The sequence below is a fragment of the Sphaeramia orbicularis genome, chromosome 19, assembly GCF_902148855.1.
Source record: "Sphaeramia orbicularis chromosome 19, fSphaOr1.1, whole genome shotgun sequence".
In the NCBI taxonomy this organism is placed as follows: Eukaryota; Metazoa; Chordata; class Actinopteri; order Kurtiformes; family Apogonidae; genus Sphaeramia; species Sphaeramia orbicularis.
Window position 1 is genome coordinate 28,592,648 of NC_043975.1, and position 60,150 is coordinate 28,652,797.

The following is a 60,150-nucleotide window of genomic DNA, read 5'->3' on the forward strand; positions in this document are numbered from 1 at the left end:
ATAAAAATAAAAAGTCCATGCCTGTCCGCCCATTGGAGTGGATCTCTCCTTCACTGTAGTTCTCCCTGAGGTTTCTCTTTTCCCACTGGGTTTTTGGAGTTTTTCGTTGCAGAGAAGGAGGGTCAAAGGACAGGGGATGCCCAAGACATTAATCCATTTCCTTCATCTACTGTTTATTTGACTGTTTGTTTTCATATCCGACTAATTTTGTAAAACCCTGCGAGGCAACCTTGTTGTGATATAGGGCTCTACAAAAAAAACTGAATTGAATTGAAAAGGACATTATATATAAAAAACATTTAAATAAAAACTGTATCTGAACAAACTGTTGCATCATGCCATTTCCAATTAACCCTTTAACTACCCCACCAAGAAAACCTGATGAAAAAAGTTTTCGTTTGCATTTCTTATTCAGTTGGGTGACTAATAACAACAATTAATGATTTTTTTTTTTTTACAGACCCCGTGGTTTTTAAAATATTGACCTCTACCAAATGGTCGAGATGTCAGTTAATGGTTAAGGAGATTATTTAATGTAAAATGTGGCAAGTGTTTACTTACTAGGTCTCAGGAAGATATAGCTAACTCTTATCTTAGTCTAAATGGCAACACAGGCCCAATAATAAGCTCTGTATTATATTTGTTTAATAAATACTGAACTGTAAAACTGAAAAATGGAAAAACAAAACTTACTTTATTCATTCATTCATTGTCTGAACCCGCTTTATCCTCACTAGGGTCACGGGGGTCGCTTGGAGCCTATCCCAGCTACTTACGGGCGAAGGAGGGGTACACCCTGGACATTTTGCCAGTTCATCACAGGGCTGACATATAACTTACTTTAATGATTATAATTTATTTTTAACAGGATGAAGCCTCAAAGCTGCTGAAAGTACAAGTCTAGTATTTTATAACACATTGCATTGACTAATAATTTCATACATATTCACATTGTTTATTATGACGACTTTCAGCTTCCAGTTCCTTCCTAATCCTGTCCATCCAAACAAAACTTCCACATCTTCAGCTCTTCCTCCTTATTTTTGGTCAGTTTGTCTGTCTTTAAACTGTACAACATCACTGGTCTCATATTCACATTCGTTATTATCAAATGAATGTTATTCAGAGGCTGTACATAATTACTGGACACAGGATCCATGGTGTTGACCGTTGTTTTCTAAATTCGTTCTAAAAACCAGTAGTTTGTGATTTGGCTGTTGCCATGTTGGCTTTTTGGAGCCAGAAGTGAACATATCTGGTCCAAAGGGGAGGAACTACAGAATGCTAAAAGCTTAACCACTCAGTGCAATGTTAATTTGAATCAATAATTGTGTCATTTTACAAACTTCTTATAGTGGAACCAAATCTAGTCAAGCTGCCTGTCAGTTAAAAATGTGTTTCATTAAATAAAAAGAACTTCCAAAAGTCTGATTTGAGAGACCTGTCAAAGAAAACAGACACCAAACCTTCTATTCAACCTATATTTAAATTAAAGATGGGCCACCAGAAGACTTATTAGAGGTTCTACATAAAATAGATGACAGTGGAGGAATGAATCCTAGAAAAAAGCATTGGCTAACTAGAAGCACTCGGAGAGCGCAGACCTCCGCCAAGGCTGATCAGTGGCCCCCCCCGTGGGCCCCCCCCCGCCAAGGAGGTTATGTTTTTGCCAGGGTTTGTCTGTCTGTCTGTCTGTTTGTTTGTTTGTTTGTCTGTCCGTTAGTGTGCAACATAACTCAAAAAGTTATGGACAGATTTTGATGAAATTTTCTGGTCTGCGCCCCCCCCTGTGGGCCCCCCCACCCCCGATCACCACCAAAATTTAATCATTTCTTCCTTATCCCATTTCCAACAAACCCTGAAAATTTCATCCAAATCTGTCCATAACTTTTTGAGTTATGTTGCACACTAACGGACAGACAAACAAACAAACAGACAGACAGACAGACAAACAAACAAACAAACAAACCCTGGCAAAAACATAACCTCCTTGGTGGAGGTAATTACACTGGTCAACAACAAATTTATTGTTTAAGTTTTTTGAGCTGATTTAGGATAATTTTGGTGTGCTGAATCCAAAAATCACATTAATTTTGCTCAATCAGGTCAACTTTCTGAACTATGCTACATATTGGCTTTTTAACATTTTTGCTTACATTTATGGGCATTTTCACATCATATGATACAAAATTCTTTCATATTTCTTGCAATAAACGACTTCTGAAGATTTTACTTTTTCCAATTTATGATTAATGTTTTTTTTAATATTACAGGTGAATGAAATGGCTTCAACTAGAAGATCTTGCAAAAACAAGCCTGACGTATTCTGCTACATCTGCGGTGAATACACCATTGTACCTAACAGGAATCAAGTGATCAAATTATTTTTTTTCTCTTAAAACCTATTTTGGGTGAGAAGTATATAAAAAATCAACTGATAAAGTCACAAAAATGTAATCAATTTTGTGAGAAGATCAAATTTTTCAAAATCAAATTAGCAAAAAAATCTGACCTGACTGAGAAAAACAGATGTCATTTTTTGATTTAGCGGTGCAAAATGGTCCTAATTCAGTTGAAAAAACCTAGACAACTTGCAAAAAACATTTTTTTGTAACCCAGTGTTATTGGTTGATTGACAGACACTGAAAGTAAGATTTGGATGTACTTCAGTGGTGCTTCGAACATATATTTTGTAACTATGTAAACATTGCACTAATGTTGTGGTTCTGTCACCACATTCAGATGGGCAGAAAAATAACACACAGAACACTGTACTTTATTTTTTGCCCCATGACAGTCTTATATGCAGGAATTTGTATGAATTTAAAGAAACTAGTTTATTTAATTTATATGTACTTAAAGAAACTTGATTATTGTAGTTACATGAACTTGTATGAATTTAAATAAACTTGCTTATTGTATTTGTATGAATTTGCATGAACTTAAAGTAACTTGATCACTGTATTTATATTAATTTAACCCTTTCATGCACGAATTATGAGAACCTTAGTCAAGATATTTTTCCTGAGTAATTTTATTCCTCTTTAGGCATGAAAAAAACAATGCAATTGAGTTTTTTTTTTAAAGGAGTGACAAAACTGTCCACTCAGCATGCATTTCATTTTTGAAGCAAAGACACATGTATTAAAATGCAAATATCATCAAGTGATATGGAAAACTATGCAATAAAAACATTTTTAATTCTGCTAATCAGATGTTTTCTCACATTTTAACATACTCTGATTCTAGTTATTGTTCACTTCATGGAGATAAAATGAAAAAAACCTGAACTTTTGTTTAAAAAAATAACAAAACAAAACCCTGTCATATACAATCTAATAACAATTAGCAATTGATTTACACCAAAACATGTCACTGCAGATTGGGTTTCTCAAGAACAGCAAAGTTATGGAGAGAGAGTTTGTTTCTTTATTCATCAATGAAAAAGACTGGATTTGCAATTAAAAAGAATAGATTTAACGGTATGAATTGCACTGTGTGAGATGACGCATGTGTCCACTGTGTTGGTGGATATGCAACTAAAACAAAACCCATGAATATTCCAGAGAACAGCGGTGAGTAGCTATCCACTGTACTGACCACTATGCATGAAAGGGTTAAAGAAACTTGATTATTGTATTAGTATGAATTTGTTTGATTACTGTACTTGAATTATTATGAATTTAAAGATACATCTATTTAAAAGTTACTGCTAACATCAGATAATTTGCATTACCTGTCACGTGATATCGCATTTAGTATTCTATATAAACAGCTGTGTGTCATGACCTGTGCCGTGCCTGATGAAGGTCCGATGCCTGAAACGTCACTGCTGTGGTGAATAAATATCTTCTTGGGAGCTCACAGGTTGTCCGGACCTTATCTTACCTTTTCATCCACTTTTTTTGCAACTGGATGTGCGTGTCATCGCCTCTTTTAATAGACATTGAATGTAAGTCTATGGGAGTCGGGCTTTTTGGAACCAACGTCAATATCTGTCAGTTATACAGGGGTTGGACAAAATAATGGAAACACCTTCACCTCAAGATGATAATGCCCCAATCCATACAGCTAGAATTGTTAAAGAATGGCATGAGGAACATTCTAATGAAGTTGAGCATCTCGTATGGCCGGCACAGTCCCCAGACCTCAATATTATTGAGCATTTATGGTCAGTTTTAGAGATTCAAGTAAGACGTCGATTTCCACCGCTATCGTCTCTAAAAGAGTTGGAGGGTATTCTAACTGAAGAATGGCTTAAAATTCCTTTGGAAACAATTCACAAGTTGTATGAATCAATACCTCGGAGAATTGAGGCTGTAATTGCCACAAAAGGCGGACCTACACCATATTAAATTATATTTTGTTGATTTTTTAAGGTGTTTCCATTATTTTGTCCAACCCCTGTAACTTCAAGATACTTCCACATTGGTCTCATCGTGGAGCTGAGGTCTTTTCCCCTTGGTGTTAAAATACGACGTAATGTCAATTTATTCAGCTTTGTCGAAGTATTACAGAATGCTCTTATAATATGGCTGAAAAAGAGTTATCTAATATTTGTAGTATTTTAGGGACATGTTCTTTTTTGTGCATGAATTTAATGTGGGTTGCAGACAAACTATATCTGATGCAACAAACAACAGTCGGACACAAATTACACTTATTCTGTTAACCTTTATTGCACATTATGCTATACAAACAGACCACAGTGTTATTGCTTTTTAATAAAACACGTTAATGCAGTACTGAAGATTAAACAGAGGTCTATAATGCGTCACAAGAAAATAAAGCAGGGCTGTGGTGATGAACAGGGACCTGGACTCATGTTGTGTAGTTTTTGCAGTTTTGGATTGTGTACATTGCGACTGTATCCAGTAACCAACCTCTTGTGACAACTGTGGCTTTTCTGGAGAGGCCTGTGGAGTAAAAAAAAACAGACATTTATTGAGTTGTAGAGCCTCAAAAAAAAAAAAAAAAAAAAAAAAAAAAAAAATCACACAGTGTAATTTAAATGTAAACTTAAAAGAAGCTAAATTAAAAACAATAGACTGTGTAAAGCCTTCTTATATTTATTTTTAATGCTGTCAAATTAAGATTCAAAATTCATCACATATATACAGGGTGGGGAAGCAAATTTTACAATATTTTGAGGCAGGGATTGAAAGACAGTGTATGACCAATTAATTTATTGAAAGTCATGAGAATTTATTTGCCACAAGAAAACTGACATAACAGAAAATGTTTTTATTCTATGTGTCCTCCTTCTTTCTCAATAACTGCCTTCACACGCTTCCTGAAACTTGTGCAAGTGTTCCTCAAATATTGGGGTGACAACTTCTCCCATTCTTCTTTAATAGTATCTTCCAGACTTTCTCGTAATAGTTTTGCTCATAGTCATTCTCTTCTTTCCATTATAAACAGTCTTTATGGACACTCCAACTATTTTTGAAATCTCCTTTGGTGTGACGAGTGCATTCAGCAAATCGCACACTCTTTGACGTTTGCTTTCTTGATTACTCATATGGGCAAAAGTTTCTGAAAAGGTATGGATAATAGTGTTAGGTATGATTATGACATCAGTATATGTTTGGTTTCAAAACAACTGACGTAGTACCTGCTGAGAAAAAACAAGTAAATGTTCATTGTAAATTTTGCTTCCCCATCCTGTATGTTTAAATATAAATGGGTGTTTTAGTTTCTATTTTATTGTTCGTTAACTTATTCATACTTAATTAACAATCTAGTCCCACAGTCCAAAGCTTCTTGTTATTTCATGTCACATCTGTTTAACTTCTGTTATTTATCCGTTTGTATTGTGCAACTAAATTAACATTTTACATGCACATGTATCTTTAATTCTTAGGCTGTTTATAATAATCACAGCAACAACAGCAGCAGATATTAACAGCAATACGTGTATTTCAGTGCAGATGGTAACAGCTTTATGTTTAGGTCTACAAAAAGTACACCTGACTTTTATGTGGAAAGCAAAGATTTACTTTTTGTATCGGATGAAATTAGAGATAAGTGACAGAATAATGGAGATCACAGCAATAACAGCAGGAGAAATAAGACTATAACCTCCAGAGACACAGCAAAGTAAAAGTTTGGGCTTTTTTTTTACATTGCAAAAACTGCCTTGATAGGAAACAGCACGATGCAACAATTTTTTCAGATATATTTTAAACTTTTTTTTTTATGGAATTTTCTTTGTAGTGGACAGCACTTTTCTTATTTCAATAAAGTGAAACCCTTGTACCCTGCTGAGGACAAAAGTGCCTTGCTGAGTCTCGGGAAGACATAATAAAAAATCATAGTTCTCTAAATTATGAACAGATATTTCAATCTAAAGCAATCTGACAAAAAATAAAATTGTGCTAATCTTTTGTGGTAATAATCTGAATTGATTAATCCAGATTATGTCATGTAAAAATGTGATATGGACTGAGTGCCTCTTCAACTGCAGATAGAATATATATATATATATATATATATATATATATATATATATATATATATATATATATATAAAAAAGGTATTGCATGTGTGATTCCAATCAATGGTGCAGAAGAGAAGGATAAAACGTGGATAGGGAAATGGAGTGAGGGGTGGGGGAGCTTCTCGATTACCTGGGCTATGAGCGCCAGAGGACGAGGAAGAGGAAAAGGTGCATTAAATATGCAGCACTGCAAATTAGGATGCCGGGAGGAGAGAGGAGGGGGGATTCAGAGCCACTAGCTCCCCTCTCTCTCCAACTGTCAGCAGTTCCACACATGCTATGGCAGCGTCTCTCTTCTGTGGCCGACTTGTTTTGACATTTCCCCCTGCTCCAATCTGACATTTTCTCTTGGCCATCTCTCTGCTGCCTAACTTCTTTCACACTTGCTTTCCTGGCAAGTCACTCCCCACGCTCTTGTTGGGAACCTGTCTCATTTTGGCTGGCAGCATCTGCCGTGTCACTGGTCTGTCACTCCCCAACTGGCTCTCCCATGGCCGCCATCACATCCCAAACTACGCGCTAATGGACAGACAGGTGCACAGACATGCCTGCCATCCAGAGATCATCAGCTTTGGGTGTTAAAGGTGTTCCATTGAAATATAAAGCCACAGGAGTTTAACGATCCTAACCACTGTTGGCACGTTTACATTGATATTTTTCATCTCACACATACAGAGAATCTTCACACACACTCTTGTCGCTAATCTCAAATGTGCACACATGAGAAAATAATGGTGCAACACACAACACAGGCGTCAATGTTTTTTCTCTCCAACAGATGAGACAAAGGAAAGAATTTGGTCTCCTCTTCAGTCCACATTACCCGTTGCAGCAGACGTGTTTTCACACTTAATCAGAATATCTGGAAAGACGCAGCAAACTGCTGACGTGACCAATCATAAGTGCAGTATTCAGTATGTGAGAATTTATTCAATTAAAGTGTTTGGATTTCCTTCATCTACTTTTACTCTGTTCAGGGTTCCTGCAGGTTTGTACATGTTAAATTTAAGACTTTTTAAGACTACTTAGAACAGAATTTAATGTCTATTTCATGGCCATACTGGCAAAAAATTTGTGACTCCTAGAATTTAGGAAAATGTATTTATTTAGTTCATTGTCTTGATTCCCATTGTGCTGAGCCATTTCTCATCAGGGGCTGCAAAGTTAGTGATAATTGGTTCCTAATTTCAATATAAATTGTCGGGTTGGAATGGGTGGAAATGAGTCGACTAATGTTACTTTGCAGTTTGGACATTTAACAGACATTTAAACACAATACAGCAAACAAGTTTATGGCAACATAATGTAAGACCTACCATATCAAATTTAATATCTATTAAAGTCTTTTTTAAGGTATTAAATGTAGATTTGTAAATTCAAGACTTAAGACCCCATGAGAACACTGTCTATTGTGAAAAACAGGAATGTCTTTCAAAATGTGCTTTAAATAGTTTATGGAAATGCACCTAAAGAAAGACTCAGTTTAATTTTCTTTTGAGAGTAATGTGAAAATCTACACAGGTTTGAGGAAGCTGAATATATGACTGTTTAAGACATTTTTCAAGAGGTGTTTGATCAAATTACATTCACAATACAGCTACAGGGTTATTTCCTTGAACTAGTCTTAACCATGTTTCAATGCAGCTAGCGTTACATTTCCACTTGTTCCTGATTAATGTGTCTGCTACTGATGTTCAAGCTGCTAAAGCTCATACCTGAACCCCTCCACCCATGAGTGACTGTTGGAGGCTCCACTCTTTGTAAAACACATCCTTTAGTGCTAAACACTGACTGACAAATTCAACGAATTCTTTACAAAGATTTCCAAAGCATAGTTTTTCACTATGTAAATACTTTAAAAACTTTATACTTCAATTTTTATACTTTTAAGAAGTATGTTTATTTCTGCTTACCTTTTCTTTTACACTGGCGTGTTGCATATTACTGCTGTACACTGTTAAATTTCCTCATGGTGGGATCAATAAAGTCTTACCTTATCTTATAGGGACATCACTTACTGAGTTTGTGAAATTTGAAAGACTTCTGAGTGACGAATTTAAGGATTAATTATCAATTTTAAAGAAAATTAAGGCTTTAATTTGGGAATTTATCAAATTTCAGACTTTTTAAGGATCCCTGATATAACCTTTCCTTAATTCTTGTGATCATATTAGTCAAATATTATGCAAAAACATAGTTTTTAGTTAAATTACACAAAATCTCCTCAAACCCGATGACCCTGACTATAATCAGAAACATAGTCACACCTGACACTTGAAATGTGAGACTATGTTACAGCTGCCATGTAAACTAGTGTCTTTACTACAACAGAAATGAAAATAAGGCAGATATGACAGTAATGACAGGTAGGGAAAACTGAAAAGAAGATGTATAATTTAGCTGTTTTTCTACCTTTTCAAGTGTATTTGAAAACCTCTCATTTTACATAATGGAAATCCTACAGCTCTATTATTTTCCGGCAAAAGAATATGTGCTATCTACAATTTAAAAAGAAAATGGATTTCTTAAAATAAATAATAATTCCAACAATGGGTGCCTTCTTCTTTTTCCAAAAATGTGCTTAAAGATTAGTCTACCGTCTAATGTGACACAATGAAACAAAGGAAAAGAAATAAAAATATCCAATGAAGCCAAGCTCAAGTGGATATTATCCATCACATAATTCCTGTCAGACTCGTCCAGATGACGCCTTGTGTGAACTATGCAACCATCCGTTGCTGCTGTCGGTCCAATTCTTATCTTTACAAACTCTGTGTGACTGTGTGAGAGAGACTGAGTGAACACAATCACAGAATTGAAAGTGTGTTGTTTCGTGGTCAGGAAGGATGGTGGCAGGTGAAAATGAAATTTTATTTTCAGATAAGACTCACTGTTGTATTTGGACGCTGGTGACTCTGATCCCGACTGTACAATAACCAGCTGATGGGACTTCTGTGCAACAAAAGCAAAGGAGATAATTCAGTATTAGAAAATAAGAACAAGTAGAACAAATATATCTCTAAGACAGTCAAATTATAAAATTAGATTTACTCCTGTGTCTGTGAGACCCCAACGATTCCTGATTGATCTGGTCATTTAATTAGGCATTTTCACCTCGGTTTGTGTTATTTTTTTTTAGAAACAATTAACCCATAAAAACCCAGCGCTACTTTTGTGCCTGTTCCCAAATGTATTTTTCTCTCTGGTCAATCTTTCTTAAGTGATTTATCACCATTTATTATAATATTATTCTCTGTATTTTGCCTTTTTCACTGTAAATCATGTATTTTCTTACATTTAATTTACAACATTTAATTTAAATGTTCATAAAAACTCAGAGTAAATTCAAAGCTTATTATATTGAAACAGAGAAGACTGAAGAAAACAACTTTTTCAACAAAGATATCAATGACTGAATGTAAAAACAAGCGTCCCTGACCACTGTCATTCATCAAATTCCAGGGGTTTCACTGGTGAATCAATGTTGGAGAAGATGACGGTGTTTTCATGGTACCTATGGAGCCTCTGAACGTCCTAATGGGTCCTATCTGATGACCATGAAAAGATGACAAACTGTATTTTACATCAATTATTTACATGTATTGATAGGATTAGTGGATCAACATTTTAGTTCAGTAGATGTCTTTGATCTCTGATTGGATGGATTTTTGGGTCTGTATGGGTTAATGTCACAGATTCATGTCTTGCTTGTAGAGAACAATCTTCCGATGGACACAAATTACAGGCATCAACTGTTACAAAACTCCAGTGTTGTGAGACTAAAAAGGACTGGCAGAGGAGCAAGCACTTACTGATTTTTCCCTGTAGGTAATAGTTTAGTTCTTGTGTTTAAAATACATGAGTCACCATAAGTAAAGTGCACTCGATGAAAGAGACAACAACATATGCTGCATTGTTGTGGCTGAATGGGGTTAAAGTTGAATACTTTGTGTGGTGAAAATCAAAGGCCTGGTGTCTGAATGTGTTTTTTGTAGTCTGATCCTGAGGGAACAGCTCTAGTGGACGGAGTGTGTGAGCAGACTCAGACCTGATTTGGAAGTAGTCTGGTACAAAAAAAAAAAAAAAACATCCTGAATTTGAGGATTGTTTTTCTCACTCACTAGAGTCTTTTTTTTTTTTTTTTGTGTGTGTGTGTTTTCAGAAAAAGACTTCATCGGAATAAGAGAATATGGAAAAAGCTTTTTGTAATAAATCCTAACGTAACACACATTTTCACATTCATCTGTTGAAGGGGTCTTCACAGATATTCCAATGTAGAGTGAAAACGTAGGTGGTGCAACAGGTAGTGTGGACTGATGAGGAGAACAGGTTATTCCTTGGCTTCATCCATGAAAAATAACATCACAGCCACTTTTATCCTGTGATTATTATACTAACTATATATACATACACATATATACATATTGTGCATATTATATTATAACATAATTAGCCATTATTATTATTATTTTTATTACTATTACTTTATTTTTTACTACTTTGCTACTTGTTTTTTCTACTAGTAATTTCCAATGTGCAATTGCTTGTTTTTTTCAGTACTGTTTTTTTCAGATATTGTATTGCTATTTTCTTGTGTGTATATCTGGTGTTTGTGCTGCTATCGGAACCTCAATTTCCTGAAGGCTCTGACAAAAGGATCAATAAAGTTCTATCTAATCTAATCTGCAACAAAAGGCTCTATTTCTTCTACTCTGGTTTATCACAGTTTATTTTTAGTGTCATGTAGATAACGCTGCCACCTTCTGACGACATTATGCATCGTTATTTCTTCTATTACGACTTTTCATGAGTTTGCTTCACATTTTATGGAAACACGGCTACTGATGGATCAGCGAATAGTGAACATGTACTCGTGACACAAACTGGACTCTGTACCTTACCCAGTATGCCACACTTTAACTTTTTATTCACTAACCAGGTTTTTTCCTTAATATATGTTTTTAAGTACTACTTTTAGATTATTTTTTAAGTATTTATTACTACACTGGTCTTGGGAGACACTTTTTGTTCCTCTATGTTTTTTAATGTGTTTGAATGATAAATAAAATGAATCTGAACCTATTCACTCAAAAGTGAATAGGTGCTTTAAAGATGTCTGAATGCCCATAGGGGAATATTTGGAGTGCTTCAAAAGAGTGCCTCTTTTTTATGTGCAAGAAAATAAATTATTCACAGAAATTAGTGGACAACATGTTTGAAACACTTAAATCCAATATCAGTGAGGCATAAATCACATAAAAGAAGACATAAAGAAAAACAAAATGATGAATAGAGGCATTAAAGATGTACTGATTGAGCTACAAACTCAACTCTGAAGACAAAACATTTAAGTGTAAGAGGTCAAATACATTTCTGTTAAACTTGTAATGAAAGCTTGTTTATTCTAAGGTTAAACGTGAACGGACACTTCAGAGGTGTCAACTTCTCATCAGACATGTCAGGACTGGACAGGGCTTAGACTGGGTCTGATTTCAGGACTTTTTCAATTAATCTGATGAATATTGAGGTGGCATGGCGGAGTCGATAAGAAGGAGGTCTGGAAAAGGTGTCCCATTGTTACCTGTTTGCCGTCGAGCATGAGTGGGTCCTTCACTACGACGGCTCCACACAGCTCCACCATCCACTCCAATTCATCTACGACAAACACACACACACAAATGCTTCTGTTCACATATTCTTGGTCACACCAAAATTAAATTCTTTCTACCTTGAACCTTTTAACCCTGCGGGGATACAGAGCAGACTCATTTCAAGCTCAGACTTCCTTTGATCAGAGGAAAAACAGGTCAATACTTCAGTCTCCACTCAAATCGATATGTGCATCTCACTCAATCAGTCCACACGTATTCATCCTGGTTCGCGAAATGTTTTCGTATTCCAACGCATCAAACATCAACAGGTCTTTTTAAATGGATATCCGCTGCCTCTCTTGTTTATTAACTTTAACACGAGAACACTCATTTAAGGAGAAAAAAAAAATCAATCAAACTGCAGTATGTGCTATACAGGACCTCATCAAGATGTATACACAAAACTGAGTGATTAAATAATAGATGAAATCCTGTTGGGCTGAAGGAAACAGACTCCATCCTCATGTTTGTGTCATGTAGAAGAAAGTCTTTAAACTACTCATGCTAGCCAGCAGATGTCGACCCATTAGCAAAGCTTCATCGATCTGGCTGGCAGCGGGAGTACGCTGCCGGAGCACTTTAAGAGCCCTAGGAAGGAGGAAACTAAAGAATGCTGCTCATGGGTTTTTAAGCAATGTGACCCTTGAGACCTTCACCCATGACCTATCTGTCCATTCATCCATGTTTTAAGGCTTAAAGATATTTTGTCTGAAGTGTGAGCAAATATATCTCTACCTTGAATTTAAAGGTCAAGTCACACAAGTGTAATTATTATCATTAAAGTTCACAAACTAGAATGGCTGGAGTTCACTTTCATGCACTTAAACGGTCTTTCTTGATATGAAACTTCCATGGCAACTGCCAAGCAATATGGCAACATCACACAAAAAGTGTCTCACACAACAAAGTATGTATTCAATGCACCCACACACTACAGTCACGTAGCACCGTTCTTCATTTCCAACATAACAAGGACAAAATTAAAAAAACAACAAACAATACAGGCTTCAGACTGGTCTTACTGTCATATCAAAGCCTGTATGAGCCATTTCTGTACTTGTATTCTTTCCATCTGTAACTCTTTTGACCATAGAAGAATCCTGTAGAATAGGAAATAAGTGGTAGTTCATTAAAAAAAACAAAAAAAAAAACAACCCACACACACAGAACGGAAACAGCATGAGGGTAGTTGGAAAAGGCAACCATGAAATAACACGTTAGGGTTTTTTATCTTCTTTTCTCGGAACACATATGCAAATGAAGGCGTTAAAATCCCTGATTTGTTGTCAGTAATCATAGATATTACAGAGATGCTGCGATTCCTGGGGTGTTGAGAGTGCTCGGTTTCTCAGACAAACAAGGAAGCCTCAGCAAAAACTCCAATATGATCAGGGAACAACAATGAGCTAAACGAAGAGATAAAATCTAAGCAATTAGAAACAGCTATAAAGTTACTGTTGGGTATATTATGAAGCTGCTGAGAAAACATAACTAGACTTGTATACTATTGTACATAAAAATGAGTGTTTTATCAACAGAAAAACTGTGATATTTATCAAGAAGCTGAGGGACTAAGCAGAGGTGATTCAGAAACTCTTTAGCAGAGTTTGTCCATCAGAGACCATAAACCGGTTTATTTTTCAACAGTTTCCTCGTTCAGGACATATCTCAGTCCTTATCTGACAATAACAAACTTTAAAGCAGTGGCGCTCAAGGTTTTTTTTTTCCCTCAGAGGCTTCCTCAGAACATAAACTATCGCCTTTTTTCTCTTCTCTTTTGATTTGTCCCTTGTTTCTTTTATTACTGTAATTAAAACACTTATCTATGTGGATGTAGGTATAATCGCTATGGGTGCATGAATATTTGTCAGATACACAAGTACATGTATATTTGAGGCTACAGAGATTATGTTTTTTCTTTCCTTTGTTAAAAATAATCATATCGTTATACACTGTAACACACTAATATTTGGGCTTTACCTGTGGTTAAAGCACACGTTCACCATGGCATCATTTCAATAAGATTAAGCAAGATAACGTCTATTTTGGCAAAGATCTTGCATTGATGATGGAGTCAGACCACTGTGTAAAGTCTTCTCCATTAAGTCCTGAAAATTTTCAATGGGGTTCGGGTCTGGAGTCTGGAAGTCCAGTGCAAGGGGGCCTTGAAACCCATTTGGGAACCACAGCCTTAAAGGAGTGATATTTAGCATTTTTAAATGGAATTATGCATTTTAAAACACTTCCCTGTGGTCTACATAAACTGTAAATGCTCTGCTTGGGTCTGAATTCTTCATTAATTCAACTCCACAGGTCCATCTTCAACCCTATTTCTGAGTAATGACACCAGAAAGGTCGTTTTGAGCGCTGGCCCTTTAAATGTAAATGAGCCACTTCACGCCCCACCCCCTCCAGGTTAATGGCTGTACTGCTCTGTCCTGTTCAACCACTTACAATATCTGAACATTTTAGGTAATCGGCTCGAAGTTTGGACATATTTTCAGTATGGATTACAACAGGGTTTCTGCAGGTATCAGCAAGTCTAATTTAATGCTACTTTAAACAAATTTAATGCCCATGTCCAACTGCAGATACAGTTTATACACACAGACACGACAGTTTACTATTGACAGGCTTTAACCAGGTTCTGAATAGTTCTTCCTCCAGTTCTGCTAAAACTTTTCCCATTTTCCCATTTATCCCACATTTGCTAATACTTCTTCCGCTCTGTCACCACAGCATGAGCATACTCACAGCACGTTGTATTCTAAGCATCTGGTGTTGTGAATTTGTGCACCGGCTGTAAACAATAGCCAATTAAAGGGTTCCACCTGTCAATCATCACACTATACTTCTGATCAAAATTGTTAAATGTTTCTTTAATCAAAATAAATAATGAATAACAATGTTTTTTTCCATCAAGTGTATTTAATTTTTGAATGCCTCTGGACATTGAATTTAATGCTTTTTAATGCCATTTAAGGCCTTAATTTTCGCAAAATCTATTTAGTGACTTTTAATGCTTTTTAATGATCCACAGAAACCCTGCACAACCGCTGCTGCTGACAAACAATTATGTCGTACTCTGAGAAATGTTCATCTGAAGTCTTGACCTTATATGTGCAAATATCGTGATGCAACTTCTTATAGCCGTAACAAATTAAGCAGAAATTAAAACAGCTTGTGAAATCCACTTGATTTTTGCCAAAATGAATATAGAGATAGCTTTGCAGCACCTGGAGGGTTCAGATTCAAACTTTATGAACTATTAGGGTCCAAATACACAAATAAATGTGTCAAAGACTAATAAAAGTGGGTTTAGCAAAATATGACCCCTTTAAGAAGCCTCCCCGAGTAATGATTCATGGTAATTTTAAGACAGAAATTAGGTGATAAAATACAAAACTCTGTAATAAAACCTTTCATTTACAGGGTGTTTGCTCTTAATCCAAATAAAAATTCCAGACTTTTTCAAAACATCTACAACCCCCACACCCAAGACCATCACTTTATGTACTTCTATACTTCCGTTGCTACTTTTTAAGTTGAGATTGTACTTTTTGTGTGAAGTAGAAATTAATTCATTTTAATAAATGTATGAATGAATGAGTTAATTATATTTTACCGACAGAAACGTTTTCAAAACATGTGAAAATCACACAAACAAGTTTCACTAGAGGTTAGTGAAATCATATCAAGTCTTTTATGTGCTTTCCTCATATATTTCTTATCTTACAAGATTATGTGCCTTTGAGCATACTCTAAAATTCGACTGTGAGAGTCGAGAACTTTTTTCCATACTTTATGAAGACTTTCACAAAAACAGCGTTTCAAACTGCCACACTTTTTAAGACCTGCACAAGCACCCTGATTTAGTACATATGATCTTACCCCTTGTCTTGTATTTACCTGTAGTCATGTCTGTGAAAGGTCCTTGGAAGCAGATGGTGTAGCCCTTCATGAGCAGCTAAAGAGAGGAGGAAAAAAAACAGAAAAAAAGACCCTAAAATTCCAGCATTCAAGAAATGTGAAAAAACAATTCAGAGTTTGACCCTGGAACAATGTTTAAGAGCTGAATAGCTGAACCACTACAGTGAAGTGTTTGTGAACTCTTACGCCTGGTAAAATAAAACTCAAGATCAAACCGTATTAAAAAGTTAGAGATGAGATGAGTTGGAAAGTAAACAAGACAACTTTACCATAGTTATACTAAGCTTTAAGGACAAAAACAAAAAAAAAAGACCTTCCTGACACTGGGGACACTGTTTTATTGCACTCAGCATCAATAAATCTGCTTCCAATGGGAATGTGAAATTGTTTCCTTGAACTATGGTAGCTACAAAATATAAAATGTGCAACTCCCATGGCAGCCTCATATTCTCCGTTAAGCTAGATGGAACTGTTTGAAAGATAAATCCCTGAGCTACTGGAGAGAGAAATACTACTAATTTCTCACCCTTTCCCATCTGTCCATAATGATCATTAGCCAGAGGTGCTTGGTAAGATGAAAAAGTGTTTCTGCTACAGATTTTTAATTTAGACAACACCTAATGTCCTTCAGGAGGTATCGGAGTGTGTGCCGTGATAACGTGCACACCAGCCACATGTAAGTGCAGCCTCACTTGCACACACAAACACACACTCTCACACACACACACACACACACACATTTTGACTGATTTTCTGGGCATCAACATTCTGGTGACAGACTTGCTAGCACTCCATTTCATCTGTTAGTCTGTTTGTCACACTGGTGCAGGTGACAGAAAGTGAATGTGAACGGGACAATCTGTCTGACTCCATCAAAGTGCCAGGGCTGAGCTGAAGCCACTTAAATAAGCCTGAAATTACTAGCTAATTCAATTAGTGGCGGTTCTTCAAAGGCAGCGATACGGCCAACATGACATCTAGCCATTTCTAATTTTCCCCCTCAGTGGCAACAGAAAGGGCCCTACTGGCTGTAGACCAAAAGGAGGAAAATTACCATTACCTTTTTACAACGGGGCCTGGGTTAAGAGACTGGTGCAATACTAAGAAACAGGTTCAAGTGATGTTTGTGACCAGAACGCTTTGATTTGATTTTCATTTATGGCCCGGCAGTATAATTGCATATGCAATAGTAATGACCATGTCCTTAAATAATGTGATCATAATAGTCTTTATATTTTTCTCACTAGCACATTGTTCAGCTTGAACTGAGTCAGTTCTGTTTAATTGGTAAATACTTTAAAGTAACAGCTTCAACACAGTTCCCTGAATGTTTTTTTCAGTGGACATGACAACAAGATGCAGTTTTAGAACAGCAGTGACGGCACTGCCTCCACTGTTTCACCAACTGTTGCATTACAATTTACTGGGAGTGTCCTGTTACTAAAGTGGACTCTGACACACACCATGTAACTATGCTCCTTCCTGAGTTTGGAAATGTTTGTTGTTTTCCTTCAGTTTCAACATACTCTTATATTTTCTAATTCCTGTGTCATCGCATATGATCGACTTATTGATCTGTTCATCTGATGCATAAATCATCTTTTCTGCCTTACTTTGCCTCTTCCAACCACTTTTATAGGAGTTCACCATGAACAAATGATCAGCTTAAGACCAACACCACTACAGATATTAATACAAACCTTACCTATACCTGACTGTGTTTATCCAGCCTATAAATGAACTGCAGAAGAAAAAGTAGGGCTGCATGATTTGATGAAATACTCATGTTGTAATTACTGTAGACAATATCACTATTTGTGTCTTTTTCCTCAGTTATCAGGGAAAATTCACAGATTACTAATTATTTTGTGCCTTTTTCAACTATTTCAAAATTTTCAAACTTAAAACTATATACATAGGGCGACTGTTTAGTGGCACTGAATCTAAAATATTACCAGAAAACACACTAGACCTTTAAATTACAGCCTGTTGTGATCATCTAATTTAAAATGCTGACATTGTGATTGTGGTTTAGTTAATTGTGCAGCTTTGAAAAAAATCAGTATAAGCTCAACTTGTGAAAAACTGCACGTGGATTTTGCAAAATTATTGTACAAGCCTTGACTTTGAGGTGCTGTCCTGACTAACTAAAACAGGACTAAACACCATCTCTGTTACAGGCAGTAAGAGCTGGAATAGTCTTCCAACAACTACTTGAGAAGTCTCCACCTTTTACTATATTTAAAAAAGAGCTAAAAAAAAAAGAAAAGGTCAAAATTTAATCAAACCTGTGAACACCTGTGATTTCTGATCAGCATTTTATTTCCATCTCAGTAGTTACTCTTCTTGGCAGTTTTATCCTCACTAGGGTCACAGGGTCACTGGAGCCTATCCCAGGTACTTATGGGCAAAGGTGGGGTACACCCTGGACATTTCTCCAAGGCTGACATATACAACAATCACTCTCGCATTCACACCTATGGGTTATTCAGATTAACCAATTAACCTATCAGTGAATGTCTTTGGATGGTGGGAGGAAACTGGAATACCCAGAGAGAACATACAAACTCCACACAGAAAGGTCGTTGGAATTGAACCCAGGACCTTCTTGCTGTGAGTGTGAGTGCTATCCATTGCACCACTGTGCCGCTCTTGTATATAGCAGTGTGTTGTACATACTGAATTGTCTTGTTTGTATGTTTAGTCTTTGAGGAATACAGATGGAAAATAGCTTCTAGCTAAATCTGTCATATTTACACAAAGGAATGTTTTTTGCACTGAGTGTTCATTAACATGCACTGTCCTCATCAAATAAACAAATAAAAGAAAGACGTGCAAAAACAACTTAAATTGAAAATCATTTTCAGATATGATATACAAATGTGCTTAGTTGGGGTTTTTTTTTTGTATTACTCTGTTGTAAAGCATTTTCCCAAATGAAAAAATAAAATTACAAAAATTTTTTTTAAAATAAACTGAAAATCAGTTGATAGCAGGAGGTCAAATAATTGTGCATCTCCCTATTTAATATCATATGTATATTTTCCAAAATAAGAGCAACATCACTTCTATATCCTGTCTAACAAATGCAAAGCACAAACATAACACTTTTAATACCCATCGGCCAACTACAGTGTAAGATTCTGTTGAAAGTTACAGCCCTATAATTTACTTTAATCTACTTTAGTGTCAGAATCTGAATGCATTTTTTAGATAATGAAATTACGTTATTGAAAGGACATGTCGCCATTTAAACCTAAAAAAGTACGTCAAGGTCACCTATTTTCAATAGGCTTCTGCTCCATGCCAAGATGCATCCACACTATAAATTTGGTGCAGATATTTAAATGTATTCCTCAGATAATGCGATTACGTTGTTGAATGGACAGACAGACGACAAAACGATTACAATGCCACTTTGGCCCGAAGTTGACCGAGGGGTAAAAACTAAATGCAATGGATTAGAAACATTTTCTTGCAGCAAACCATATGATTTTACTTTGTTCTAAACCAACACTGTGGATAAAATTGTTTCTTGTAAATCTTGTACAACTTTTGAGTCAAAATGTTAATTTATCTTAAAGGTTGGATTTCAGTGCAGGTCAAACAGCGAATCTACTGTTAAATTAATACCCCACTGAAGATTTTACCTTAAAAGACAAGTGAAATTGAATTTATGCATAAACAGTGTGTAATAAAACTCACATTAGCGTCATCTGTGGTACGAGCCCTCATGGGGCCCTGATGGTTGTGTCCATTCACTACGTCACCTCTCACTTCAAACAGACTCTGTTGGAAAACACAGCAGATGAACTGAAGTTTCTGCCTCTACTGGGATTAAACCACTTGTATATTTATTCATTCACATCAATACAAGGAGCAACTGTGAGCTGAAAGGTAGCCAATATTAATTCGATTTTTTTTTTCAAGGGTCATATACGCTACTAAAGGTAACATTCTTCAGTTTGACAGAGTTTATCTCATTATGGTATGGAATCCATTTCTATATTATATGATGCATAACAATGCTAACAGACCTGCAGTGATAAGAGAAAATATTTTAAATTAATGACAATACTAAACAAGACTTGGCAAAAGATTATACTTGCATAGCAAAGCACCAGATGCAGGGATTGTTAAAGCAAATGGATCACAAATAATTTATGAGGTATCACAACAAACCACACGGAGAGATTCATCATGCAGCCTTAATTCAAAATCAAGTCGTACAGAGATGGAACAGGAAAACACCGGTGAACAGATTCCAGGAGCACACAGGCTTGCATACCTCATCTAAGACTTTCTTTTGTTTGAAGCACTCAGAAATCCCTGTGGAGATCAAATAAAAACAAACTTCTGAGATTGTCATCTGCAGCAGAAACAGTTCTTTTTCCAGTGGCTACTACATTATGTAACACATGTTTTATTCCAACCTGTGTGTCTTACGTCTTAATTGTACTGATTTGCATTTAGAGTAATGGCTTGAAACTCTTCAGTGACAGAGCTTCACAACAAAGTGAGTCAGACTTACACTGGAAGCTCACCACCCACTTCCTGCCTGCGATGCCAAGGAAGTACTTCAGTGTGCGCTCACATACCAGTTGTTCATCTGGCAGACGAAAGACAAGGAACACATATGAGAAGTTCTACAGCAGACACACAAACTGCCAATACCAGTTCTTCTTTTCTTCACTGTTTTCTAAAATTACACATTACAGAACACCTTAACTAGTTTAGCATGTTTTTACACTCAAAGTAGCTTCATACAATTTTTTTTTTCATATTTATTACATCATTAATAAAAATAAAAGTAATGTTTGAGTGGACTGACAGTGATCACATTTATTCCTTAGGTACTGAAATTTGGTATCAAATACCAGAAGTCAACGTCGATAACTATGGGTAAGAAGTAAACCTAAGTAAAGCCCTGTCTTATAAGCATCTTAAGTTTCACCCCCCCAGTCTGCTAAAATGGACACAACAAAATAAACAATGGATTTTTTTTTAAATTAGTTGTTTAGATTAGTTGGCTACTCAAAAAATATGTTAGCCGTTAGAAAATTCGCCATTAGTGTCAGCACTAATCGGGACATTTTTTTTTTTTTTTTAAATCCTGTGGTAGGCCCTTGAGGGAGCCGTACATGTACAAATGCCTGCATACATCAATGAAATCAAGCATCATTTTAAGGGAGAGTGGGTCAATATTCCTCCACAAGGATGTCAGCGACAGAGATAAAGTCATACAGAAAATGATTACTTATAGTTAGAGCTGCTAAAGATGCTTCTACAGGCAACTGGACTTAATTTATCTCACAACGCGTCTCCATTTTGGCTTTATTTTTTCAAAATACAAAATGGTTAAGTGAAATTTGTTGTGTATTATTTTGCAGTTGAGTTTAGACTTGAATAATTTTAGAACCTCATAAAGACCAGGTGACTTTTTATTTTGACCGGATATGTTAAACCATAGAATTCAAGCAGGGTATGTTCTCTATTTCTCATGACTATACTTTTATGTGGCATTATTATGATACTGGAACGACATTTATCAAAAACTTCAGAAACGTTTTAACGTACTTATGTCATGTAAATTTACTGAATAACTTTTGGGGTTAAACAAAGACAGTGGTGGTCTGATGATCTTGTACAGACACACTTTCTCGCCGCACTATGTTTTAGCACCGTTACTATTCTGCAAAAGGGTTAAAAACTCTAGGGCTTTTTGTATTGTCTTGAGTGACTCAAAGCCAAGGATGCAGAAACAGTGCCTTTGCAAAAAAAAAAATACTGTGGAGAACTTGTTTGGGTGAAACATTGGCTTATGGAGAGGAGATCCCTGGTATTAAAATGACTAAATAGTCTCAAAAAATAATCCCATGAAGAACCAAGCAGGTCTGTCTTATTGTACAAACCAAATCTTCTTTAAATTTGCGATTTTGAGGGAATAGATTAGCAGCTCAGAAGTTGTTTTTTGTTGTTTCAAGTGGCAAGGTAGAACTTTCCACTTGGTTGATTATACAGCTCTGGAAAAAATTAAGAGACCACTGCAATTTCCTGTGAAATCAGCATGTCTGCATGTATGGCAGCCATTCCATTCCTGTGTTTGTTGAATTCCAACACAAGCACACCTTATTCTACTGAATAAACACCTGATCCATGTCTTATTCAAGAAGGAGAAGTATAAACACCACTACTGTAGCCATCATTATCTTCTTACAATAGACAAAAACAGTGCTATTAGTGCCACAAAAGTAACTGGAATCAAAAAGTAACTATTGAAAACTACTGGACTTCTGCTCTGACAATGTTCCCAAACTCTGACTGGTTTTTCTATCAGGACAATGCTCCTGGTCTCAGCTAGGTCCATAAAGGTGTGGATGATGGACCACCAGATGAAGACCCTGTAATGTCCAGCCCAATCTCCAGACCTGAACCCACTGTGAAAACTTCTGGAGGAAGATGGACACAAGCCACTGAACATCGCAGAGCTTCTTGAATTTCTCTGCCAGGAGCTGCATAAAGTCATCCAGCAACAATGGAGAGACAAGACACGTGTAAGCTGTCATTGAAAATCAGGATTATTCCACAAAATATTGACGTCTGAACTTTTCCCAAGTTAAAACATTAGTATTGTGTTGTTTAGAAATGAATATGAACTGCTTTTCTTCGCATTATTCGAGGTCTGAAAACACTGCATCTTTTTCTTATTTTGACCATGTGTCATGTTCTGCAAATACATGCTCTAAATAATATCTTTATTTGGAATTTGGGAGAAATGTTGTCGGTAGTTTAGAGAATAAAACAAAAATGTTCAGTTTATTCAAATACATACATGGAAATGGTAAAATCAGAGAAAGGGATAATTTTGCAGTGGTCTCTTATTTTTTTTCCCCAGAGCTGTATGTAGTGGAAGGGAAGACGAATTCTGGCAGAAATCAAAGTTGTTAATTACTTCCTGTGTGTGAGGTCAGAGGACGAAAATCACTGTAGAAAAGCTTGAAACAGTTACTTACTTAAAACAGGTACCCACCATTTATTTTTACTCACAGATAACCTTGTGTACGTCTATGTGCATCACAAATAAGTAGCAGAACATGGAGAAAATACTGAATTTACAAGCATTCATAGTAACATAGTTGTGTATTTGACCTTTACCAGATTTAACTCCTTTGGGTCCAAAGTAAGAGTTTGAAGAACTATACAGGATGTGTCTGGCATCACAAAAACAGTCAATCTCTTCCCAGATGAAATGGATGGTTAAAGGGCAGGGTGAGATGTTAAATGTCCTCGTGATTATCTATGGATTTGTATTCCGAACAAGAATCAAGAGAGTGTTGTTTATGCATCCCAAAGGACATGTGTTTGTTTGATGATTTCAAAACGTTTTCTGCAAATGGTTAGAGTGGGACATTTCCTGCTCCTGCGCAACCTTTAACCACTGAGATCAAGAGGCCCAGCGTTCCCATTTTTCGGTTACCGAGGAAACAGCTGCCATTAAAAAGGCGTCTTAAACGGTGACAGTTAATATAGTGCTTTGGAGACAGCAAGCTTTGAAATTAAAAATAATCTATCAGAGTGGGTAATTAGCAACAAGCGGATGAATGGAGGAGAACGTGTGTGGGTGAGAGAGAAACAGAGAGCTTATCTCTAAGAAGCGCTTCAGAGGACGCACAAAACAACCCGCAACTACACGGAAAAAAAAAAATGTACTTCTGGAAATGAAAATGTTCTTACTTATATAAATGCTGAACAACCAACCTAGAAAGATCCAAAGTGGGACTTGAAGAGCCCATTTAATTACTCTATTCTGCATCGGGCCAATTTTGAACCATTAATTAAAGTCCAGTGGTTCAATTCAGTTACAATGAGACACAGAACAGTCGGGTCTTAACCATTAAAGGCCTAGAACTCTTTTTGTGGTGACCTCCAAATGGATGTTCCTGTAACATTTGAACACTCGAACATTTCCTATCCTGTTCCAAGAAATAAATGAAAGAAAAACCGTCTTTTTCAGCTATTTTTTTTGTGTGTACAGTGTATATTTACTTCCATTTCCTATAGATCTGTACATATACAAATCTAGTATTTTTCTCCTCCTTTATTAGTGTATTCTATTTATATTATTTATTGCTTTTATCTCTTCACACTTACTTTTCTTCTTTTTTTTTTTCTTTTTTTTTGCTAGTGTTTTTCAAGCATGTTTTGTATGCAAACTGAGCTATTGTGACCAAGCAATTTCCCTTGTGGATCAATAAAGTCTGTCTAAGTTTAAGTCTAAAATATAACATTAAGTGTACATAAAAACAAGTGTCTAGAAATGGGTTCATACACTTTTTTCAAGGTCAAATTCAAGCACTTTTCAACCATTTTAAAGGGTTATTTTCAAAATTTTCCAGCACCTTATTGCTGGGGTAAAATACAATCTACGGTAATACATATACTCATGATTATTATTTTTTTCACTTTTTATCACAATGATGTACACTGAGTTATGCTATAAACATCTAAAATTATGTTTCATAATAGCAAAAATTTAGAAATTAAAGGAGAACAAAAAGTTTTAGCCAGAAAAAAAGCGAAGCCACTTGGAGTTCTTCAGTCACACTCACACTGAGCTAAAGATTAAGATAAAAATTTACCTAGAGTTGACCTGAGAGCACCCGCTAATTTTCTTTTTTGACATAAAGTTTTACTTTTCAAATTGTATCACCTCTCTGTAAGCAGCTTTGACTTAGCATCTAGCCTGGCAGAGGTAAATTATCAAAAATAAATAAACAAATCACATCACAGGGTTATAATTGCAAGAACTTTCAAGAACTTAACCTGAAATTCAAGCACTTTTCAGATATTGAAAACACATTAAAATTCAAGCATTTTCAAGGATTTCAAGCACCCGTACGAACCCTGCTACAACCACTGTCGTGCCAAACACATGGGTTTTATCGGTGAGTAAATATTGCAGAAGATGATGGTGTTTACATGTTAACTACGAAGCCTATGAACATAAAAAACATGTTTAATGCTGCTGAAAACCTAAAAAATGACATTTTACCTAAATTATTTCAATGTACTGATAGGATTCGTGGTTCAAAAGTTAATAAATATTTTAAATCTTTAGACACTTTTGATTTACGGCAGTTGTTTAGGTCTTTGAAGGTTAACTCTGGTAATAACGTTGTCACACAAAAGCTATTAATGCAAAAATAAACTTACACATGCAGAAACTACCGTATACACATATGTTTACATGTTAGCAGGCGTACCTGTGTGCATTACGATATGAGTGACCTCTGGTGTCACCTGGGAAACCACACGGGACCCGACTCTCTTGGCAAACTTTTTCACCATTATCTGTGGACGGAAAATATCTGATTAGTTAGTGTATGACCCAATAATAGACCAGTTAACAGATGCATGGATTAAAAGTGTGAACCTGCTCATTGGGCCCTAGTCCAGATGACACAAGCACCATCTTGGCTTTACTCCTGTCTCTTTGGGGAGTATCATTTTCTTTGTCTTCTTGCCCATCTGATGGTGAGACACAGGCCTTCAATGTTTTGGCTGATGTACTTGAAGTGATCATCTTCAAGGCTCCAGGATCTTTTACATTTAACTCTATGTGAATGGAGCATCACAGAGAGGAAAAGAGGAAACTGAATCATCCCTTGGTTAGAAAAGAAGCAAATACAACCTCTTGCTTATTTGACAGAAATATAAAATTGTGATTATGATTATTTTGACAGCTACAAGTCCAGGATTTGTACACAATTTTCAAGGTATCTACAAGAATACATTATTATTGTATTTACTTTTTATCACAATGATGCACATTGTATTATGCTATAAACATCTAAAATTATATTTCATAATCACAAAAAGTTTAGAAATTAAAGGAGAGCACCAAGTTTATCCGAAAAAAGAGAAGGCACTTGGCGTTCTTCAGGCACACTCGCACCAAGACAAAGATTAAGATAAAAATGCAGCTGGAGTCGACCTGAGAACACCCGCTAATTTTGTTTTTTGACATAAAGATTTATTTTTCAAAATGTATCACCTCTCTGTAAGTAGCTTTGCTTCCCATCTAACCTGGCAGAGTTAACATTAAAAATAAATAAATTAATTACATCACAGTTATAACTGTACTTTCAAACACTTCAACTAAATTTCAAGCACTTTTCAGATCTTGAAAACACAACATTGAAATTCAAGCATTTTCAAGGATTTCAAGGACTCGTACGAGCCCTGTAAGTCAAAATGGATGAATATAAAACAGCAAATATATACTATACTATGCAACAGTCCTCGGTCAATATTAGGTTTGATGGTTTAATAGTTATAATTACCACACATATGCATTTCTCAGTCTCTGTATTATGTATATGATGGTACATACTCTGTTCATCAGGGGTCACCAACCCTGGTCCTTGAAATCTACTATCCCGCATGTTTTAGATATATCCCTCTTTCAGCACACCTGATTCAAATGATAAGCCTATCATCAAGCTCTGCAGAAGCCTGATAATGATGTGCAGGTGTGCTGGTAAATAGAAACATCTAAAACATGCAGGATAGTAGCTCTCGAGGACCAGGGTTGGTGACCCCTGCTGTACATTCATTTACCACAGGGGTGTCCAATCCTGGTCCCCGAGGGCTGGTATCCTGCATGTTTTAGATATTTTCCTCTTCCAGCACACCTGATGGTCATTATCAGGCTTCTGCAGAGCTTGATGATAGGCTTATTATTTGAATCAGGTGTGTTGGAAGAGGAATACATCTAAAACATGCAGGATACTGGCCCTCGAGGACCAGGATTTGAAAACCCCTGATTTACCATCATCTGTACATGATGGTAAATGATCATTTTAATTGTTCTTTGGTCTATATCAAACAAGCATTTTCACTTTATCTGGAGAAAACCCTGTAATTTGTAAGACATGGGTTTCATTTGTAATAGAAAAGGTTGAAAACAATTTTAACGTTAAAAAGGCATTAAAAAACCCACACAGTTACACACATTTCACATCAGTGTAAACAGACGGTGATCTAAAACAAAACTCAGTTTCCTCCCAAGAACATATTTAGGAGGAAATAAATAACTTCTATACTTAGATTTGCTATTTAAATCTCATCATCATCTCAGTCAAAATGTGCTCAGATGACAGAAGGAGGAGTGAACTGAAACTTGGGTTATCATTTGGACATCTTTGCTCCTCCTCTTCTGGTTGTAACTCTTGACACCTGTGTTGCATGTTTACATTTTTCATCCAGGTCTTACACACAACATGTTTGATAAGTGGCATGTAACTGCATTAATATTCTAAACTATTGCTTTACCTGTCTCTGCTACACCGCTGTGCTTAGACACGCTGGTCTTGGGGACAACTTTGCCATCAGATGGTCCTCTTCTGGGGTTCTGTCCTGCACCTGGAACATTATTTCTGCAAAAGAACGCTTTATGTTAAACTCTGTAGAACACTGAATGAAGAGAGAGAAAATAGGGTAAACAAATAATTCCCTGAGGTGCTTGACAACAATCAAGCATTTTGTTAAATTAATAGTAGCCGCATTACAGGCTAAGTCTATTTCTGATCTTTGTGTATTTGCATGAGTGACTGTTGTTAAAAACAAATATCACAAAGCCAGACTTATCTCCACATTTTGCCAGCACAGAAGATAGGTCTGGCACTACCCACTATTATTCAGGAGTAAGACATACAAACTAGTCAAACAACCCACTAAGGATGTGACAAGACTGTCATGAAAAAATACTATCGGAGGAGAAAGTGTTTTGGTGGAACACTCACATTTAGATAAGTGAGCTACGGTATTGTACACAAAAGAAAATGGCACATAAAAAAAGTGTCTTTGTCAAAACTTGCCATTTTCATTGTGTAGTTGTTACCCCAGAGGCTGTTGTTCTTGTGCTGCTGAAACAACATACAGTACTGTGCAAAAGTCTTAGGCCACCACTAGATTTGTTGTTTTTGCAGGGTTGAAACGAGAATAGTATTTATTTCTCATTCTCTATGACATGGTAATATTCAAAATATGTGCACAGCCTGAAAAGACACAAAAATCTGAACTAAATGGGTTCTAAAGGTTAAAGTCATTATTTACTGTGACCTCTGACCCCATGACAAGAAACAGCACAAACAGTTAGAAACATCTGACATGTGTTGAATGGAACCTGGTATAAAACATCACATGATTAATGCGGGGGTTAAAGGGTTAAAGAGATGTTAAGTACAAAGGGAGGTCACTAAATATGACCACTTTAGTTTATAGAAGCTGTTTTTTTCCTTTAAACTTAAGTTTTTAATGCCATACATACTTATACACACACACACACACAAATATATATATGTATATATTCCATCTTAATACAGAGACATAAAACGCCTATGTGTAGTCATTATAAATGTACTCAATCCACAAACCTAATGTTGGCCTAAGAGTTTTGCACAGAACTATACGTAGAGTTCAAAAACAGTTAAACAAAGATATCACAAACAATACATTTGGTGAACAGAGGGACTGTGATGTCACCTACTGGTTTGCGAACTACCTTTGTGAAGCCAGGAGTTTTGTGATTTGGCTGCCACAATGTTGGCTTTATGGAGCCAGAGGGACCATATTTGGACAGAATGCCTGCAACTGTGGAAGCCGGAGGAGTATAAGTGAGCTAATGCTAAGTGCTAACTTAGCATGTACCAAAGTAACTATAGTCTTGTTGTTAGTGGAACATATTGACTACAACTAGTCGGACTGTCTGCTAGGAAAAATGCATTTTAGCAAATAAAACAAACGCTAAAAGTCCAGTTCGGCAGGTTAGTCAGTGGTTATATATACAGTATCTGTCAATGAAAGCCAAACACCACAGACATCAAATCCTTCTATTTGACTCAATTGAATCAGTGAAGGAAATAATTACAGCTCGAACACCAGATAAGAATGAAAAACCTCATGGAAAGAAAATATCTTTTTACATAGAAGGTCAATCTATGTCTATAGGAGCCAAGGCTTTTTTTCAGTCAATCCCAGTGGCTGTCAGTGATATTACAACTTTAATATACTTCCAGATCTGCTTCATTTTGGAACTGAGGCCCTTACCCACTGGTAGATACCCACAGTCATCATTGCAGAGTAGATACAATGAGACAGAGTAGTTTAAATCTGCATTTAGAAGGGGCGTTGCTGTCTCAACTAATGCGATACAGAATATTATACAAAACATCAAGGGAAAACTATAATTTAGGCCTGGTTATTTGGCTGTCAAACATATCTTAAATGGACAGGATTTATTCACACACTGTGGACATAAAGTACTGCTAGAGTGACACAAACTCAAACTGTCTTATCTCTGCTTATAGTTAGTCGGCTAAAATGGGACGATCCATTAAAATGTCAACGAGTCCCTGAGCTCAATATTAACAAAAATACTCAGTCATTGTTTAATTTTAAATATACTATATCACCGTGACTGCAAAAGGTGCTCACTGTGCTCTTTCACTACATAAGAAGACAGAACTTATATATTGTAGTTACAATAAGACCTCTTTTTCTCCTAGTAATCAGCAGATTACAACCTTTTTGAATTCTAAAATGAATAAAGTTTGTGAAAGTTCTCTTCCTTTGTTTCTTTTGGACTCATTTCTCAAAACTCAATCCAGCTAAAAGACTCCTGTAATACTGACAACTGGCAGCGTGCCTTTACTTAAATTACCTGCAGTAAAGTGATAAGAGCCCACTGAAAACTTGTCATACACTCCCTTTACAAACCATCCTTCCCAATTTCACCAGTGCCCTCTTGGAATATAGGCTTTTATATTTAAAACTCATATCTCGCATTGCAAAGCCCTTCTGTGTTTTCATCTGCTGTCTCTTTCTCCATCTTTCTTTCTCTCTTGCCTGAAGGATAGCACTTAGAACCCTGCGAGGCGAGAGGTTGGGGGGGGTTCAGTCAAGCGGTAGAGATAAATTACTGTGGCACCACAAGTTTCCCTCTAAGTGCTCTAAATGACATATAAGATTCAGTCTGTAATGACTTTTTTATTCTCCACAGCATAAGCAGATTCTGGGTTCATTAGTGAGATTATCCGCCTGTCCTCTCCAGATGCATCACCCTGAGAGAACAAGACTAACACCGCATAGACACTCACTAACTTTCTCCTACAGTTACACACTAAAAGAGACCAATTACACGGCACTTGCTTCACTTATTGTTTAGCTTAATTTGTAAGCTGTATTGAAATATGGCTCTGTTTGAAATGTATTAACAATGTATACAAGCCATCAAGGTGAGAAATGCAATTCACTCAGGCAGATATTATTTGGTTTGATGCGTTTTTAAGAGTCAGGTTAGGCCTTGTGTTTTTTTTTTTTTCCCCCAATTCTGTTCATTACACGAAAAATGGTACAGAGTAAATATTTTAGTAGTGGTAGAAATTTCAATATATCAAATCTCAAGATGGATTTACCTTTCTGGACCTTGGTCTGCATCTGTATCAGGAAGAAGAGGTCTGTGAAGGTCTGAGCCTGGAGAAACAGAATAACTATGAAAAACAAAGTGTGTAACATTTTCCTAAAAAAACAATATAGAATCATTGAATAATCATCACTTCTGACCCTCTATTAGTGTTTGTGGTGGTTTACTTACCACACCTGTCCTCTGTCTGTATTTTTTATTTCTTTTTTTTAAGTAGAGGTATGTGGACATCAACCTTTCAGCAGTGAGTTTTCAACTCCAGCCAATCTATAGCAGCTTCATGCAATGAACATTGATGGAACAATATAAAAACTAGAAGCACTTGGAGAGCGCAGACCTCCGCCAAGGCTGATCAGAGGCCCCCCCCCGTGGGCCCCCCAACGCCAAGGAGGTTATGTTTATGCCAGGGTTTGTTTGTCTGTCTGTCTGTTTGTCTGTCCATTAGTGTGCAACATAACTCAAAAAGTTATGGACAGATTTGGATGAAATTTTGTGGTCTGCGCCCCCCCTGTGGGCCCCCCCACCCCCGATCACCACCAAAATTTAATCATTTCTTCCTTATCCCATTTCCAACAAACCCTGAAAATTTCATCCAAATCTGTCCATAACTTTTTGAGTTATGTTGCACACTAACGGACAGACAAACAAACAAACAAACCCTGGCAAAAACATAACCTCCTTGGCGGAGGTAATGAAGCAACTCCAGTTCATTCTGCTCTTCTCTCTTTGTGCACTGTCTACAGTGTTAGTTCAGTTCTGTCTCAGAGAAAACTATGGATAAAACACATCGACAGCAACAGCAGGGAAGGAGAAAGCTGGTGGTTGACTTACACTGCTAGAACATTTGTATGTAGTTATGCAAAGGTGTGGGCAGATGTATGTGTTTTATGGTATAAGAGTCGGCTTTTTTTTTTTCCCATCATTGTTGATCAGTCTATTACCTGCTTGACCACCATTTTCTGTCTTATTTGTTTAATTTTATACTATAAGTTTAAGGTAGTTCTCAAAAGTAGCATTAACTTTATCCCTAACTTCAACTAATAAATAAAGACTGGTGCTGAGGTCACTGAAATGCATTTCCATATTTAACCCTTTCATGCATGAATTGTGAGAACCTTAGTCAAGATTTTTTTCTTCAGTGTTTTTATTCCTCCTTAGGCATGAAAAAAACAATGCGATCGAGTTTTTTTTTTCGTATGGAGTTACAAAAATATCCATGCATTTAATTTCTGAAGTAAAGAAACATATGTTTAAAACCCAATATCAGAAAGTGATATGAAAACAATGAAATAAAACATTTTTAATGCTGCTAATCTGATGTCTTCTCACATTTTAACATATTCTAATGCTAGTAATTACTCACTTCATGGAGATAATATGCAAAAAAAACCTTCTTGTCTAACAAATAACAATTGATTTACACTTAAACATGTTAGTGCAGATCAGGATTATCAAGAACAGCAAAGTTACAGTAATGGTCTGAATGTCAGTGTAAGGGATGGTGTGTAAGTGTCCACTGTGTTGGCTAATATGGAACTAAATCAACAAAACCCATGAATATACAAGAGAACTGGAGAAGAACTGTCCACTGGAGTGGCCTATGCATGAAAGGGTTAAGGTAGAAATGTAATATCAAATTAGAACACTGTAATGGATTAGATTTATATAGCGCTTTCACACACCAGGGTGAGCAGCAACACTGGAGGCAAGGTGGGTGAAGTGTCTTGCCCAAGGACACAACAGCACATGACTAGGACAGAGTGGGATTCGCCAAACCTTCGGTTACTGGACCTCCTCTACCTCCTGAGCCATGGCATTGGAACAGACTTTGTTCCTCTCAAAGAGCCTTTATTGTCAGGGGTTTTCAAACTAAGTCATTGTGGATGCCAACTGTGCAAAATGAATGTAAAATCAATGCAGAGGCTACCAAAGCTAACTAAAATGACTTTGAGGAATGGTTATAGTTGGTCTCCATAGGGCTTTTTAAGCAAGTTTTCCTTTAAGATGAAAGTTTTGTACAAAGATACGATAACAATAAAGGTCCAAAAATGATGTGTTCTTATACATTATTTTTATTTGAATGTAAACTTTTCTTGCAGGAATACCTTTAAACTCCTATCCATGTACCCATCTCTTTCACAAACTCAAGGAAAAGATGTTATTTATACTGATGTGAAAATGTCTAATTTTCCTAGAGAGTAAAGAGAAGGACCCCCCAAGAAACAGCTACAACCACATAAACACAGGCGACGTGGGATAAAAACCAGTGAAGGGACATTATATATTACACGATGAAACATGCAACAAATCTAGACACACTTCTTATCTCCAAACCTGTGCTTTTGCTGCTATGATGGTTACTGTGGTGTTCTGGGCTGCTCTCTTTCTCCTGGAGCACTTCTGACACCAGAGCCATCAGCTTCTCCAGCCTCACCAGCTCCTTCTGCATTTCTAACTTTTGCTGCGAGAGGAGAAACAAAGCTAAATGGAACAGCTTGTAATTACAAATGAGTCATGCGGTTTTATAATATACAGCGGGGAATAAGTGGAATTGAAATGCTGCAATGCAATGTTTACTACACCAAATAAAGAAACACATACTGGCTGTACATTTGATATTGTGCAATGATGTATGAAAACAGTAACAACTATCCATCGGAGGAGGAGAAGCAATAAATATGTTACTGAATATACACTTTAGAGGTGAGAGAAGCATTTTAATTTGGGGCAAGTTTTCAAAGGAATTCAGGAAGGATATGTCTATAGCTAAGTTAAATTTATGACTAGACTGAGCAACAGATTAATGTGTATAGGTGTAAAAAAAGGCATGTGTTTCACTGCCTCAATGAGTTAAGTTTATCCTTCTTTTCAGCTTTCAGCGTGCATTGATTATGTATCAACTGGAGCAAAATTAACTTGGGCAGGTATACACATACACTCACAGATGTTTTAACACAGTACAATAATACCAAAGCTCTGCATGCTCAAATGTGTGTAATCCCGGGCCCTTTCTAAACCCCAGGGCATGAAATCTGAACTCCCAGTCAAATACAGACGACAGATAAAAGTGAGAGAGCTGGAAGATGGATGAGGTAGAAAACAAGAATCATCTCCTAGGCGGCATTTCCTCTAACGTAAATGAAATGCAATTTAGAAAGCTGCTGAGGGGGACATTTTTTACTGAGCGGGGTAGTCTGTCATCCAGCAGCTGACAGTTTGGTTTGGGGAACATGGGGTGGCTGCCCTCTACAGGGGAAAACAAGGTGGTGCATCAGTAAAAGCCAACGCAACCAAGCTAAAACACTCAGGTCTAATGAATTAATGAACAATTTTTATCACTCTCAGGAAAATAAAAGGTTGTTCATGCAATAATTTACATATCTTCTAATCAGAGGCTGCATAGAAAAAACAAAAGGATGCCTATAAAAACATAATTGTACTTACCTGTGTAACAAGGACTTCGCTTGAGAATTGTGATGATTCCATGAAAACGCTTGGGTCATTTACTGGAGCGTCGCCTGAGGTGAAAAAATACTCAAATTGCTTTCGATCTGCACACGGTGGAATACATCACAACACACATGTACACCTTGCGGATTAATGACTAGAAAAGATTCATTACACTGCTAAACCTCAATAGGTTGCTTGCCCAACCTAAGTGCTATTTTAGTTATGAAGAAAGGACTTACATTCATCTGGTGTGCCAAACAAGTCCACAGATGCTTGGCTGGAATTAACAAAGTCTGGACTTGAGCATGCAGGTGGGTGGCTCACTGGTTTTGCTGCATCAGCTGTAACAGATTTATTAGCTTCTCTGGAGCCACTTTATCGCAATCAGCCCCTCTAAGAGAACAGGAACGAGCTGATGTTTCAAAAATTTGGGCTAAAGTTGGTAATTCTTCTCTGGATCCGCTGGAATCAGACTCTGATGAAGACTCCAACTTCTGCGCCCTACTCCTTTTTCTTGGGTTCCCTTTGATGGAAGAGTGACCGCTGAGCTCTCCAGTGGATTTACTGGTCTGAACAGCAGGTGTTACAAGGCCATCTGGAGTTAAAGAGGATTCTGCATTTGAGAAAAGTTCCACTGTGTTACCAGGATAGTATTTTCCGGAGGCAGTGGAATTCCTCTGTGAAACATCGTCTCTTATCTCCTCCACTTCACAAACATCTCTCATGGGACACAGAAGCTGACTCTCAGAGGTCTGAGAAAACCTTGAGCATTCATTCAACTTTTCTGCCTCATTTCCACTTCCAGACAAATCAGTGGCTATGAAGGGGAGCCCAGAATTTACTATTTGAGGGTTGACAGAAAGCTGAGGGCTATCAATTTCTAATTTTGACACTTTGTTAGGACTGAGGTCATAGCTATCTGTACTTCTAGGGCAGTCAACATCTCTGTCTTCAATAGAAACAACAATATTTGGGGTTGAGGTTTCTGCAACTACTTGATCCAGTTCTGCAACAGCTGCTTTTCTTGTCAGGCCAGGTGAGTTAGTTGGGGGGATCAAATCACTAGAAGATGAGTTTTCATTGTCCCAGGCTCCATCTAGGTTTGTTGTTTTACAGTTCTTTTGTTTTGCAAATTCAGCCCCAGACTCAGCATGAGGCAGATCTTCCTCCACTTCAATACCATGCATATTTTCTTCCTCAAACCTGCGGCTCCGTTTCACACTTGGTCCTCCGAGATGGAAAGATTTCCTTTTGGTGGCTTTGAAGCTCTGAAGCAGTTGCTCCGTGTCCAGCTTACTGTCATTCTTATCCTCTTCGATTTCTGTTCCAGCACATTTAATGTCACATGCTGACATCTCCATCTGAGCAGTGTTTGGAAGTGGATTAGTTGGACTGTCACTTTCCAGCACAGTATCAATCACATCTGCTTTCATTGGACTTGGGGAACTTGGAACCGCAGGCACATAACAAGCAGCGCCGAGCTCAGACCGGTTTTCTGTCTTTGGGACTTCAGTGATTGACTCCTGAACAGACTCTGTTGGCTTCAATAATGGTGTGCTTTCACAACACTCCATGTTTTCAATTCCTTCTAAATCTTTATCATAAATGCATCCATTTTTGCTAATCGTCTTAGTCAGGTTTCCACGTTTAGGTGAGGCCATTTTACCCTTTGTTCCACCTTTTGTTTCCTCAGGTTTATTTGTCACACTGCTGTCTTTTTGTGATGCCTTTACCTTTATCTTTGCTGGTGCTTTCTTTTTATTTTCCTGAACTTCCTCTGCAAAGCACTGAAGTCTTCTACTTCTTCTAGTACTTCTTAGAACAGGGGTTTCTGGATCCTCGCTACTTGGGTAATTCTCAATATGAACCTGAACGTCTTCTGACCTTTTAGGGACTTCTGCTGGAGTGCTCTCTTCATTTTGAGCTTCAACCAAAATAAGAGGTTTGGCAACTCGAACAGTCTTGGCTTTAGTTAGTTTTGCATTTTTACCTTTCCTTTTAGTGGTTTTCTTTTGCTCAGTACTTTCTGACTCTGCCTCGACTTTCTTTTTTAAATCACTGTCAACCTCCTGCAAAGCGTTACGCAGGCTTTTCTTTAATTTTCTTTCTGGTTGAGGTGGTCTAATATTAGACACTTTTTCTTCAGCTTCACTGTTATTGTCACTTTGTGTGCCTCCCTCAGTGACCATCTGTTCTGCTTCTTTAAAAATGTCACTGCTGATATTATCTTCCGCTTCTATTATTTGCTGTTCCTTTTCCATGTCACTTTCAATTCTGTCTTCAGACAGGTCATCAGGGATAAGATTGTTTTTCCTTGTCCTTTTTGGGAGAATCTTTACGGACGCCTTGTGTTTCTAATTGGAGTGTAGTGTGTTGGTGCTGAGGAGACTGTCCTGTTCCTTTTTCGCTCACGTTTGTACACAGCACCAAACACCTGCTCTTCAAGGGCTTTAGCATGATCATCTCTCATTGAAGACATGTTGTTAATATGTTGCTTGAGATCTATTGTTGAGGCAGAGGAAAAACTGTCCGATTCATCTGAATCACAGGGGTCTTCAGTGAGTTTCTCCAATTCAAGGCATTCCTCAGTTGGAACTGTCATGAGCCACTCAGTAACTTTCTCCACACTCTTCTTCTGTCTCTGCTCAAAGATCTCTACCGGCCCTGACTTCTTTTTCTTCTTCTTTTTTCTTGATGAGTTCCTAGGAGGTTTGTTTCTTCCACCTCAGCTGGTGTTAACAGTTGAAGGGTGGACGTGTCTTGTTTACTTTGTGTTTTGTGTGTTGATGTTGGCTTTTCCACAACATCTGAGACTCTTGTTTGTTTCTGTTCCAGATCATCTGTAGAGCTACGCATTCTGTTTTCTGAAGCTGGCGGAGCCTCCCCAAGACCACTGTCCAGGCCCTCATTTTCTGTTGTCAAAGGACTTGTATCTCTGAGTCCCATTAATCTTGCAAATCCATTCTGGGCTGAAAAACATGACAATGACCCTTTCAAAACAGAGATCGAAACAGAGAGAAAACACATTACCAGTAGTTGATGAAACTTCTTATCTGAGGTATCATCAACTACTGCTGTAATTCTGCTCTGGGGTTTCTTAGATACTGACTTCTCTTTACATACACACTGTAGAGTATAATCGGTGTAACCAGTTTGGCAAGATGGTATTGGCATAGATAACACCAATGGCTAATATCAGGCTTCTCATGTGGAAATACTAACTTTGAGGGAAAATAAGATCTCAATTTTTTTAAAATTAATTCATAAATTAACAGATGAATGAATGAAAGCAAATAGAATTGCTTAAGTTCTTTACAGTTAGTTTGATGTTCAATTCCAGATTTCTTGACTGAGTCTTATAAGTATTTATTACTTTGACATGGGTGTTCAAGTCAACAGTTATTCATTTTCTGGTACATTATATGGATATGGGAGGATTAACCAGTTATTGCCTTTTAACCTTTTTTTGTTATATCGGATTTTTAAAAAATCCATTATAAGGAGGTTTTCTCTGTGGTTTCAGGGGATCGGTCCAGACAGATCGGGGTCCCAAATCCGCTTACTGACAGGGTCTTGTCCCAGTCCGATTTGCTAAGCCAGGACTGCCTGAACGCCAGGAGACAAGATTCTCCTATTTCTCAAAATCCACACATAATCGCTGGGTACACTGAGGGGCCACACACAGTAGAGCGCCCCCTCCTGTACAAATGCAGAAGGAACCTTCAGCATTTGTACAGAAGTTATGATGTTTTCAGACATTTGACCTTGGAAAAGTAGGTCACAAAATAGGTCTAGATCACCCATTTCTGAACTTGTCCAAGCTCTACACATGATGTATGTATGTATGTATGTTAAAATTTTTTTTAAGGTTCCAGCTGTTTTTTTTCCCAGAGTTAGATTGTTTACAAGATGTGTCGCAGATGGACAGACAGACAGACAGATATGCAGACAACAATACCCTCTTTGGCAAGCTGAGGGGCTACTAAAAAAAAATACACATCTCAAAAGATCTCATGATTTTACCTGCTACAGTTGAAGAATAAGACCTTGGAAGATCATCATTGTCTCCATTTTCCATATCATCAGCATCATTGCCAGGAATATCTTCAGATATCACACCATGAGGATGTGTAATACCCTCAGCATTTGTATCACTGTGGAAACAAACATACAAAAAGTAGGTGGGAGTTGAAAAGCTGAGCGAATAAATGTTATGGTTATTTTGAAAGGCAGAATTCTTACACTGACTGTTGTTTTGCTTGGGGCATTCCAGTGAAGTCTGCACAAAAAGAAACAATGGAATTAGTTTAAGTAAAACATTTTCATTTCAGATAAGATTAGATTAGTGATGGTATCTTACAGTTTGTGCCAGTGTCATGTTCATATGCTTGTATCATGTCCTGCAACCCTGCTATGAGTCTCTGAAAGCCAGGACTCTCCTGTAGACTCCTGTTCAAAAACATGTTTGATGAAAATAATGTACTACAGTAAAAATAAAAACAAAAACAGAGTTATGTGATAATTACGTCAAACCTTTTAGTTATCGTGGCTTTGCACACTGGACAGTTGGCTCTTCTTTGTTTGTTGTTGTCCAACAGCTTCATCATACAAAATCTTGTAGAAAAGAAATTTTTTATTGTTTATGGGTACATATATTTTAAAAAAGCCAGAATATGATTTTCATTGTCTTTTTCCTTACTTGCAAAACTGGTGATCACATTTTGTAGATACAGGAGCAGTCATTAATTCCAGGCTGCATGTGAAACAAAGAAGAGCATCATTACCACAATTACAGCTGATACAGAATGGTTTACATATTTAACAAATCCTTTGTTCTGAATGGGACTTACCATATAGGACATTGCAATGTCTCCCAAAGTACTGCAATCCCCTTCTTGACATCTTTGGGTGCTGGGGTTTTCATGTTGCTTTTCAAATGATAAGACAGAACACACTCTGAATATAAACAATACATATACAAATACAATACTAAACAATACAGTCATATCACTACTGTCAACTGCCTGTACTGGACAAACTGCAGTGTGTGTGATTTACTCATAGACACTGTCAACTTGTTGCAAAATACAGTACATAATGACAATATACCATTGTATAGCTTTTGTTTTATTCATGTGGCCTAGTCATATGGTGATCACTGATTATAAATGAATAGAAACACATTTGTCACTGATTTGTCTTCTGGCATATATCAATATGCAAGAATTGTCCACGAGGCTGTGCAATATAAATATGACAAACCTACAAAAAAAACTTACCCTAAAGGAGTAAAATCATATAAATATAGATAAAAATAGAAAATTAAACTAACTATAGCTGTAACGTAAAATTAAAGTAAGTCACTATTAGGGATGTAACAATTACTGGTATAACGATAAACCATGGTAAAATTGCAGACAGTTAGTATTACCGTTTAAATTCTAATTATCATGATAACCATGTTTGATTACTGCATTTTAGGGGAGAAAACGCCTATGTAAAGATCTGCTTTTATGTCAAATATTTGAGTATAATTTTAATTTATTACAATTTTAATTGTATATACCTAATATTTGGAACGAATATTCACTTTTAAAGTTTTTGAAAAGGGTCGTTAAGCATCTGTGTGTTATTATTGCAATAAACTGTATACATTTTTCAAATCGGATTTTATATTTTTTTGTGTTTTCTGGCCTTTTATATTTTTATAGTAGGTTAAAGTGAAAAAATAATAGACAGATGAGATAGATGAAGTTGTGCTGAAAAAAACAGATACCAAACATGGGTAGAGTAAACATTTATTCATATAGTCTATAAAGGCAAAATCAAAAGTACTGAAAAACTGACAAAATAGGCTCAGACCACTAAGGGTTAATATTTGAATGTTTCTGCCAACAGAAAGTACAATATGCCAATTATCTTTTTTTTTTTTTCCAAAATACAACTTGGTTAAATTATTTCAGTATGTGTATCAGTACTTTTTGAACATTCTGAGCACAACTTCAATCATACTGCGATAATAATGATAATCGTGATAATTTTGGTCACAATAACCGTGATATGAAATTTTCATATCGTTACATCCCTACTCACTATACTACAGTAATGAAAAACAAACTTTTATATGTACATAGAGCAGAAACCAGAGTAAAATAACTTAACATAACCGAGGATCTGTCTGTTATTGCATTTGTGATAGTTTGGTTTGCAATCTGTAACCTAAATCTCCTAAATCTGTGGTTAACTTTATTAGCTGTGCTTTAAAAGCAGCTTATAAAAACAAACTTCTGATGAAATATGATATACTATGCTACAGTAACATCCTCCAAAAGTACAACTCAGACAATACAGTTAAAAACACAGTTTGCTCAGTGACTACGCTGACCCGTACATTACCCTGGACAGACAGTGAACATTCGGTGGTTTTGGCAGGTTACTTACAGTAGCTAGCACCGCTGACTTTCTGACTTCTAAGATGAAGACAATCGACGTGAATATGTCAAAAGACAAATCTGCTACTAAAGACCTAGAGCTGGTTTTGTAAACGTCTATTACCAATTGTTAAAAAAAATAAATGTATGTTCATTTACCTTATATTTGTTAGTTTCAGAAGTTATCAACATGGGAACCACTTGCTTCAGTTTTCCCGCAACTATTGTCTTCTTCTGAGTTTGTGCATGACGGGTAAAGACATAGCGCCACATACTGGTCGGAGTGTAAACTGCACCCTGTTTCACCATAACAATTGGCATTTATGCTTATTTTGACACACTTTTCTGTATTTAGGACGATATGTTCCATTTAAGATGAATTTATAATATAAATCAAGCCAATAGGACAAATAAAACACACGACAAACCGCGAGGGTGCGACGGATTTCTACCAAAATTGCTTTCCCACGTGACTGTCATTTTACTACGTCACACCGGACGTAAACAACAATAAGGAAGTGAAACAGGAAGCTCGAGGTGCAAAAGAGTCACGTTAAATACATCAAAGAACTTATCGAGAATTTAGCCGTAACTTCCTCCATTTATTTGTGTACAGTTCAGAATTACTATGCAGTAGTGTTCATTAGTTCATTTTCCGGAAGCAGTGGTGAGTAGAATTACAGATACTTTGCAGCGTTAGCTAGCTAGCTTTGTAGCATTTTAGCCAAGCAGATAACCTGCTAATCAGCCAGTAGTGCAACATTACGGTGTGCTGTTTATTCTTATCTTATAAAGTAAGGTCTTGCAAATGTCTTATTGTATAATAACATATATTGTCTATCATAGCTTAGCGATGGAAGGTTCCAAGTCGTCGAGCACAACCATGCAAGTCAGCTTTGTTTGTCAGCGGTGCTGCCAGCCGCTGAAACTGGACACATCTTTTAATGTGCTCGATCGGGTCACTATTCAGGAACTGATTGGTATGTATGTTTGTTTTTACCCATTAACCATGAGTGTCATGCAGTATTTTCAGCGCTTAAGATATAGTTCGTTCTGTTTGCCCATAAAATGTTTTTGTCCTTCCCAGCTCCCGTAGTGACTGTGACCCCCAGTAAACAGCCTGACAGCAGTGAAGGGGAGACAGCACCGGAGGTAAACACAAGAGAAAATGTCCATCTCAAGATTCTAAAGCTTAGCAGTTTCATGTTTACACAATGTTGCAACTTTGGAAACATACACTAAAGGCTATCATATCTCATCTTTCTGTATTTTTATTGGATAAATAAATAATCCATCTCTTTTGACTAATTAATTTAATTCAGTATGGAAAGATTTGATTAACAATAGTGCCTCAACTTTTGTTTTTTACCAGGAGACGTTTGTAGAAAATAAGCAAGATGGTGTGTCCAGAAAATATATTCCTCCTGCACGGTGAGCACTACTTTTGACGTCTTTTAAAAGTAGAAGCTAATTTGAATAGTTTATATATTAGATTCTCATTTCAACTAAGACTTGACCTCAGGGGCTTTAGAGCAGTCTACAAAGTTGACTGAACTGCTTCATCATGTCCTTCATGATAGGATGATGTCCACAGAGAGCGCAAACAGTTTCACTCTAATTGGCGAAGCATCTGATGGAGGCACTATGGAAAATCTTAGCCGCAGACTGAAGGTAAAGCCTGTTTTAACATAGCTTCATTTGTTAAAACTCACACACTAATCTCAGTGTGTTACCAGAGTTAAAAATATGTGTGATACTACATGACCCTGTTGCTCTCTTACTCAGGTGACCAGTGACCTTTTTGACATCATGTCAGGCCAAACGGATGTTGACCACCCACTGTGTGAGGAATGTACTGACACTCTGTTGGACCATCTGGACACACAGCTCAACATCACTGAGAATGAATGTCAAAATTATAAGTGAGTCGGCACCCAACAGAGTCAAAAAAAAAAAAAAAATTCAATATGCTATTCATTATATCATGAAGTGCAAATGGGGTAACATATTCTGTTTGTGACTGTTCACAGGCAGTGTCTGGAGCTGCTATCACACCTACAGGTGGAAGAAGAGGAGACCCTGCTGGCAGAGCTGCAGCAGCTTAAGGAAGAGGAGGAAGCTCTGGTGCAGGATTTAGAGGCAGTGGAGGAACAGAGGGCTGCTGTGGCCCAGGATCTGGCTCAGAGCAGGATCCACTCTCAGCAGCTGGACACAGAAGAGCTACAGTAAGTGATCTCATAAATGTGTCATAGTTGGACATTGTGAAGAATAAAGCCCCTAATAGGTATGTTTGATTCTACACCTGTGTTCTAAAGGTACCAAAAAGAATACAGTGAGTTTAAACGGCAGCAACTGGAGCTGGATGATGAGCTAAAGAGTGTTGACAATCAGATGAGATACTGCCAGATTCAACTAGATCGACTGAAAAAGACCAACGTCTTCAATGCTACATTTCACATCTGGTAAACACACACAGAAGTAGTTTAGTTGTGTATGTTAAGAAGAAATCACATGTGTTTTATTCAGTCATTCACAGGGTTTCTGCAGGTGTTTTAAGTATGACTTTAATCAGAAAATGGATTATTAAGTTAATGTAACTTTTCATAAAGTTGCTTCAACTTCTGTATCACTTTTACATAGGTTATGGGAAGTTTTGTATTCATCACGCAATAAATACGAATGCAGCCAGGTCAGAATTTAATGTAGCATATTCTGTCAATCCAACTTTGATCAAATGTTACTAGTTCAGTGGAATTCAATAACAGCACATTATGTTTGGTGGAAACTTATTGAGTATACCACTACCAAATATTGTTCTGTATTCTCATCAGGAACATCACCAAAGGACAAAATACAAATTTTATTCAGACTTTTTTCCCTCCATGAAATAAGTCTTAAATTGCATTCATAATGGTCTTGTAGATTTTTTGAATTTAAGTTGCTCAAACTTGCAGAAATCCTGATTCAGCAGTGGCTATGGAAATACTTCATGTGGGCTCCTTTGACTGTGATATAACTTGTTTTTGTCCGTGTCCAGGCACAGCGGGCAGTTTGGAACTATCAATAATTTCCGCCTGGGTCGACTTCCCAGCGTCCCTGTGGAGTGGAACGAGATCAACGCCGCCTGGGGGCAGACAGTGCTGCTACTGCACGCTCTGGCCAACAAAATGGGACTGCGCTTCCAGAGGTGCACAATAAATGAACTTTCACGCACTTTAAGATCTGTCTTTTTCCACCAAGCAGTGGTTAGAAATCCTTAAACTTATGATCACAATGTCTTTTTCATTGAAATATTTGGTCAAGAATGCCATGTCATGTTGGCAGGAAACTTTATGGCCCATAAGACCATGTGGTAATATTTATTTTTTATTTTGTCCGGCTGTAATATAATTACACTTTGCCATTAATTTGGGATATTTTTCTTCTCCATAACATTGTTTCTGTTATATAAAGTCAATTCGTTGGTGCTATTGCAGTTTAGCATTGCATCTCAATTGTCTTTCTGCTACATTCTTGGGATTTAATAATTATGCTTTGCAATCTACTCAGGTTAACAGAAAATTAATGACTTTTGATTCTGTCTTTAGATATCGCCTCGTCCCGTATGGAAACCACTCATACCTAGAGTCACTGACAGACAAGTCCAAGGTAATTCATACAGGCTTTTTCATAAGCCCAAGTCTCTCAGCTTTATTTAAACACTGCTTCAGGCTCCAGATCTGCACTTCCTGTCTGTCTTGTGTTTGCACAGGAGCTTCCACTGTACTGCTCTGGTGGCCTGAGGTTTTTCTGGGACAATAAATTCGACCATGCCATGGTGGCCTTTCTGGACTGTGTTCAGCAGTTCAAAGAGGAGGTTGAAAAAGGAGACACTGGCTTCTGCCTTCCATACAGGTCAGATATATGCAGACCAGCTCCATGTGTGCATATCCCTGTTGGCTGCATGTCTTTTCTGTGTTCATTTAGAGAAGTATTTAAAGATGAAGATGTAAATATTCATGAAGCGCAAATGTTAATTTTAAACCATTACATCGACTTACTCTAGAGGAGCTTAAGGAATGTCTGCCTTGATTATTCCATTCAGCTAAATAAGGCATTTGGGAAACCAGTGGATATATAACCACTTAAATATTTAAAGCTTGGCTCTCACAACAACATTTGCTCATAGTTAAACATGCAACTAAGCTCACAGTACAACCAAAAGTCACCTCTAGTGTCCTACTTTCACCCTATATCCAGCCTCTGTCCAACAAAGCACTCCCCCTTCTGTCCTCTGTACTGCTGAAGACCTTGTGTAAGGAGTTGCATACTGTAGGAGTAGTCACATCTTTCAGTCTGTCAAGTGCAATGATTTAATTAGTAACATTTGCCAGTGGTTACCATTTGGATCAGTGTTGTTAATAGGATGTAGGCGCCACCTTTTCCCATATTCTAAGGTGATTTTTGACCATTAGATCAAAATTTTGCCTGTTCATAACCACCACTGTAACGTTATAGAAATGCTGAAATTAAATGAGTGTATTCGAGTGTCTGTTCCATTTTGGATGACGGACCTTTAGTTAGTACCACCCCTGGGTCTTTATGTCCTGTTCTCACATGATGTATTTGATATTCTAATACGCAAATTGCCATTAAATTTAATGAGTACAATTATGCCCCAAATGGGGAACACATTCTTTTGAGTTCATTGACTTAATGGCCTCTATCGTCACCCTCAGGATAAACTTTTTTTTTTGTAACCATTTTGTCAGCATGTGGTGTGTAGTGAGCAGTTCAGTCTCTAGGGGCCACTAGTGTATTTTAGACTGGTAGTCATGTTGACGTTTTAGGTCAAACTTAGTAGGGTTGCAGTTTTAAAATCACTCTTTTCATGGATATCCAACCCTAATATCCTCCTGAAACCCACCCAGCAATGAATTTTTATCCTCTGTAGAGGACAAGAGCTTTGCTGAAAAAAAAAAAAAAAAGAAAAAACAAACAAAACATTGTCCGCTGCAAAGGACAGTCCATTAAAAAATTATCAGAAAAAACTTTTGGATTATGCAGTTTCCAATCAAGGCAATTACTTAATGTAAAAAAAAAAAAAAAAGCCAAAAAATGTTATTTTCCTGGGTCTCAGGAGGTTAAAGGATAGGGTAAATGGTTTGGTGTGCATGTATCGGGCCTCATTTGAAAGGGAACAGATTCTACTTTCTTCGTGGTTCAATTGACCTGGTGTATGTTCAGAGGCACATCTCTCAGCTCTGTATTAGGACTCTTTTAAACCTCTATTAATTTACCATCAGACTGTGTAAAAATATTAACAGATTTGGATTTATGCAACACACAAGATGTGAAGCCTATAAGTAGTTGTTGGTTTCTTCTCACAGGATGGATGTGGATAAGGGCAAGATCGAGGACACGGGCGGCAGTGGAGGCTCGTATTCAATCAAAACCCAGTTCAACTCTGAGGAGCAGTGGACCAAGGCGCTCAAGTTCATGCTCACCAACCTGAAGTGGGGACTAGCCTGGGTCACTTCACAGTTCTATAACAGATAAACCTGCTGGACTGTTGCTTTGGGATCTGGACTCTGACCTGTAGCCACACACCCCTGATCTGGTAACCGGATTGGTCATTTCATATCCAAAGACTCACATACAGGAAAAACTGGTTATGTCTGCACCATCTAAAAGTCTTATCAGGATTTTTAGTGCAGAAAAGATGGAGCAAAGACAGTCTGTTGTAATCTACTCTCAAATGCAGAAGGATACAACTTTGTTATAGGTGTTTATTACTTAGCATTTTCTGAGATGACACTGCTTAGACGTTCTCCTCTTAGACCTGAATGTCCTTTATATATTACATCTCTAAACACTTTGTCTACTGTTACACTGCATAATGTTCACATAACTATGTAGTTCTGAGAATACATTTGTCAGTCTCCCAGTTGTAAGCTTTGAGATTATGTGATTATTATGGACAACATGAGACTGTTAATAAACAATTTGGTATTCCACAGGAGTACGACAGTATTGCATTAACCTTGAATGCAGTTTTCTTGTTAGCTTGCTTCCCTGCAGGCAAACTGTTTATAATTAGAGGCACACTGTTACAGCCACTTTAAATTCTTTTCTTCGACATCATACAGTCGTTACTGAAAATTTGCCTGCCTCAAAGGTTCCACGTTAGATTTAATAAGTTTTATGGTGTGAAAACCTGTTTGATAATATTCTTGACAGACATACATGTAACACAGAAGTGCTTAAATGTTTTTTAATGGTTTCATTATTATTTCTGTTAAGAATCTTATCTCTCATTACAACACTCATTCATAGCTAGCCCCCTCATAAGGTTAACAAAAGAACATTTAAGGGGGGAAATTTCATGAAAAAATATGGACTTAACAATTGAAATAAGAAGCTGACTTCCAGTTATCCAGTAAAATATTCAAAATAGGTCAAAACCAGCAAATCTTTCCAGAATCAGCCCTCTTCTGTGTCAAGTCATTTATGAACCCCTTATGGTGCCATGTAAACAAGGCAGGAGGAGCCTTGAACTTTGGTCATCAGTCACTAGTCGTCACTGTAGGAGCCCTTCTTTAAAGCCCCAGCTTCAACCCATATAGAGATACATGTTTGAAAGTGACCACTATAGTTCTGAAAATAGTTTGATGCATTTCAAGCAGGATGGGGGTGAAATGTCAGTAATGGTTTTTCTTCAACACCTTCCACAGTGGCAGATGATCCTCCACACATGGCGAACTTCTCAGCCTTTCAGGTGTGCAATTTTTCGGGTGCTTTTACTATTTATCATGTAAGAGAAGCCCCCTTTAAATGAGCCAGTTTTTGTGTTAGTGCATGCATATGGGCAAATCTTTGGGTTCTGCTGAGCCCACAGCCAGAGACCGGCCCTTCAGCTTCACCGCTACAGTGGCCACCACGGCATCTGTCATTTTGGTTACATTCACACTTTGACGTTCCCTCCGTCCCATCATGCTTTCTGCTCTCTTGCACCAAGGGAAGAGGAGTTTCATGTGTGCAACGTCTCCATGTGGCCTTGTCTTCACCGGGCGCCTCTTCAGGGTTTGATTTCAGACTCTCAGGTTCAGTCAGTCGGAGGCACTGCTGCTGTAACAGCTCGAGGTGGAGGGAACGGGAGGTGGCATGGGGGCGCTGTTGCCCAGGGTCTTTCGAATATGAGGCATTAGGAAGGGGTCACTGGCTAACTGTAGCACATCTACACGGTCCTCTTTGTGGTAAGCTAGGCAACGGCGAATGAAAGCCTGAGGGGGCAAACATAGAAAAACACTCAATCCTCTCATTTCTACAATCACTATCTTTTATGTCTGAACTGCTGAAGTTTAAGGGTTTATATGACTTCCATGATCATCCTGTTTGGTTCAGTCTACATAGTCAGCAACTACTTTCAGATAAAATATGGATGTTCAGTGAAGGCTGGAGGTCTATTTCAAGTGTTGTAACACTTAATAGCTAGACTGGATATATATTGCAGATCTGTAAATCAATTTGCCCTACTTAAATGAATATTGTTATGACTCATGTCAACTGGATAGTATCTAACATGGAATTTTTTTTGGAAAGACAGTATAGCCAGTCTAGCTTTTCAATGCTAAAATACCCACTTGTATTTTTTTTTTTTTAGATAAGATACAATCAAAGTTGCAGAAATCTTAATACTATGCTTACTAGCAAGAATGTTATTTTATTCTCATAATAGGAAAATAATCTACACTCTGAGAAATGTTTTTATAGATATCTAAAGGAGAGTTGTTTTTACGCAGGATTTATATCATAGGACTAAACAGTAAGTGCATATATTTGTAAGGTACATAAATGCAGATCATTTAATGGGATTCATAAAACTTTCTTGGATCATTAAAAAAAAAAATCAGACCTTAGCTTCTGTGGTGACCACAGGTTTCGGGGGAAACTGAACCTCTGTGGCTTTGAGTATGGTGTTTTCTTGAAGGATATCCTGCTGTGATTGGTTATGTCCAAACGGCTGGAAAAATACAAAAGGTGCAGTATTGAGAGACAGGTCACTTAATAACTTCAAAGAGGAAAAAATTATTAAAAAAAAAAAAAAAAAAACTGGATTCTAGGTCTGTTATTACCTTGCGTCCATATAAGGTCTGGTAGAAGATGACTCCTACTGACCAAACATCCACCTTGTTGGATATTTTGGGGGGCTCCTTCCCCACCACAAAGCACTCAGGAGGGAGGTACCTGCAAGAAGCCACGGTCACATCTTCATACTTAAACACCATTTGTCTCTGTACACACTCTCACCAGTCCATTCATAATTTTCCAAGTGAGCTGTGTCTGTACCAGTAGGTTCCTGCTCCTTGTGAGGTCAGCTCCATGCCGTCTGCAGAGCTGTAACTGTCATCATCCATGATCTTGGACAGGCCAAAGTCTGTGATCTTAATCTCTCCACAAGCTGTGCCGTTAACCAACAGGATGTTTCCTAAGCGAAAAACAGGAAACATTCAAGTAAATGAACTGTGACACATCCAAGTGTATACTTTCCAAACAGAAATGTACAGATATTTAATTAAAATGAAAAAATCTGAAGTTTTAGCCAAAAATGAAGTTGGATTTATAGGTTGTCAACACCAATTTAGATTGTTACCATCCTATAAAGTTGAATGAATACATGATGATAAACTGAACCTACCAGGCTTGAGGTCGTAGTGGATGATGGGTGGTCGAATCTGGTTGAGGTACTTGAGGGCGTTGACAATCTGCATGACAATAGAGCGCCCTTCTTTCTCCGTCATCAGCTTATTCTGCTTCAAGTAAAAGTCCAAATCATTGCCTTCACAGTACTCCAGTACTGTGCAGAATCTAGAGGAGATAAAGATAACATAAGAACACTTTAGATGTGGTAGTGTATGTTTATGTGCACAATGTGGTCAATAAAATATTCATTCTGAGATATTAAAGTAACATTTCTTCATTAAAATCTGCTGTAACTGCACTAAACCCGACCAGACTGCTCTTGACTTGAATCAGATGATGCTTAAGAGCCTCAATGAATAGAATAGATCTTTATTGTCACTGTCACATAAACGATAAAAATCAGTTTAGCAGCAAAAACACTTAGTGCAAAAAGGACAGTATAAAAATATCGCACAAAATACCAAAGAAAAATGTAGGCAATTGCAAAAATCTCCAGAATAAAATATTAAATATAAATGTTACTGAAGTACTACAAGAACTACTGAAATATACAAAAGCTAACTATGATGAGAGATATATACAACAAATAAGGATATATATACAGGCAATACAGGATATATACAAAGTAAAATTAAATGATCAAACAACTGAGTATCGTATGGGTTCAATAAGCAGGATTTATATATTCATGTTGTGCACTTACGAGTCTGTGTCAAGTGAGAAGTAGTCATAGAGTTTGACTATTCTGGGGTGGTCAAGCTCTTTGTGGATTCTATACTCTCGACAGGCATGCCTGGAAAGACACATAAAGATGAAGGTCAATTTTAAAGATGTCAGAAATAAGAGCACTTATATTCACTGATAACCGGTTTAAAATGCATTAGAGAAAAGGCCAGAGGTTCTGACTCACCTGTGATAGTTTTCCTTCTTCTCTTCCCTCCAGTTCTTGTTGAGCTGGTGAATTTTAATGGCCACATATCTTTGCTCCGTCAAATCAAATGCCTGGAAACAGAACATCAGACATCAAGTTACGAGTCCAAGAAAAGAGGCAAAAAGGGTTGACAAACTGGAGCTGACAAATCTAAATTCACTTACCTTGTAAACTTCACTAAAGCCACCTTTTCCAAGTAAATGTAACAGCAGGTATCTGTCATTCAGTGTGGGGTGGTCTTTAAATCTACAAGACAAGACGCTGCTTCAATCATCTGGCCTTTTCATACTCCTTTATTACATTAAAAAGCACATTTTAGAGGTGTCAGTGGGACAGGTTAAACAGATGGAACATACTGTGAGTTGTCCTCGTTATGGATTCTCTTAAGCTCCCGAATGTGCAGGTTCCTCACTCGCTCCAAATGCTCCAGCTCTGATTGGATCTCAGCTTCTTCCTACAAATGACCACATGCATCTATGACTTATTTCATTCACTGTGTCAAAAAGAGGAACGTGTGATAAATAGTAACCTGGTACCTTTTTTAGATGACCGATTCGAAGTTTAAAAATTTCCTCTTGCTCGTGATATTCAGCAAGCGACAACCTGTGTAAGATTAAAGGGCAACAGACTAGTTTATGAAGAAAAATTAAAGAGTAAGCTGTGGATTACCTTTAGTAGACATGAGGAAACAAAACATGACTGCCATCAAATATTCTACAGGTGATTATATATTTGCATTGCAAACAAAAACAGATATCTGATTATGAAAATGAATATGCAGTTGCATATCGGTTGATCTCATATAGGTCTGGCCCATGGCACTGTACGCATGATAGACAGAAGTCCCATTACACTACTCTGCATGGTTTAAACTGAACTGCAGGTCAAGTTGAAGTGAGTCACCGATTCTTAAACAACACTGTGCTGATGATATTGGAGAGTTCATAGCCCAACTCTGCCACAGAGCATGATTTGCACTGCACACAAGCCAAACAACCCCACTTGAAAACACTATTTTGGTCAGTAGATGGCAAAAATTTTGGAGCCATGAGAGAATTGCTTATTTCTAAAAGACGAAAGTGTGGACAGTGTGATCCCTCAGATAATATTGAAGCGTAACTGTATTCTATATAGTACAGTTTAAGTTAAATTTTTAGATTAGGGCGCCGTAATGGCGTAGTGCAGGGATGTCAAACTCATTTTAGTTCAGGGGCCACATTTAGCCCAATATGATGTGAAATGGGCCGGACCAGTAAGATAACAGCGTTATTATGAAAATGTTTACATCTACAAACTATCCTTAAAAATGTGAATAACATGAATAAGAAAAATAACTGCAGTTTTTAACAATATTATGTCTCATATACACAAATACACAAAATATTTAGTAACAGGCAGAATATTGGTCAAATTACATTTATTTCTCTCAAGACATTTCAGGTTGTTCATATTTACCTCTGCCAGGGGGTATTGTGATCATTTTGCTTTGTGTGTTTGCGTGTTTGTTAGCAAGACAATTCAAAAAGTTATGGACGGATTTTCATGAAATTTTCAGGAAATGTTGATACTGGCACAAGGAAGAAATGATTAAATTTTGGTGGAGATGGGGGGGGGGGGGGGGGCGGCAACACAGATCTGTCTTGGCAGAGGTCTGCGCTCTCTGAGTGCCTTTCTTGTTCATGTTATTCGCATTTTTTGTGAAAAAATAGTTTGTAGAGGTAAACATTTTCATAAAATTTTCCTTTTTGTTTTACACTAACACAAAGACAGAAACTTGGATTTGTCAGTATTTATAGGTTATTATGATAGTATTTTACTGGTCTGACCCATTTGGGACTGGATTGGGCTGAATTTGGCTCCTGAACTCAATTGATGGTTAACATCTTAAGTACAATTTTCACATTTCACAAATTCATCCCAAGGGCTGGGTTAGACCTTATGGTGGGTCAGTTTAGGCCCACATGTTTGACACCTGTGGCACAGTGGTTAACACTTCCACCAAGAAGGTTTATGAAGATCTGAAGTTGGTCCCTGAGTGCCTTTAATGGCAGCTCACTGCTCCTGATGTGTGCTATATAATGCTACGCTAATGCTAGGTACTGTGCATGGATCATGATCAGTAAAATGCAGAGACCAAATTTCCCTTCGGGGATAATAAAGCAAATTAACCTTTAACCTTTTAGCCATTATTTTGCCCCATCACTGGTGCCTGTCTCAGGTCTGACAATGAACTACTGCATGTAATACAGTGACCTACTCACCCACAGACAAAAGAAACAAGATTACCACAGCACATTTCTCTTTGTGCATCCACTCTGTACGGAGTTTGTAATGTGGAGGAATAGGACTTTTAAGGACATGTTTAAAAGGAAGATATCTATACCAGTATTTATGACTGTTATTGTATTATTTGCCATTTAGCGGATAAACCTATCTTTTTTAAGACTAATCAAGTGTTGTTTTTGGCTGAACTTGACCAAAATGCCTTTTAACTTCGAGATTGTTTTTGGATCCACAATTACAAGAAAGTCAGACTCTTTATGCTTAAAATTAGTGGCAGTGCATTCCCCAAAAATTATAATATATAAAATTCACCACAGTGACCTTATCCTAAAGGGCTTGTTACTCTACAACATCTCCTCTTGTTAGTAATCTTACGTTTCATTCTCCTGTCCGTTGCTTCTGCTCTTTCGTTTGTTCTGTTCCAGGTTGGGTGAAGGTGTCTGTGTTGCCGAAGGAGGTTTCCTCTTTCCCAACAGCTTCCTCTGCCTCTCAATGTCCTCCCTCTGCGAGTTGATTCGCTCTTGCTGCCTGAAATGTGCAATAACAACCATTATGCATGTTCACGTAGGTGGGATGGATAAGATTCAGAGATTTGTTAAATTGTGTCTTATTTGCACGCTGACTTGATGAGGTTCTGAAAGGCGAATCCATCGGTCCACTGCTCAGTGAAGGAGGCTCCATGGCGTACAGTGGTGAAATGACCCAGACGAAGGCGGTCCTGCATGCTCTTGTCCCTGCAAGCCATTTTCTCCTGCTTTGACTACCAAAGAAAGATAAAGAGTATTGTTCATGCAGGTAATAAGTCATAAGACAGGCCATCGCTCTTCCATAAACATATTTACATTATGAACACTGACCTTCTCAATTAGAAGCTTCTTGCTCATGGTCACACACTTATTAAGCCGTTCCTTGTAACGCTCCAGCATTTTCTGCTGCTCGTCAACCTGCCGCCTCAAGTCACAGTTTGCCTGTGAAAACACACCTTACAGCTCTGACATCCAATTCTAATTAAAACAAGGTATTTACTGACATCTGCACAAAAAAGTAACTCCATTTGAAACTTAGCTATGTTATCAGTCATAATTTGTCACAACCTGACAAGTGAAGATGACCTGCTTCAGCTGTTGTGACAACTGGTTTAAACAGTTGTCTCATCTTAGTGGTTATTGAGGAAATGGCCTAAAAACTGTATTATATTTAGAACTGTACTTGACTCTGTGTGACATATGTCCTTATTAGACCACTAAGATGTAAAACTGTGCACGTAGCATCTCTACTCTACATTCCACATTTGTAGAGCTCCTGTTTTGATGCCCTTTTGTTATCTTACCCTCAGCAGGTCATCTATCCTCCCCTCTTTCTTCTCCAGGTCAGAGTTCTTGTCATTCTCCAGTGCTGTCAGCTTAAGCAGCGTTAGTTCTGACTGCAGAAGAAGACAAGAATAAGCCAAAACATTTCATCTCACACAAACTACTCTGAAACTGACAAAACACATTATCACTACAAATCAAAATTAGACATTTCTGTTGAATGCCACCAATTGTAAACAACAGAGAAGGCTGGATGTGCACATGTCAACTTCTGCAGTTTTATAACATAACATGCTGTGCACTTTTAATACCCCTCGGCCAAATACAGTGTAAGATTCTATTGAAAGTTACTGCCCTATAAATTAGTCTGTCTTTGTGTTAAATTTATTACATCCATCCATCCATTATCTGCTGCTTTATCCGGGGCCGGGTCACGGGGGCAACAGTCTAAGCAGGGACGCCCAGACTTCCCTCTCCCCAGACACCTCTTCCAGCTCTTCCGGGGGGACCCTGAGGCGTTCCCAGGACAGCCAAGAGACATCGTCTCTCCAGCGTGTCCTAGGTCTTCCCCGAGGTCTCCAGCAAATTTATTACATACATATTTATATTTGAAAGTACTCAGATATTATAACTGCACAAGGCCATTTGACCTTGAAAAGCAGGTCAAGGTCACCTATTTTCAATAGACTTCTGCGCCATGCCAAGATGCATCTACAGTATAAATTTGGTGCAGATATCTCAATGCATTCTTCAGATGTGTTTATGTCGTTGAATGGACAGACAGACGACAAAATGATTACAATACCCCTTCGGCCAGAAGCTGGCCGCGGGGTCAAAATGGCAGACAAGTCGTAAGGTTATCATCCATGCAAGTTTTTCAAATTCTACTTGAGTATACAATAACAAATTTAAAATCTACAAATGTGTTGAAACAGTAGCTGAACTGCAATCCTTAAAATCTTCAATCGCCAGTACGTTTGTTACCTGTATGGCTTTGTGTGAGCAGGAGTGCATGCGAAGGGTTTTAACGGAGCAGCAAGATGAAGTGTCTGTGAGGGCTGAGCCTGTGGATGAAGGACTGCCATGCTGAAACTATAATTCAGAGAAACAGAAAGTGAAGGAAAGACAAAGTGGGTTAAGGTAATAACAAAGACTGCAGGACATTACATGGATGAAAACATTTCCACATTCCACACTGTAATCAATCCACTTTGTAACCCATTGCTTGTTTTGTTCAAATGATAAAAATAAAAAAAAATTTACCTAATAAAGGATGAAAAATTTTACAAATCTACAAAAACCAACAAAACAGGTTGATTTCACATTGGAAGAAGAAAGAGCCAAAGCAGGAGAGGGACAGAGAGCAGAGGAGATGGTCGGTGGTGCTCACCGGTGGATTAGACAGTGAGTGCTGTGGAGAGGATCGCACCAGCATGGGGATGCCCCGGGCCGGACTGGTACCAGAGCCACTGCTACCAGCAAACTAGTCATAGCGCAGAAAGAGTACAGAGCCAAAGGAGAAAGAGGTGTTATTTAATAAGAATCATGCTAGAACAGTCAAAAGAAGGGTGTGAAACTTCAAGAGTCAGCGTGATGTGAAACACAGCACAGTGGACAGAACAGGGGGAAAATATACAGTGGAAATACAGTTTATACTCACCTCAAAATAATCACTTATTTTGTGCCCTCTTCCTTTTCCTACAAAATAATTACACAAGTAATTAAAAGCAACCAAATATATTTTTTCATAAGCACAAATATTAGAAATAATGATATCTAAACCTTACAGCCATTCATGAAGTTTGTGTATTTAAAGAACTGCATTTTTCACTGTTTGCAACCATAAATACTTAAGACAGCCCAGGGTGGTTCCATAGTTCTGAATGCAGAGTGCTATTTTTGTTGAAAATGCCAATTTTGCACTCATTAAACATAACTTAAGGTTAAGAACTAGTAGATAGGACTTACCCTGGCTGTTGCTGTCATAGATGTCACTTTTTCTCTTCCTGCTTCTCGGCTCACTGACCTTCTTCTCTGGTGTCTAACATAAGCAAAAATGCAGCATAATTCATTTAATGTTTGACCACAACCATTAACATAAGGACTAAGACATAATGGTTTACAAAATGAAGTTCTGTACTTGTGAGTAAAATGGGTGTACTTTCTGCAAATGTAAAAACTGTTAACAACAATGCAAAAAAGCTTGTGCAAAACAATTGCTGGGGATACCACCAACAGATGGAGCCTGAGGATCATGGCACTGTCAGTTTTCATCTTTTCTGATTCTTTCACTTTACTAACCTCAAGTTCCTTGTCACTCAGTGACCCCGCGCTGCACAGAGACTGGTTGGATGATTCACTGTTGGCGGAACTCTGGCAAAAAGAAAAGACAGTACATGTGATTGATTAGTCATCTGCTATTCTTAAGAAATACTCGTCTTTTGGTTTTTAAGAGATAGAGATCTTTTATTTAAATTTGGTACTTCTTAGTACACCTGGAAATTAGAGACTTCAGAGACCTCACCATATTCAGGTTCTTTTCAAATAAGGCTAATGTCCTATCATCATATTAAAATGTAGATTTTCCACATTTTTTCCTGACAACTTACGCCAACTGGTATCCACTGTTTATTTCTGCAATAATTGCTTCAGCACATGTCAAACAGTTAAAGGTCTAAACTTAATCATTATATGTTTATATTCAGTTAGAACATGTTTGTACAAGACCATCATTGTAATGTGATAATGCAATATGCATCCTCTCTGTTTATCTTTAGTTCATGTACAGTTAGTTACATTAGCCTTGTTATGTGCACATTGTTCATGGCCAGCTGCACAGCCTGATGAAACCAGGAGGAGACAGCATGCTAATTGGTGCACAAGGCTAATGGTCTTAAGGCCTGTCAGCTTTCTACTGCTCAAGGTCACACATACAGTTGACAAATTCTCAGTTTTTTTCCTCTTCTAGTACATATGAATCTTGAATGGTAATTTAACCATTCTAATAAACATATTTTATCTCCACTTTATTATTACAGTTAACAGACTTCACAGTACATTTCAGGGCACACTGCAGGCAGAAGCAAGAATGATTGCTTTGTCAGGGGTTGCCATTTTCTCACATGCGCACCCACACATAGCCATATCCAGTTCAACAGCAGGGTTGCAGCATAACACACAGCCTATGCTGTAAGCTTCAGCTGCGGTGCCATTTCAGTGTCACTAGTCTCCACTGAAACAAAGAGCTGCTGGCCAGCTCCCATGTCAGCCAAGACAGAGCTGGTCTTGTTTTAGCTTCAGCTCAGGGAAACTCCTGCACACAGAGCATCAGTGGATACTTGAAATAGAGAAGACTTCCTAAAGAGTCTTTCTAAACTGAAGAAGTAACACAAGAGACTTGACAGACAGATCACATTTGCATGCACACACAAACATGAGTGAGGATATGGGGTGTTTGCCTGCAGGGAAACCTGAAGCAACAATATATATATAACATTTCTGCGGCAGGGATAAGACGAAATGCAACATGTGCAAAATCAATATATACATATTTTCTCTCCAAAATACTCTCAATTCATTATAGTTTCTAGTTTATTTTTTATTTAACTGAAGAAGTGCCAACCTTGGCTACACCAACTCCAGTAAAGCGAGCCTCAAGCAGTTCCTGCCTGCGTGGATCCAGGCTTATAGCCTGGCTATGTATTCCCTCCATCATGCCTAGAAAAAAGGACAAACAATAATGAAATGGTTATGTCTGTGAACAACTTGATAAGCTGAGTTATTTTCACATGAGCAAGGAATCTCACTCATGGGCAGGCAGAGAGGAACACATTAGCATCTGATAACATTTGACATTCCTGCTGATCAGGAGGGAGACCTAACCCAACTCAAATGTGATGAGATGCCACTTTCTACACCACTGTGTTAAAAAGCTAGTGCACTAGGGAGTAAAAAAAAATGATCTCAATGAGCTCATTACTGATGATGAAGTCTATCCAACATTTCCATAAGATATTACAAACACAAAATACTAACACATTTAGTCAAAAGTCAGATTATTATTTCAGTGAATCTGGTTTTTTCTTTCACATGGTCATATTAACTATATAAAATGACAGACCGACTTCCTTTAGTAACTAAAGGGAAGCCCTACCTGACAGGACATCCATCAGCTAACACTGGATTAATCGGAGGACATAAAACTAAGCGACATTTTATAGTGATGACAGTGACAAAAAACAAATAAACATTTTTAAACAAACATAATAAATTTACTCTGCACCCGGAGTCTTCCACCGTTTGTTGATTTTGCACCAGCCTTTCAACTTAAAACACTACTAACCAGTATACGTTACCTAGCTAGCGACACTATATTGATTAGACTAACTTTCATTACAAAACCCAAACCTACCTAACTTTATTATTTAGTCATGCATGCTTCATATGAACTGACTTCAAAGCAGTTTATAAAAATGACTCCATTAAGTTAATGTTTATGATTGACAACAAGGTGCGGTCGTTGTCAAACTCGGCTAACTTGGTTAGCTGGATAACAACACAAAGGCTATTATGCTAATAGAAACCTGATGACATTTAATAACGAAAAGATGTCATGCACTGTTAAATAATCATCCACGGTTTAATAGTATAAGTTTGGGCAAGGTTAGTAGTAGCTAGGATGGTGCAGATAGCCAACAGCTAAAAGTGTATGGTAGGTTACCTTAACTAGCGCTAAGTTATCTAGCAGGCTAACGGTGTCTGCATTAAAGGTGGTCTCACCTGGAAAACCTTTAGCAGTTTCCACTGTCACTCACACTCGTGTCCGTCCATCCGGCGACAGCAGAGCCCTTATCGACCACCAGTCCCACACACCTCAAAGAAAACTGTTGCAACTAAGTTACCCATTTAAAATTATATCAAATCCAAGGAAGACATTGGTTAGCTTAGCTAATGCTAGCTAAGAAGAGCAGTGTGGCTGGCTGGTGCTGGTGTCATCCGGACAGGAGGCCCTGATCCTCGGGGTTTCCTCGTCCGTCTTGGTGCCCATGCACGGGCAGTCCTTGAGCTGTCAATGCTCTCTGAAGCCTCTCCACAAGTGTTACATTGCTGCCTGAGTCAGTCTTTCTTTTGTCATTATCGAGCGGTGTAATGTTTACACCGAGAGACGGGATCCAGTCTCCTCGTTAGAGTCCATTCTTCAACCGCGATTGAAAGATCATAACCCCTGCAGCAAGGCCGCACAGGACTCCAGAGAGAGCTTTATGTGATGCTTCCCATGCGCTTGTTAAATAAATAATAAGCTCATCAGGTCAGAACCAGCTGAAAAGAACAGCATACCATCTTTCCTCCACCCGCTTCTGTTGCATACGTGATGATAAGTGGTGTCTGTCAGTCTGTATGTTGTCCAACTTGTTTTGGACACATCTTACCTGTCCCACCAGTGAATTTAACACCAAAATTAAATACAAGCTCAAGACTGAAGGTTAGACCTGCTTAAGGCAGACCTATCAGAAATGACTTCATATGATAATACACTCAATGTTAACGCACACTTTGCTCCTTCAGTAATCATTGCATGTGTATCGTTCAGTAAGTTTGTTTTACAAAACCCCAAAAGCTGTTGCGCAAACATGAAACCTCAGATTTATTTTTACTGGTTATTGTTTAACAAGTTGCAACCACACTGACCAGTTACACCAGTGCATGTGCAACTGTTTTTTGAGGTCACACCTACCTCTGCTGAGAATATTCTGGAAGATCAACAGAGGCATTTCATCATTGAAAGGGGGACACCTGTGAGGGGTGTCAAACTATTTAGTTCAGGGGCCACATAGAGCCCAATATAATCTCAACTGGACCAGACCACTGCAATAATAATAATAATAATGATAATAATAATAATAATAATAATAATAATAATAATAATAACTGCAAAATGTTCTCTTTGTCTTAGTGCAAACAGGTTAAATTCCATTATGAAAATGTCATTATGAATGTATGACTAACCTGAACATCCTGAAAAAATAAGTGAATTTGAACAATATTATGCCTGAGCTTATTATTTACATGTGTACAGTGCCACAGAACATGTGGTAACAGACATCTGGAACTAACATTTATATTTAACTTTATGATCAAAATAACTTGTCATGACTCAGTGACACCCTTCTGTGTAATTGCTGTACTTCACAAATTTATCCCGTGGGCCACTTTTGTCCATATATTTGATACCCACACTCAGGCTTTATTTACATTTTGAGCAGTAGGAACGACACTGATACTGAAATAAAGAATCCACACTGTTCCTTCGATTCATTGTGTGTGTGTGTGTGTGTGTGTGTGTGTGTGTGTATGTATGTTTTTAACAGTGACCCTCCTGGTGGCCTTTCGACATCTCTCCCACCTGTTTGGCCTTTGCTGTTATTTGACCATTTGTGGTGCAGTGGCTTATCTATCTGTATTTGAGGAGAAGGTCATTTTTCAGGATAAAATACAAA

At 37.6% G+C, this 60,150-nt stretch overlaps 3 protein-coding genes across 4 annotated transcripts; 1 reads left to right on the top strand and 2 right to left on the bottom strand.

Moving 5' to 3' along the window:
* Window positions 1-4,659: 4,659 nt before the first annotated feature.
* LOC115439656 (breast cancer type 1 susceptibility protein homolog) lies at window positions 4,660-40,675 on the bottom strand. The gene is given in 24 exon segments (XM_030163524.1): window positions 4,660-4,916; window positions 9,392-9,452; window positions 12,082-12,155; window positions 16,061-16,118; window positions 19,787-19,870; window positions 20,370-20,410; window positions 20,613-20,690; window positions 25,345-25,432; window positions 25,515-25,696; window positions 27,416-27,519; window positions 30,559-30,616; window positions 32,901-33,027; window positions 34,011-34,084; window positions 34,256-34,411; window positions 34,414-36,361; window positions 36,364-36,816; window positions 36,819-36,985; window positions 38,040-38,170; window positions 38,259-38,295; window positions 38,377-38,465; window positions 38,550-38,630; window positions 38,716-38,769; window positions 38,867-38,944; window positions 40,607-40,675. Coding segments are annotated over 23 exon segments (4,314 nt in total). The 5' UTR covers window positions 38,941-38,944; window positions 40,607-40,675; the 3' UTR covers window positions 4,660-4,821.
* A 272-nt stretch (window positions 40,676-40,947) lies between these two features.
* becn1 (beclin 1, autophagy related) lies at window positions 40,948-46,443 on the top strand. Its single transcript, XM_030163523.1, has 12 exons — window positions 40,948-41,114; window positions 41,294-41,427; window positions 41,535-41,599; window positions 41,820-41,878; window positions 42,028-42,118; window positions 42,233-42,369; window positions 42,478-42,672; window positions 42,763-42,909; window positions 43,485-43,634; window positions 44,035-44,095; window positions 44,199-44,341; window positions 45,817-46,443. Exons 2-12 carry the CDS (start codon window positions 41,301-41,303, stop codon window positions 45,983-45,985), a joined length of 1,344 nt encoding a protein of 447 aa, XP_030019383.1. The 5' UTR covers window positions 40,948-41,114; window positions 41,294-41,300; the 3' UTR covers window positions 45,986-46,443.
* A 243-nt stretch (window positions 46,444-46,686) lies between these two features.
* Window positions 46,687-59,006, bottom strand: LOC115439654 (serine/threonine-protein kinase tousled-like 2). 2 transcript variants are annotated; one of them, XM_030163521.1, is made up of 21 exons: window positions 58,433-59,006; window positions 57,276-57,370; window positions 55,955-56,026; window positions 55,622-55,694; window positions 55,314-55,351; window positions 55,044-55,136; window positions 54,638-54,745; window positions 53,674-53,766; window positions 53,201-53,311; window positions 52,967-53,103; window positions 52,719-52,871; window positions 50,597-50,663; window positions 50,417-50,514; window positions 50,225-50,306; window positions 50,040-50,131; window positions 49,833-49,922; window positions 49,125-49,294; window positions 48,776-48,914; window positions 48,562-48,673; window positions 48,342-48,449; window positions 46,687-47,709 (listed from the first exon to the last, which is right to left on the bottom strand). In XM_030163521.1, the coding sequence occupies exons 2-21, from the start codon at window positions 57,366-57,368 to the stop codon at window positions 47,536-47,538; spliced, it is 2,103 nt and encodes a 700-aa protein (XP_030019381.1). In that variant the 5' UTR covers window positions 57,369-57,370; window positions 58,433-59,006; the 3' UTR covers window positions 46,687-47,535. The 2 variants fall into 2 exon arrangements, with proteins under 2 accessions (XP_030019381.1, XP_030019382.1); XM_030163522.1 differs by lacking the exon at window positions 55,044-55,136.
* Window positions 59,007-60,150: the final 1,144 nt, after the last annotated feature.

Excerpts from the sequence above, each read along its gene's own strand:
- becn1 (XM_030163523.1), top strand. The coding sequence starts at position 41,301 with ATGGAAGGTTCCAAGTCGTCGAGCACAACCATGCAAGTCAGCTTTGTT. Across the intron at positions 41,428-41,534 it reads CACTATTCAGGAACTGATTG|CTCCCGTAGTGACTGTGACC; the intron begins GTATGTATGTTT and ends TGTCCTTCCCAG. Across the intron at positions 42,119-42,232 it reads ATCTTAGCCGCAGACTGAAG|GTGACCAGTGACCTTTTTGA; the intron begins GTAAAGCCTGTT and ends TCTCTTACTCAG.
- LOC115439654 (XM_030163521.1), bottom strand. The coding sequence starts at position 57,368 with ATGATGGAGGGAATACATAGCCAGGCTATAAGCCTGGATCCACGCAGG. Across the intron at positions 53,104-53,200 it reads AGAAGCTTCTAATTGAGAAG|TCAAAGCAGGAGAAAATGGC; the intron begins GTCAGTGTTCAT and ends TTTCTTTGGTAG. Across the intron at positions 50,515-50,596 it reads GAATCGGTCATCTAAAAAAG|GAAGAAGCTGAGATCCAATC; the intron begins GTACCAGGTTAC and ends GGTCATTTGTAG.